The sequence below is a fragment of the Sapajus apella genome, unplaced genomic scaffold (genome assembly GCF_009761245.1).
Source record: "Sapajus apella isolate SASKATOON/1434 unplaced genomic scaffold, GSC_monkey_1.0 scaffold121, whole genome shotgun sequence".
NCBI classification, from domain to species: Eukaryota; Metazoa; Chordata; class Mammalia; order Primates; family Cebidae; genus Sapajus; species Sapajus apella.
In genome coordinates, this window is record NW_022437061.1 from 4,743,809 (window position 1) to 4,806,124 (window position 62,316).

General features: G+C 41.3%; 1 protein-coding gene and 1 non-coding gene across 5 annotated transcripts; one reads left to right on the forward strand and one right to left on the reverse strand.

The window, feature by feature from the left end:
• Positions 1-32,131: 32,131 nt before the first annotated feature.
• LOC116538647 lies at positions 32,132-32,242 on the reverse strand. The gene has a single exon (XR_004263726.1). It is a non-coding gene; the product is annotated as a U6 spliceosomal RNA (small nuclear RNA).
• Positions 32,243-37,215: 4,973 nt separating this feature from the next.
• Positions 37,216-60,082, forward strand: CCNG2 (cyclin G2). 4 transcript variants are annotated; one of them, XM_032261087.1, is made up of 8 exons: positions 37,216-37,514; positions 38,527-38,664; positions 39,346-39,483; positions 40,664-40,914; positions 41,417-41,495; positions 41,579-41,677; positions 44,529-44,734; positions 46,043-47,471. In XM_032261087.1, the coding sequence occupies exons 2-8, from the start codon at positions 38,527-38,529 to the stop codon at positions 46,164-46,166; spliced, it is 1,035 nt and encodes a 344-aa protein (XP_032116978.1). In that variant the 5' UTR covers positions 37,216-37,514; the 3' UTR covers positions 46,167-47,471. The 4 variants fall into 4 exon arrangements, with proteins under 4 accessions (XP_032116978.1, XP_032116981.1, XP_032116980.1 ...); XM_032261090.1 differs by lacking the exon at positions 46,043-47,471 and adding an exon at positions 59,941-60,082 and having other exon boundaries at positions 37,293-37,514; XM_032261089.1 differs by lacking the exon at positions 37,216-37,514 and adding an exon at positions 37,780-37,962.
• Positions 60,083-62,316: the final 2,234 nt, after the last annotated feature.

Sequence of the window (62,316 nt, forward strand, 5' to 3'; positions counted from 1 at the left end):
TATCACTAAGCCAGAGGGAAAAGTCAAGCTGGGAACTGTATCAAACAAACCTGCCTCCCATTTTATTACTAAGTAAGATAGCTTCAAAGATAAAAAGCAAAATACTTCCCTCACAATTTGCCCACAAGGAAATTATCTGTGGGCCACAAGATCTTTACCCTAAAGCAGTTCTGTTGAATTTCACCTTGGCAATGTAAATTGATAGCTTATCTTCAATTTACAAGGTGCAAGAGAAAGATCAGAACTCGAAGGCATCCCTCTGCTCACCTGAGATAAATGCATATCTGATTTGCCTCCTCCGTTTATATAAAAATGCAGATTCACTAAGCCAGACCAAGACTTTAGTAACAATTCCTCTACCCCTTCTCATATATAAATTGTGTTTTCAGTGAAAGGCTGATCAAAATCCCAAAGGAATGCAACAGTTTGTTTCTTATCAACCTATGACTTAGAACCCCTCTCACCTTCAAGTTGCCCCACCTTTCCCAGCTGAACCAATATTCGTCTTACACAGCCGGGCACGGTGGCTCACGCCTGTAATCCTAACACTTTGGGAGGCCGAGGTGGGTGGATCACCTGAGGTTAGGAGTTCAAGACCAGCCTGGCCATCATGGTGAAACCCCACCTTAAAAAAAAATAAAAATAAAAATAAAGAAAAAAATATATATATGTCTTACACATATTGATTGATGTCTCATGTCTCCCTAAAATGTATAAAAGCAAGCTGTACCCAGACCACTTTGGACTTCTGTTCCCAGGACCTCCTGAGGCTGTGTCACAGGTATGTCCTGAACCTTGGCAAAATGAAACTGCTAAATTGATTGAGACGGGTCTTAGATACTTTTGGGTTCATAATGATACCATACAACATTTATCTTATTGTGACTTGCCTGCTTCACTCAGCAGAATGTCTTCTAGGTTCATTAATGCTGCTGCAAATGGCAGGATTCCCTTCTCTTCTAAGGCTGGAAAATACTAGTGTGTATTCCAATATGTATTCATTTGCATTCATATAGAAATATATATATTCATTCATCTGTTGATGGACACTTAGGTTGACTCCATGTTTTGGCTATTATGAATAGTTTCAGTGAACATGGGATTGCTGATATCTCTTCAAGATAGTGATTTCGGCCGGGCGTGGTGGCTCAAGCCTGTAATCCCAGCACTTTGGGAGGCCGAGGCGGGTGGATCGCGAGGTCAAGAGATCGAGACCATCCTGGTCAACATGGTGAAACCCCGTCTCTACTAAAAATACAAAAAATTAGTTGGGCATGGTGACACGTGCCTGTAATCCCAGCTACTCAGGAGGCTGGGGCAGGAGAATTGCCTGAACCCGGGAGGCGGAGGTTGCGGTGAGCTGAGATCGCTCCATTGCACTCCAGCCTGGGTAACAAGAGCGAAACTCCGTCTCAAAAAAAAAAAAAAAAGATAGTGATTTCATTTTTTTGGCATATATACCCAGAAGTAGAACTGCTCAGTCATATGGTAGTCACATTTTCGGTTTCTTGAGGAACCTCCAGAGTCTATAATAGCTGTACTGATTTACATTCCTGCCAAAGTGTTCAAGGGTTCCCTTTTCTCCACATCCTTGCCAATAAATGTTATCTTTTAAGCCTTAATAGCTAAAGAGGGGAATTTGATTTCTAGCTAGTGCCTGAGAGAATAAAAAACAATGTAGGGAATTTATGGAAACAGGGAAGATTTATCTTCAAAGATCTATGAATATTCTGTTTACTTGCTTCTAGAGTATCTCATACCTATTTATCTCCACCTCCCCCCACCCCAGCTTTTTCTCCCACATCACATATGTAGTTATTTACACTCAGAGTGCAAATACAAACACACATGCAGAGTCAACTTCAGAAACTCACTTTCTAAATTGTTTTACTTTTTCCATCAAATCCAGACTTCTTTAGCTCTAATGGAGCCAGATGATTATTCACGAGGTAAACACCTGGTATAATTCGTGGTTATGAAAGCATTAATTCAAAGCTGAATTTGTATGTAATTGATGAGCAAATGTTTTAGTTAGGCTATTAATTTCATTAAGAGTGTTTGGGTTTATATATCCTATGCAAAAAGACCTTTGTGCTTTTCTCATTGGTCTCTATTCCCCAATTTTCTGATTTCATACCTTGAGTATACCATAATATTTTGAGCAACCTATTCCTCTCTCTCCAAAACATAGGGCTCCTTGGACATAATATAGCTCCCCACTCTGTGGACATTCATGCTCCCCTGATGATTATAGACAGAGAGAAAGTGGTTCCACATAGTTTCTTTAGGTCTAGCAGAAAGTTTGATGAAATCCACAGTGTTAGCCATTCAGAGGGCTTCGTGCTTTCTCACTGAAGCAATATGGTTACTTTGGTAGTAATCTTATGAGATTCCAACCTCAGTTCCCTTCTGTCTTTCCTCTGTGTATATCTGTACAGGATGAGGCCAATTTGTTCATGTGCATTAAGGTGGATATGCAAGAATGAGCTCCTCTTAGCTTCTCTTCCCTATCCACAGCAGAGTGTGCCAAGCCCAACATCTTAGTATTCTAAGATTCAGAAGTGTGTTCTGTAAACATCGGAACTTCTAGACTTCTATCTCCAACAGGAATGTTCTCTGCCTCCTGGGTTCAAGCAATTCTCCTGCCTCAGCCTCCCAAGTAGCTGGGATTACAGGCATGTGCCACCACACCTGGCTAATTTTGGTATTTTTAGTAGAGATGGGGTTTCACCATGTTTGTCAGACTGGTCCTGAGCTCCTGACTTCAGGTGACCCACTGGCCTTGGCCTCCCAAAGTGCTGAGATTACAGTCATGAGCCATAGTACCCAGCCAAAAAAAAAAAAAAATTTTTTTTTTTAATTAGCTGGGTGTTGTGGCATATGCCTATATTCCTAGCTACTCAGGAAGCTGAGGCAGGAGGATTGCTTCAGCCCAGGAGAGTAAAGGCTGTAATGAAGTTTTTTCTTTTATTTTCTTTCTTTCTTTTTCTTTTTTTTTTAGACAGAGTCTTACTCTGTCACCCAGGCTGGAGTGCAGTGGTGTAATCTAAGCTCACTGCAACCTCTACTTCCAGGGTTCAAGCAATTCTCCAAATAGCTGGGACTACAGGCGCTCACCACCATGTCTGGCTACTTTTGTGTTTTTAGTAGAGATGGGGTTTCACCATGTTGGCCGGGCTGGTCTAGAACTCATGACCTCAGGTGATCTACCCACCTTGGCCTTCCAAAATGCTGGGATTATAGGCGTGAGCCACCAGGTCCAGCCAAAAACATTTAACATAAAAAGTATAAAAGATGTAGTTACTCTGAAGTAAAACAGATCACGTAAGGATTTATTATTCTCCTTTCCCAACACTGTAGGACCTTTGAGAGGTCCAGTGACTTCACTTGGGCATCCAATAAGAGAGGTGTAAGGCTAGGATCTCAGGGTTCTCAATCTACTCTTTTGACCACAAGATCACACTTTCTTCCTCTTTTACAGCTGGTATGCAGAAAAGAATGTATTATAGAAGCAGCTGGGGTGGTAACACAGGGGATGATGGAAAACATCACAATATTATTTAGCAAGAGTACAAAATACAATCTGAATTTACATGACTCTTTTAAGAAATTGTTTTGTAGATTTGATAGGTACCTCTCAATGTGTAATTTAAATGAAACAATTTATTACAAACTACCATATGTTAGGCACTGTCATAAGTACTGGGAATACAAAGAATGTGCAAAATGAAGTTCCTACTATCATGTATTAAAAAGAAGAACAATGAACAACAGTGTGGTAGACGTTATTGTTGCCCAACCCAGATCCTCTTTATAGCCTGAGCCATTCGTCCTTCAGCTGCTCAAGTGCCTGAGCTAACAGCTTATGACTGTGACTCTCCAGAGGCTTGACTTTGGCTGAATGGACCCACCTCACTGGAGACTCCTAGACATTTTACCCCTCTCCTCTCCAAGGGTGACCAAGGATCAACTTGTTTTTACTCTCCCACACTCTTCCCTCCCACCCCAGACTTTTCCTGGAACATATCCTTGCTCAGCTCTTTTCTATCTTGCTCTTCTCTTTCCTTACAGATTTTCTTCTGCTCAAAGTACAAACACTAGAACCCCTTCCTCAGCCTCTGCTTCTACAAAACCCAAGAAGTGTTGCTGTAAGTCACAAAGAAGTCCCCTAGACTTATTGCCTAGGGAAGGATGTGTAACAGGTCTGTAAAAGTTTTAATATACCCCAACATTTCGTATTGAGACAGGATATTTCCTTGATCTCCTTGACCCCCTTTGTGGGCAGGAACTGGAGTGGCTTGTTTCACTCAGTTTGCAGTCCATGAACGTCCAAGTGTTAACAGCTCAGCGAAGGGTCAGGGTGACAGCCTCCTGCACCTGTCCTTTTTGACACCTGAGTTCTTGTTCGGTGTCTAGGAAGAATCAGGTCACATGAACTGTTTGAAGGATGATGAATGTGGAAGACTTCATTGAGCAGTGGAAGTGGCTCTCAGTGGAAGAGCAGCTAGAATGGGGATGGTGCCGGAAGAAGGTTATCTTTTGCTGAAGCCCAGCTGTCTTTGGCTGGGTTCTCCTCTGAAATCATCATCTGAAGCTAGTCGCATTTATCTATAGTCTCTAACTCTCAGTTGCTGCTTCTCTGCTCACCTTGCAGCCGCTTGTATCCCTGCTGGTCAGCCGCTTGTGTTCTCTTCTTTTATTTCTGCCAGCTGGTCTGATATTATGGGCACAGGGTAGGGGCTAGGGTGGGCCAAAAAGGCGATCATTTGGGTGGAGAAATGGGATCAGCTGCTTTCACTTAGTGCCAAGGTTCCAGGCTTGAGGGTGGAGTTTAGCTGGGAGCCCAGCCCTTCTGTATCAGGGTCAGCTGTTTTCACTTAGGGCCGAGGTTCCAGGCTTGAGGGTGGGGTTTAGCTGGGAGCCCAGCCCTTCTGTATCAGGGTCAGCTGCCTTCACTTAGTGCCAAGGTTCCAGGCTTGAGGGTGGAGTTTAGCTGGGAGCCCAGCCCTTCTGTATCACTACTACCTAAAGGACATTTAACGTGATTGAACTATTTCACATCTTCTCTATCTTATCTTCTAAAGACTGAGCATCCAGTTTTTTGTTTGTTTGTTTGTTTTGTTTTTTTGGTTTTTTTTTGAGACGGAGTTTCGCTCTTGTTACCCAGGCTGGAGTGCAATGGCGCGATCTCGGCTCACCGCAACCTCCGCCTCCTGGGTTCAGGCAATTCTCCTGCCTCAGCCTCCTGAGTAGCTGGGATTACAGGCACGTGTCACCATGCCCAGCTAATTTTTTGTATTTTTAGTAGAGACGGGGTTTCACCATGTTGACCAGGATGGTCTCGACCTCTTGACCTCGTGATCCACCCGCCTCGGCCTCCCAAAGTGCTGGGATTACAGGCTTGAGCCACCGCGCCCGGCCGCAATCCAGTTTTTAAAACTTTTTTTTACTTTTAATTTTTGTGGGTATAGAGTCGGTTTATATATTTATGGAGTACATGAGAAACTTTGATACAGGCATGCAATGCAGCATAATCACATCATGGTAAATGGGGTATCCATACCCTCAAGCACTTATATTTTGTATTACAAACAATCCAATTATACTTTTAGTTATTTTAAACTGTACGATTAAATTATTATTGACTATAGTCACTGTGTTGTGCTATCAAATACTAGGTCTTATTCATTCTTTCTATTTTTTTGTGCTCGTTAACTATCCCTGCTTCCCCACCACCTCCCCACACTAAGCCTTCCCAGCCTCTGGAAACCGTTCTTCTACTGTCTAGCTCCGTGAGTTCAATTGTTATAATTTTTAGCTCTCACAAATAAGTGGGAATATGCAAAATTTGTCTTTCTGTGCCTGGCTTATTTCACTTAATATAATGACCTCCAGTTCCAACCATGTTGCTGCAAATGACAGGATCTCATTCTTTTTCGTGGCTGAATAGTACTCCATTGTGTATATGTACCACATTTTCTTTATTCATTTGTCTGTTAATGGACACTTAGATTGCTTCCAAATCTTGGCTATGGTGAACAGTGCTGCACTAAACATGAAAGTACAGATATCTCTTCCATATCCTGACTTCCTTTCTTTTGGGTATATACCTCGCAGTGGGATTGCTGGATAATAGGGTAGCTCTATTTTTAGTTTTTTGAGAAACCTCCACACTGCATAGTGACTGTACTAGTTAATATTCCCACCAAGAGTGTACAAGGGTTTGTTCCCTTTTCTCCACATCGTCTCTAGCATTTGTTATTGTCTATCTTTTGTATATAAGCCCTTTTATCTGATGATCAGTGATGTTGAGCACCTTTTCACATACCTGTTTGCCATTTGTATGTCTTCTTTCAAGAGATGTCTATTCAGATCCTTTGCTCATTTTAAAATAACATTATTAGGTTTTTTTTTCCCTATAGAGTTATTTGAGCTCCTTATATATTCTGGTTATTAATCTCTTGTCAGATGGGTAGTTCACAGATACTTTCTTTCATTCTGCCGGTTGTCTCTTCACTTTGTTGATTGTTTCCACTTCTGTGCAGAAGCTTTTTAACTTGATGTGATACTGTTTTTCCATTTTTGCTTCAGTTGCCTATGCTTATGGGGTATTACTCAAGAACTATTTGCCCAGACCAATGTATTGGAGAGTTTCTGCAATGTTTTCTCTTAGTAGTTTCATAGAGTAAGGTTCTAGATTTAAGTCTTTAATCTATTTTGATTTGGATTTTGTATATGGCAAGAGATAGGGGTCTAGTTTTATTCTTCTGCATATAGGTATCCAGTTTCCCCGGCACCATTTATTGAAGAGACTCTCCTTTCCCTAATCTATGTTCTTTGTACTTTTGTGGAAAACGAGTTCACTGTGGGCATATGGATTTGTTTCCGGGTTCCCTATTCTGTTCCATTGGTCTATGCATCTATTTTTATGCCAGTACCATGCTATTTTGGTTACTGTAGCTCTGTGGTATAATTTGAAGTCAGGTAATGTGATTCCTCCAGTTTTACTCTTTTTGCTCAGGATAGCTTTGGCTATTTTGGGATTTTTGTGATTCCAGATAAACTGTAGAATTATTTTTTCTATTTCTGTGAAGAATGTCATTGGTATTTTGATGGGGACTACATTCGCTATATATTCTTTGACTACTATGAACATTTTAACACCATTGATTCTCTTAATCCATGAAAATGGAATATCTTTCAATTTTTGTGGTGTCCTCTTCCATTTATTTCATCAGCATTTTATAGTTTTCATTATAGAGACCTTTCACTTATTTGGTTTGCTTAACTCCTAGGTATTGAATTTTATGTGTGGCTATTATAAATTGGATTACTTTTTTCATTTCTTTTTCAGATTGTTCATTGTTGGCATATAAAAATGCTATTGCTTTTTATATGTTGGTTCTGTATCCTGCATCTTTACTGAATTTATCAGTTCTAATAATTTTTTGGTGGAGTCTCTAGGTTTTTCCTAATATAGATCATATCCTCTGCAAACAAAGATAATTTGATTTCTTCCTTTTCAATTTGGATACCCTTTATTTCTTTTTCTTGACTGGTTGCTTTAGCTAGGACTTCCAGTACTTGAACAATTTAGTTTTTCAGTGTGACCTTTTAGTTAATATTTCTTAGAGGAATGGATACAGAACAGATGGCAAATATATATGTAATTACATCAATGATTGTGTGATAACACTTTCCCACAATTGTGTGGTCATTGAAAGCCATTTTAGTAAAAAAAAAATCTCCCCATGGTCCCTACAAATTTATAGAATAAAAACTATATACAGGTGGAATCCCAGCACTTTGGGAGGCCAAGGCGGGTGGGTCACCTGAGGTCAGGAGCTCAAGACCAACCTGGCCAAACTGGTGAAACTTGGTCTCTACTAAAAATACAAAAATTAGTTGGGTTTGGTGGTGGGCACCTGGAATCCCAGCTACTCAGGAGGCTGAGGCAGGAGAATCACCTGAACCCTGGAGGTGAAGTTTACAGTGAGCCAAGATTGTGCCATTGGACTACAGCCTGGGCAACAGAGCGAGATACCCTTTCAAAAAAAAAAGAGAAAAAGGAAAAGGAAAAAAAAAAAACAAAACTATATAGAAGGAAACTGGTAGCCTTATAGTATAGGCAATCATACTTAGTAAAGCTCTAAAAATATGTTGCGTGATTCAGTTATTGTGTTCCTTATTCATACATCTCAACAAATGAGTTTGCGACTACATGATAAAGAACATCAATGCAAATTTTCTTACTGGTGGTTTCTCCTCCTGGCCATTCACTTTACTCTCGCAGGCTGGTCTCTTTCCATGCTACCATATTTTCCCCTTTAACTCTCTGTTTTAGCTAAGGCATAAATATTCAATTTCATCTTAAATGTTAATGTATTAGATTAAATGATTAGAGACAAAATCAAAATATTAGAGCCATCTCCTAAATATGCCTTTCCTCCCAGACTGCAAGAGAGATGATTGCTTAAAGTTGAAGACAGGGCAGTAATTAAGAATTAATGGAGGTTACAAGTTAGCAGAATAATAACTAACCCTTAGTATGGCCAGCTGCTATTCTAAGAGCTTTGCCATATTATTTAATATTCACAGTAGCCAGATGAATAACTAATATTATCAGCCTCATATTACAGATGAGGAAACTGAGGCACAAAGTGCTTAAGTGCCTTTTCCAAAATCTCCCAACTATTGACTGAAGGATTTAAACCTAGGAAGTCTGGTTACAGAGTCCATAGCCTAACCACTAAGACATACTACCTTTTTGTGTGGGAAATAAAGAAGACTCAAAACTTAAGATCTTCTGAGTATAAATTTTATAGCTGACAGAGTGAGCTGGAGGGTCTGACAGAATAATTTATAATCTCATCTTAGTTACTGTACTATAATTACAGACAGAGTTTTAGATTAAGTAGATCAGTTTCTAGGATTATTTGCAACCTCTTCAATGAAAAGGGAGTTGAAAGTATGGGTAATACATAGTAAAGCACATGTAAATACCAATGTTTCCTTTTAAAAAAGCAGTTCTTACTGGGTGTTTGTACATTTGCATCTCAAGAGAACACAAACAGCAAATTTTAGAAAACTCTCATCTTTGAAAGTTCCCAGAGAGCTTGTTAAAAATGGAATTTGTTCATTGCCTAGAGTATTGGAAGGTGTTGCAAAAATGCAGACTCTTTCAGTCTGCATTTTTCCATGTCTTACATCTGGTTTATAATGTTATTTATTATGCAGAGAACACAGTATGATGGTTGAAATGTGAAAAAACAGAGACAGTCGTTGCCAAGGAGGTCTGGAAAACATAAGACTGCCAGTTTGGAATAGAAGCAGAAGGAAAGGGCAAGTGCTTTGTTTGATAGGAAAAGGTTTGCATTGTCAGTAGTGTAGGGATTGACAACCTGACTTAATGTTATCTTTTTTTTAAGTTGGCTCAAGGTTGCTGCTACCATTAGAACCACTTCTTGAAAATAAAAAATTATGTCTAGTAAACATTTATCTTTAGAATTGTCAAAAATATTAGGCCAAAATGGTCAAAAATATCCATAAAGCTGTAACACAAATTTCTTTTCCAGCTGTTGTTAATGGACAAAAAGGCTATGATACATAACACATTTTGCTTGAGTGAAAGGAAAGGAACAGGTCTGGGAGATGAGGTATTGTGTGGGGTATGGCAGGCCTAGGTGGGGTGACAAAAGTGGGCTCTGAGAAGCATAAAGCACTGGGCAGTGAGAGATCTGAAAAGGAAGAGATTTATCAAAACACATTTTGATATTATTACCAGGCACCTGCAAGCTAACTTTTTGCCTGCCTGCCTGCCCGCCTGCCCACCTGCCCACCTGCCTGCCTGCCAGCCTTCTGAAGGGGTAGATCTGGAATGTTTTTTTCCAAGGCCACGAGAGAAAGCCTCTTCTATTTGGGATTACTTGAGTTGTTTGGCCTAATGTGAGAAGACAAGTTGTTCATGGTTTGTAGCAGACATGTCTTGGAATCAGCCAACTAATAAGGACCCCTCCTTCTCCACTCAGCTATCCGCACATGATGATCCATGGTGCTAAGACCAACTCCTCCCAAACCCCATGTTACCGCTTCATCATTTCCAGCTGCAGTTCATTGTACCAAGAGTGACTACTTGACACATGCTGGGCCAATCTGAGCACTTACTCTACAAATCTGGAATTGAGGTGGTTAAGGAGTAGAAGCAAGGATGAAGAAAGAGAAGGAGGGAGAATGATTCAATTTCCCTATGAGACAGACCAGTAATCTGCAAACTTGGGAGCTGCATGTGGCCTTATTCTGCCAGGCAGGCAAGGAAACAAAGTAAGCTGGGGTGCATGCACAGAAGAATGTGATGATTACATAGAGAGAAACACAAATGGGAGGCACGGAGGAAATGAGGCGTGACTCTTTCTGAGGCCCACATGTCCCTTAGGCTTCCATCAGGTACCCCTGCAGTCATAGCATAAATGCTTCTTGTTTGCTTCACTTAATTCTACTGGATTTGGTTTTTATAACTAAGAGGCTCCCAACTAGATATGCCCTTTTCTCCCTTTTATCACCCTAATGCAGTTCAATTGCTTTTCTCTTTTTGAAAGAGGAGGAAAAATCGACAAATTCTCCAGCTACACAGTTCCCTTGGGCTTGTGGCTTCCGTATGGATTGTGGAGTATAAAAACCATGTCAACTTTGTTATCTCCCATCGAGCCTGATGTTTGCAGCGATTATCGGTACATATGCTTAAATTGAAAAATAACAGTTTCAAACTGAGATAGTGATGTGAAAACATCTGGCAGGTTGCCTTTCCCAGTAAATATGATTTAGCTGCCATTGGATACCAAGAACAGAGGCTCACTCAAGTTTTTTGTTGTTGTTTGTTTTCTTAATAGTGGGTTTTTAGGAAGATATACGTAGACAAAATGTGAAAGGAAATGTTCCTTTCCTTTCACTCAAGCAAAATGTGTTATGTATCATAGCCTTACAAGCTAAGGCCTGGCATTGCAATTCTAAGCCCTAATTTTTTGTTTGTTTGTTTGTTTAAGAAAAGGTCGCCCAGGCTGGAGTGCAGTGGCCCAATCATAGCTCAATGCAGCCTCCAATCCTGGGCTGAAGCAATCCTCCTACCTCAGCTTCTTCAGTAGCTGGGACTACAGGTGCATGCAACTATGCCCAGCTCAATGTATATGTATATGTATATATGTATATGCGTGTGTGTGTGTGTGTGTGTGTGTGTGTGTGTGTGTGTATATATATATATGTGTGTATATGTATATTAGCTGGTCTCAAACTCCTGATTTCAACTTCAAGCCATCCTCCAGCCTTGGCCTCCCAAAGCACTGGGATTAGAGGTGTGAGCTATGGCGCCCAGCCTGTATGCCCTGAATTTTCTAGACAGCCATTCAGTAGCAAAATTTGCTGACCCTCCACAATTATAGTGCATTGGTTCCTCTTTGTCTCCACCTCTATTGCTTCTGCCCGTTCTGTCCACCCTCTATTCAGTCTCTTTTCTCTACCTCATTGTTTTTCCTTTCTTAATCACTGCGTGTCTCTCTCTTTTTGTACTTTTTGTTGTTGTTGTTGTTTTTAGTGAGACAAGGTTTTGCCATGTTGTATAGACTGGTCTTGAAGACTTCTGTGCTCAGGCCATTATCTTGGTCTTCCAAATTGCCAGGGATTACAGACATGAGCTACTGTGCCCAGCTATGTCTCCTTCTTATAGTTTCATCTTATTATAACTTTTGTGTGCTCATGACCTGTCATAGCTCTGACTACCCTCATTTCTCACTGTTTTTCCCCCTCTCAGCTTGTGTGTCATCTACATCTAGCTGATTCTTTTTAATATTTGCTCTTTTAAATTTTGAAGAGGAAGAGTCTGATTTCTCTAGATAATATCTGTTTTAGAAGAACTCTTGCATTAATGTCATCATAATATCCTGGTTTCCATGAGCCATTATATTGGATGTCTTCAGTCCAAAGTCATGGCTAGGTGATGATGAGGATGGTGGGTGCTATGGAGGGTCCGTGTGGTCTCATGGTAGACTGTGGCAGCTGGGCGCTGCCTCCCCAGTAGGGACCATTGACATCAGTGTCTTGTTTAATATAATGTTCAACAAATCCTCCTTTCTTCCTTCCCTTCCTTTCTTATTTCCCTTTTTGTATCCAGCATAATGATCTGGGGAAATCTCTTTCTAGAAAAGGAGAGAAAGTTCCAACCTTTCACATTTACGTGGTCCTGACTCACATGCAAACTTTTCAGAAGACCACTGTGGCCTGGTATTTTTTCATTTGTCATGTGCAGTAGTTTTGAGTGGTCTATGAGAGTCTGGGGAGATCCTTTCCGGAGTCTGTGAGGTCAAAATTATTTTTACTATAATGCTGAGATGGTATGATCTTTCACTGTTTGACTTCATTGACATTTGTACTAATGGTGTAAAGAAATGGTGGTTGGAGAGAGATCCAAGATGGCTGATCACTAGCAGCTCGGGATTGTAGCTCCCGGTGAAAGTGCAGAGAACGAGAGGACACCACACTTTCAGATGAATTCTTGTTGCTCACACACCAGGAGATTTCCAGCGGAGGAGCCCCACTGGTCACTGCGACTCTTGTGGCCGGCGAGGCGGTTTTGCTGCTGCCTTGGTGCGGCGGGTCTTGGTGCAGAGTCACAAAAGCACCATCAATCATAATGCCGCTGTTTTGGCCGGCTCAGTGGGTTGCTCAGATTTTAGTGCTGGGAATCAACAAGTTGGTCGTCCACTCAGAAACCCAATCATAAAGACGGTAACTATAAAGACCACAGATGGATAAATCTATAAAGAAGGGAAGAAAACAGCCTAAAAAGGCTGAGAATATCCAAAATCAGAGCGCCTCTCCCTCTGCAGGGGATCACAGTTCCTCATCAGCAACGGAACAAGACCTGATGGAGAACGAGTGTGTTCCATTAACAGAAGCATACTTCAAAAGGTGGATGATAAGAAACTTCTGTGAATTAAAAGAACTTGTTCTAACCCAATGCAAAGAAACTAAGAACTTTGAAAAAAGGTTTGATGGGATGTTAACAAGAATACACAATTTAGAGAGGAATATAAGTGAATTAATGGAGCTGAAAAACACAACACGAGAACTTTGTGAACTATGCACAAGTTTTAACAGCTGAATCGATCAAGCAGAAGAAAAGATATCAGAAGTCTAAGACAAACTTAATGAAATAAAACGAGAAGACAAGATTAGAGAAAAAAGGATAAAAAGGAACGAGCAAAGTCTCCAAGAAATATGGGACTATGTGAAAAGACCTAATCTACGCTTGATAGGTGTACCTGAATGTGACGAAGAGAATCAATCCAAGCTGGAAAATACGCTTCAGGATATTATTCAGGAAAACTTTCCCAACCTAGCAAGGCAGGACAATATTCAACTCCAGGTAATACAGAGAACATATAGGCATACCCATTTTTAGACTGCATTCTAGCCTGGGCAATAAAGCAACACCCCCGTTCTCTCTCCCTCTTCCTCTTTCTCTTTCTTCCTCTCCTTCATTCCTTTTTTTAAATTTCTTTCTTTCTTCTTTTTTTTTTTTTTTTTTAAAAAGGGCTATCATGGGAATTAAATGAAATAATGTATGTAAGCCACTTCATATATAAGAATTTGGTAAAAAAAAAAAAAAAAAAAGAAATGGTGGTTAAAATTGCTAGCATTGGCCAGGTATCGTGACTCACACCTGCAATCCTGGCATTTTGGGAGGCTGAGGTGGGAGGATCACTAGAGGTCAGTAGTTTGGGATCAGCCTGTTCAAGACAGTGAGACTGACCCTGTCTCTTAAAAAGAAAAAAAAAATTGCTGTCATTTGACTACAACTCAAAGAAGTGGCACCAGACCATACTAAAAGTCACTGTGTTTTGTCACTAGTGCAGTAGCAGTAAAAACAAAGTTTTAAAAATGTCCTTGGCAAAGCGTGGTGACTCACGTCTGTAATTCCAGCACTTTGGGAGGCTGAGGTGGGCAGATCCCCTGAGGTAAAGAGTTCGAGACCAGCCTGGCTGACATGGCAAAATCCTGTCTCTACTAAAAAACAAAAATTAGCTGAGTGTGGTGGATTGTGCCTGTAATCCCAGATACTTAGGAGGCTGAGGCATGAGAATTGCTTGAACCCAGGAGGCAGAGGTCGCAGTGAGCTGAGATCATGCCACTGCACTCCAACCTGGATGACAGAATGAAACTCTGTCTCACTCACACAAGAAGAATGTCCTTGATTTCTCTTTTTTTTTTTTTGAGACGAAGTCTCCCTCTGTCACCAGGCTGGAGTGCAGTGGCACAATCTCGGCTCACTGCAACCTCCAATTCCCTGGTTCAAGCAATTCTCCTGCCTCAGCCTCCCAAGCAGCTGAGATTACAGGCATGCGCCACTGTGCCTAGCTAACTTTTGTATTTTTAGTAGAGATGGGGTTTCACTATGTTGGTCAGGGTGGTCCCCATCTCCTGACCTTGTGATCTGCTTGCCTTGGCCTCCCAAAGTGCTAGGATTACAGGTGTGAGCCACCACGCCTGGCTGAACGTCCTTGATTTCTAAGCAGAAGAAAGGTCCTATAAGAAGAGCGAATAAAAAAATAAATAAATGTAAGCCAAAGAAAACCTTTTTTTTAGACAGATCCTGGCTCTGTCACCCAGGCTGGAGTGCAGTGTGATCTCAACTCACTGCAACCTCCGCCTCTCACGTTCACATGATTCTCCTGCCTCAGCCTCCCAAGTAGCTAGGATTACAGGCATGCGCCACCATGCCTGGCTAATTTTTGTAGTTTTAGTAGAGACAGGATTTCAACACGTTGGCCAGGCTGGTCTCAAACTCCTGACCTCAGGTGATCTCACCTAAGGCAAAAAATGGTTTTTTTAAGTAGAAAGAAAAAAAAGACAATATCCATGATTGAGTCATAAAGTTATTGCTTTTAGAAATCTCGACCTTGGTTACACATTTAAAAAATATTTTATGTAAAAAAAAATGAGAAGTCTGGGGAGGCTGAGGTGGATGGATCACCTGAGGTCAGGAGTTTGAGACCAGCCTGGCCAACATGATGAAGCCCTGTCTCTACTAAAAGTACAAAAAACTAGCTGGGCATGGTGGCATGCATCTGTAATCCCAGCTACTCAGGAGGCTGAGGCAGGAAAATTGCTTGGACCCAGGAGGCGGTGGTTGCAGTGAGCTGAGATCACATCACTACACTCCAGCCTGGGCAACAAGAGCAAAATTCTGCCTCAGAAAAAAAAAAAAAAAAGGGAAGTCTACAAAACGCACCTTTGCTGCATATAGTCAAGCAATATTTGTCTCAAGGAAAAGCACTTTTGCAATTATTTGAGACACAGACTGAACTAGCTGCTGCTTTCATGGAATATTATTTTTATTTGGAAGAATGGCTGACAGAAAAACTGGCTGTTGAGACTTGAGTATTTGGCAGACATCATCTCAAAAGTACATGAAGTGAACCTGTCACTTCAAGAAGAAAACCTTGAAATAATACAGTATTTATTGCCAATGTTAACATTTGAGTGCAAATTAGAATTTTGGAAAACTTGTACCCACCATTATGAGCTTGATAGTTTGTCAATACTTTTAACATTGTTGAGATCAGTGGTGATACTAGTGGATATAATTTTTGATATTATCTAATGAAGTATGTCAACGTTTGGAAGATCTGTACAGCTCAGTGAACCAACATATTGCAGATGACTTTGTAAAGTCATGTTGTAAAACAATGCATGAGTAAAAGGTCCACTCGAAATGCAATGCAAGATAGACCAGTAGATCTCATTGCAGCTGGGTTATAAAAGTTCAATGTATGGTTTCAGATTCCACATTATAACTAACCTTTAAGTAACTACCACTTTTTGAGCTTTAATTTGTCAAAGAAAAATTTCCACAATTATCCACTAAATTATCCTGATTACACTGCAGTCAGGAGCCAGCTGAATATATGCCTTCTTCCTGACATCAGGCATGTTCAGGCTATTGACTTTGGCCACGTCAGTGTCATAGAGCTTCTTCACAGCCTGTTTGAGGAGATGGTTGTGGGCTTTCACAATGAACACAAGTGTGTTATTGTCCCCTGGCTCCCTCAGGGCAGACTCAGTGGTCATGGGAACTTGATGATGGCAGAGTGGTCAAGCTTGACTCCCCTGAGGGTGCTCTGCCAAGGATATTTGGACTGCCTCTGAAGTTACAGTGACTTGGGCTGTCAGGAGGGTGATGTGCACATCTTCTTTTTTGTGGTTGTGGACGCCTCCCAGCACTGCCGTCTTGGCCTTCAAAACCTTTGCTTTGGCTTTGGCTTTAGGAAGGGCAGGAGCTTCCTTTTTCACCTTTAGCAACGTCTTGTGAAAAGGGCCACTCCATCATTTTCTAACATTATCTGTATGGGGCCAGATTTTCTTCATATATTGAAATAAAAACACATATCACAACAGTATAAATGCAGAAATAGCTATGAGAATCCAGTTATCTTTTTTCATTTTTTGAGACAAGGCCTCACTCTGTCACCCGGGCTGGAGGGCAGTGGTGTGAACATGGCTCACTGCAGTCTTGAACTCCCAGGCTCAAGCTGTCCTCCCACATCAGCCTCTGGAGTAGCTGGGACTACAGGGGCATGCCACCATGCCTGGCTAATTAAAAATAAATTTTTTGTAGACATAGGGATATCACTGTGTTGCCCAGGCTGATCTAGAGCTCCTGGCCTCAAGTCCTCCCACCTTGGCCTCCCAAAGCGCTGGACGAGCCACCCGCCTAGCCCAGTTGTGTTATGTTAATCCAGATATTAAAGAGATTTACCAAAGTGTAAAAGAACGTTTCTCATCTAATTATTTTTTGTCTTGGAAAATACAGTTATGTTTTATAAAAAAAGTTATTTGTGTTAACAAGTAGTGGGGTTATTATTATTTTAATAAAACTAATATTAAAATTTTTAAGAATTTCTCAGTTCTGATTTTAAACACTGTAAGTTTATATAATCTAAAAGTTCTTTGAGGTCCTCAATGGTATTTAAGAGGTGAGGCAGTGGTGTGCTGGAGCTGGCTGGCCCCGCTCACAAGAGCCAATCATGTGCATCTCTTTCCAACTCTGCGTTCAATGACGTCATATTGGTGCCTTGAAATTGGCCACAAGGATGTATTGACAAAACAGAAAATAACCAATGCTACGAATTAGAGCTTTTTAAAAAATGGTTTATTAAACATAGACCAGTATGTCATTCTGCAAAAGAATCCTGAAACCAAAATGTTGGTGAAACACTGGTCTATTGCCTACCTCTATTTCTCTCCTCTGTCCCCTACCCATGGGAAACTTCTTGAATCATTCTTTTATTTTTTCAATAAATATTCATTGAATGTCTCTATTTTCTAGGCATTATGCTGGGAAATGGAGATGACAAGAAGAATAATTTAGGAATGTATTTGTCATTATAGAGTTCTTTGTTTAGCAGGGATGTGTGATAATCGTTGTGCTATAAGTTGTCAATGGTAGTATAATAGGAGGGAAATTTCCAACCTAGACCAGGGCATGGGGACCGATGAGGGAATCCTAGGAGGGTGTCGGTATCGGTTAGCATCCAATCAGGAGGCAGAAATCACACTAAGAGAATTTAAAAGAAGAAATTGTTAACCAGGTATAAAGTTGTTAACTAGGTAACCAAAAAGACAAAAGGAAAACACTCTAAGTTATTATTGGAAGTAGCAACTGCAGGAAGCAGCTGCCACTCTGAGGCTGGTGGAATAAAGACATTGGAATTATTGAAACTTAGAAGCTTGAGTATAGTCCCATGGAGCTGAAATTCAGGTATCAGAAGATGAGACACTGCTCAACTGGCACTGTTGTCTCTGAGGTGGGACAAAATGAGGATGGTTCTACAAGAACAGGAAAAACTGCAAACTGAGTTAAGCTGCTGCTATGAGAGAAAACAATGTGTCTACTAGTGTGGAGAAATAACGCTAGGGAAAGGCTCATAGGCATAAAAAGCAGAGACAGAAAAAACTTGCTAGTCTTTTCAACCTCCTCCCTGGCTTCAGTATCCTTCTAGAACACTCTAATAGCAGTGCCTAACAGGAAGCCAACTGGCAAAGCAGAAATGTGGTTTGAAGAGTTCCTGAACCAGCATTGTTAAGCAGAGTTCAGAAGGGTACATTTGCAGCTGAAAGATAATGGCTTGGTAACTGACACAGTCTACCTCTCGGCTACTCGGCATCCATATTTACCCAACTATATATATTCAATCTTCTAACCACCAACCATCAGAACTCCACATTTCCACCCAAGATTCAACTATCCTATATATGAATGAAGACATTTTTACCTTCTCCCCAAATGAAAAGACACAAAGTGCTAATATTCATTTAATCAATGTCTGGGTTACAGTCATACCACCCATCTCCATAGCATGTTAGTTACTCCTCAAATTCAGTCACAGTCTCACTTGAATGTTCTTCTGCTAAAGACTAATTTGTACAGTTAACCTCTAGACAAACTTGTATAAAATAATAAGGGAAAGAAGGAGAGAGAGGGAAATAGTTTTTCTTTCTCTTTCTAGATACACACACACACACACACACACACACACACACACACACACACTACATACATAGTAAGGAAGGATGAAAATGTACAAAGTTTTTTTTATAACTGACTGCAAGACCATAGTTGATATTTATAATTTCTATGATTCATTTGTCCTCAGGTAGCACCTCAGCTTATTAGAATTCTTTGCTTAGTAGTGTGCTCCAAACTTTCAATACTGGAGCATACGAGTATTCAGTTGTCCCTAACATTTTTAAATTGCTGTAGTTTTACATTAAATCTCATTATTGTACATGGAAATACTAAGAGGTTCCTCAGAAAATCCCAGACATAGCTTCTCCCTGGTCCCAGGCATAGTCCTCTGTACCCTCATGGTGTAGCAGCAACTCAATTCTTTCTCAGTAATTTGGAGGCAATCAGCCTAGCTAATGGTAAAAAAAAAGGTTAAGGCTGGGCGCAGTGGCTCACGCCTGTAATCCCAGCATTTTGGGAGCTGAGGTGGGTGGATCATGAGGTCAAGAGATCGAGGCCATCCTGGCCAACATGGTGAAACCCCATCTCTACCAAACAATACAAAAATTAGCTGGGCATGGTGGCGCGTGCCTGTAGTCCCAGCTACTCGGGAGGCTGAGGCAGGAGAATTGCTTGAACTGGGAGGCGGAGGTTGCAGTGAGCTGAGATAGCACCACTGCACTCCAGCCTGGTGCCTGGCGACAGAGCAAGACTCTGCCTCCACAAAAAAAAAAAAAAAAAAAAAAAAAAAAAAAAAGCTTAAAAGGGTATCAGTCTCAACTTTCAATTCAGTGCAGACATTGTTGTGTTTCCTGGCAAAAATATTCTGCCATTGGGAACAAAGACCTCCAAAAAACCAGCAGAAATGAAAATTGTAAGTATGTGAGGCAAAACTTCTGTGAGTGGTCATGAGGTGGAATATTTGAAGATATCTATTCCCACTACCCCCTTGACTCTTGGACCATTGTATTTTGGTTATAGAAGAGACAGCATCATCTATTGGTTGCTGATTCAAAGCATATTTCAATCTAATAGAACTCCATTCCTCAACTGGCATTGCAAGAGAGTTCAAGAGGCAATTCCACCATTCAATTAAGCTAACTGCTTCTGGGTAGTGGGGGTCTATGGTAAGATCAATATAGTCCATGGGAATGAGCCTATTGCTGCACTTCTTTGGCTGTGAAATGGATTATTTGATTGGGAGCAATGTTGGAATGCCATGATAGTAAATAAAGCATTGTGAAAGTCCACAAATGGTTGTATTTGCAAAAGCACCACAAACAAGTTAAGCAAATTTATATCCAAAACACAGGTCTATTCCAGTAGGGACAAACCTCTGCCTCCTCTATAATACAGGGATCCACTGTGATCAGTCTGTGCATGGTAGCTGGCTGTTCTTCTAGGGCATAGTGCTATACTGGGGGCTCAGTGTTGTTATTCTCTGCTGCTGGCCCTTTAAACACTCATCAGTAACAGTAGCCAGGTCAGCCTGTGTTGTTAAGCCTGTGAATGAGCTCCATTCTTGACACTGTGACCACTTTACACGGACCCTTTAAGCAAGCTGTATGATGGCTGATGAAAGAAACTGGGATTGATATATAAGAATATGACACTTCGTTCTACCTTATTATTGAGAGCTTCCTCTGCAGAAGATGCTTTTTGGAGGCCATTCACATGAAATATAAGTGTTAGGAGTAAAGCCCATGTACTTAGGTAACATAGTTGGGTCTTCTGGATGTGTGTGAGCTCTCTTTTATACGATTTCCACTTGGTGGTAGATTGCTTCTGTGCAGACTCAACTTTATGGTTAGGAAGGGCACGCAGTTCATAATGGAAAACTCAAGCTACATCTAAGGCATTTTGTACCAGCATCGAGCCAGAGCTGTTTCTCAAAGGGAGAATGGTTATCCTCAGAAGAGGCATAGATTGGCTTCAAAACCCTGAGTTCTGCATAATGATTCTCCAATTGTTGTTTGGCAGAGACTTCATGCAGCACCCTATTTCCCACAGACATACCAAGTATCATTGTGTCTACTAGGTTATAAAGAAGAGCAGTTTACACTTCAGTCTATGCTTGCTCTGGTCCCCCTGAGAACTTGTGGCTTTATTGATTTAATAAGGTCACTTGTAAATGGGAATCGAAGTAGCTCACTCGAATGTAGGATATATTACCTCTAAAATCCAAATGGGTCTACCTAGTGTTTTTTCTTTAGTGGGGGACTGTGTAAGGTGCAGCAACTTATCTTTCACTTTGGTGGCAATATCTTGAGATGTTCCATATCATGTGACCCCCAGGAATTTCGCCTAGGTAATGGGCTTCTGAATTTTCATGGGGGTTTATTTCCTATTCCGTAGTTCACAAGGGTCTTATTAAATCATCTAAAATATTTGCCACTTCCTGTTCTGGTCCTGATCAGATCCAATTAACATAATGGCATCAATGCAGTGGACTAGTGTGATTTTATATGCACTGTCAGGATTATCACCATCTCTGCAGATTATATTATGGCAGAACACTGGAGAGTTGGCATAGTTCTTAGGGTACTTCGAGTAAAAGCAAACTGTTTCTGGTGGTCCTTGCAGGTTAGTATGGAAATAGAAATATTTTTAAGTCAATAACAGTGTACTAAGTGCCAGGGGATCTTGATTTGTTCCAGAAATGAGATGATGTCTAAATATCAACTGCAACGGAGTCACCTAATTAAGTTTATGATAATGTGATTATTTTCCAGGATCCCTCCAACCTCTGTATAGGCCAAACAGGCAAATTGAATGGGGGTGATAGGTATCACTACCCTTGCTTTTTGTCACATCTTTAATGGTGAAGCTAATCTCTGAAGTTCCATCAGGGACAGGTATGACTTTTGGTTTCCAATCCTGATAAGGGCAGGAGTTTTCAGGGACTTCCACTTGACCCATTTTTACCATAATGGTCCTTAATGGGTAAACATTCAATGGGACCAACATATAACAGAATTCTCCTACCTCTGAGTTATCCCACATGAGTAAGGAGAGAGCTGCGTTATGTATCCACCCACTCAGTTACTAGCTGAGGGCTGTCCTCACATACAGGAGGAATATACTCTGGAAGCCAGAGAGAAACTGAGCAGGGTACCTGCAGCATCTGCTGCAGTTATTTGGATGGGGCTGTTTCTGAGTTCTACTTTTAACATGTTGAGAAGTTAATGACATCTAGTAGGCTGTTGGATTAGTGAGTCTGAAATTGAGGAAAGAGGGTTCTAGCTCTTCCTCTATTATTTCCATAGCTCTGTGCTTAGCTTTATCATAGCATTTACCATGCTTTTCTTGAATGACCTATTTATGTGCTTGCCTTTTGACCAGAATGGAAAGGGGCAGTATTTTTTTTTTTTTTGAAGTGCCCATTCTGGGACCTGGCACAGAATAGTTGCTCATTAAGTGAAGTGAATGTTTTTCTCCTCACCAATATTCTTGTGCTGTTTTAGAAACTCTTCCAGAAATGGTATAGTAGCAGCTGATATATAACCAAGAGCATCAGCTGCATTTGGACACTGGCCCTGTGCAGAGCAAATCCAGCTACCTTTGGGCAGTGGGGAAAATACTCTCCCCAGGGAAAGTTGGAGTGGTTGGAGTCTATAATTAATGTATACTATGTATGCTAATATTATATGTCCTTTATTAGGATGTGATGTAATGTACATACATTTAATTGATTGTCTTGTACACCAAAAGAATGCTAAGTAATTTATTGACACCACATGCAGTTCCTAAATCTCAAAAATTGACTGACAGTATTCATACAGAGTTTACATTGTTTCCTGAGAATAAAAACAATGAATTATCAACAATAAGGCAAAGTAGGCCGGGCACAGTAGCTCATGCCTGTAATCCCAGCACTTTGGGAGGGTGATGCAAGCGGATCACCTGAGGTCAGGAGCTTGACACCAGCCTGGCCAACAAGGCAAAACCCCATCTCTACTAAAAATACAAAAAATTAGCTGGGCGTGGTGGCAGGCGCCTGTAGTCCCAGCTATGGAGGAGGCTGAGGCAGGAGAATTGCTTGAACCCAGGAGGTGGAAGTTGCAGTGAACTGAGACCATGCCACGGCGCTCCAGCCTGGGTGACAAAGTGAAACCCCATCTCTCTCACACACACACACACACACACACACACACACACACACAAACACAAACACACCCAGTAAGCAAAGTATATGAATCATACTGTTTCTTTTAAGTAGGAAATTGATTATTTGGTCTGAAATAGAATATGTGTATATATTTTAGAGTCATTAAAACCTAATGATCAAGTTCCTTCAGTTGCATTAACAAATAAATAGGTGTTTGATACCCAGTACTTGTGCAACTGGTTGGGATAAGATCAGAAGTTACCATGATTCAGTGGCTTCTGTGAACATACAGCACTATACACGTATAAGGAAATAAAACAATAACTGCTTGGTTTACATTATTATTCCTCAATATGCTACATGTAATTCACCAAAAAATTTTCATGCTTTTCAGTTGAGTATTACCGGAGGTTTTTGTTTTGTTTCACTTTCTTTTAAATGGAATCACAGGAAGGTTAGAATAATTTGGAGCCAGAATTGCCCCACACAGCTGTCAGGTTTGCAGATTTGAATTTGGGTCATAAACAGCTTGGAGATTTCTGACCTCAAGGGCTGTAGGGGAACTCGAATTAAGCCTGTGAGAGGTAGCACATAGCTTTCCTCCATGGTGACCCACTTTGTTCACCTCTCAGAACAAAAAGGGAAAAGACAGCTGGGTGGCAACAGCCAAAGCCATCTGGTTGTAGAAATGGGCACAGAGTACAGATTTGCAAGGACAGGGTGACATAAAAACAAAAGCAGGCCAGGCGCAGTAGCTCACACCTGTAATCCTAGCACTTTGGCAGGCTGAAGTGGGCGGATAACAAGGTCCAGGAGATCGAGACCGTCTTGGCCAACGTGGTGAAATTCTGTCTCCACTAAAAATACAAAAATGAGCTGGGTGTAGGGGCACACGCCTGTAATCCCAGCTACTTGGGAGGCTGAAGCACAAGAACAGCTTGAACCCAGGAGGTGGAGGTTGCAGTGAGCCGAGATCACGCCACTGCACTCCAGCCTGGCGACAGAACGAGACTCCATCTCAAAAAAAAACCAAAACCAAAAATCAAAACAAAACAAAACTAAAAAAAAAAAAAAAGCAAAGAAAAAGAAATAGGTCATTACTGAAACGCCCTTGTAAGAAATAAACAGGCAATATTAGTTCTTATCCAAACATTGTATGAATGTACTATTCATCAGATTTTATTGATGCTGATCCTTGGGCTTGGCAACAACATTCTTGGCATGTGAAATTTGTTTATATAGTTTTGGTCCAGGTTGGTTCATCCAGTTACCTAATAAGGACAAAGTTCAGTTTTCATATTGGCCGGTAAGCTCTGCACAGAGAAAAGCTCTGCTCCTTTGCTGTAGCTTGTATGCTATCCAATTCGGGTATCTTCCAAGCATGGGTTATTGATTATGTGAATAGTTTGGAATAAGCTATTACAATTATTGGAAGAACAACTCAAAGCAATGTTTTCTCTTAATATAGGTAAGCAAACAAGTGACAATAAGAAATACTAGTTACCCTTACCAAGCCCTTATCACAACCTATATTGCACTTAAGCTCTCTCTATATATTGTCTCATTTAATCCTTATGAAACTGTCATTTTCAGATAAGGAAATGGGCTTTGAAAAATTAAGTAGCTTGCCATATATGAAATAGTAAAGCTGAAATTTGAACCCAGGATAATTGATATTTGCTTAGCATTTTATGGGTTACTAATTGTGTCTACATACATTCTTTCACTTAATCTTCCCAGACAGTTTTGTGAGACAGTTTGTAGTTATAATCCTATTTTTACAAATGTGGGAGCAGGGCTTTCAGAAGTCACTCAGCTAGCAGATGTCAGGGCCAGTACAAAAAGCCAAGTGTGCTGATTCCAGTCCTCAAGCTCTTTTAACTATTAGGCAGTTGAGGTCTGGAATATGTGTATTTATTGTGAAGTTAAAGTCTGTAGTACAAGATGAAATGTAGATTTCATAATTATCCAGATTATTCAGGCTTTACAGGGTGCAACCACTTCAGTTTTGTTTAATGAAATTAACAACATAACTGGAGAGAGGGAGTGGGTGGGAGGGGGTGAATAATGAGAAATTATTTAATGGGTACAATGTATACTACTTAGGTGATGGATACCCCAAAAGCCCAGATTTCATCATTACACAATCTATGCATGTAACAAAATTACACTTGAATCTCATATATTTATACAAATGTTAAAAAGATACAAAAATAAAAAATAACTTCATATTTTTACCCACTGTAGAACTTGTGTAGTTAACTGATTAAAATTACATGGAATGCATTTTCTTTTTTCTGTTTTAATGTTTATATTTTAGCTATATGATAAGTTCTTATTTAATGTCATAGATAGATTCTTGGAAACTTCAACTTTAAGGGAAATGATGTAAAATAAAATGAGTTTTACCATAGGCTAATTGATATAAACAAGAGTTAAGTTTCTATGGCATATTTCTTGTCATAAAAACGTAACCAAACTTCTAAAAAAAAGATCTCAAGTGCTTCTAATATTAAACATTAAAATAAATGTGAGCTATTTTTTTAAAAAAAGACATCAAGAATATGAATAAAATGTTGCCAATGAAGCATACGGAATGTTAAAAACAAGTTTTTTAGAGATGGGGGTCTCACTATTTTGCCTAGGCTGGCCTTGAACTTCTGGCCCCAAGGGATCCTCCTGCCTCAGACATCCAAAGGGCTGGAATTATGGCCATGAGTCATTGTAACTAGCAAGACCACAGTATTTTTATACAATGGAATTATATAGCAATAAAATTTGCTATGGCTATAGGCAAACGTGGATGAAGCTCAAAAACAAAGTTGGAAAAAAAAAGTCATAGGAAAATATACTCAGTGTGATTTCACTCACATAAAGTTTAAAAACTAAACAATATATTATTTAGGGATACATATAATCTATTTTTAAAAGGAAGGAAATGATTAACTGAATATTTAGTACTAGGGTTACTTTCAGAGAGAAAGAGTAAGGGATATGATCCAGGAAGAGCATCTAGAGGTTTCAGATTACAGTCTGTTTATTAACTTGGGTAGTGCATACACAATTACTTGTTTTATCGATGGTATTTATTTATATTTTTAGAGAGAGGGTTGTTGCCTAGGCCAGAGTGCAGTGGCTCGAACATAGCTTACTACAGCCTTCAACTCCTGCATCAGCCTCCTGAGCAGCTAGGATTACAGGTATGCACCACCATGCTTGGCAAATTTTAAAAAACTTTGTAGATGTGAAGTCTCTAAATGTTGCTCAGGCTGGTCGTGAACTCCTGGCCTCAAGTGATCCTCCCTCCTTGGCCTCCCAAAGTACTGGGATTACAGGCATGAGCTACCATGCCCAGCCTTTACTGATGGTCTTTACATTGAACATATGTATACTCTCTTGTTTGTGTATTTTACAAAACAATTTAAAAAATATATATCAGAAAAGAGACCAGAAGAATCTACATTACCACATTAACATTAGCTGTATTAGATTGTTTGGTTACAGATGATTTTGTTTTTCTTTTTCCACATTTTCTGTAATGTGCTTTTATTACTTTCATGATTAAAATAAGTACCCTGGCCAGGCATAATAGCTCATGCCTGGTAATCCCAGCACTTTGGGAGGCCAAGGCAGGCAGATCACTTGAGGTCAAAAATTCGAGATCAGCCTCGCCAACAAGGCGAAACCCTGTCTCTACTAAAAATACAAAAACTAGCTGGGCATGGTGGTGGGCACTTGTAATCCCAGCCACTTAGAAGGCTGAAGATACAGAATCACTTGAACCTAGGAGGCAGAGGTTGCAGTGAGCTGAGATCGCGCCATTGCACTCCAGCCTGGGCGACAAGAGCAAAGATCTGTCTCTAAATAAATAAAGCAAAGTGGGTGGTCCTTATAGGAAAATGGCAATATTCTCACTCAGCCTAAATAAGTCAAAAGTATAACTTGAAGTAGTTTTCGTTCAGATAATGGGTTTCACAAATATACCGGAAGCACCAGTGTCAAAAGGACATCCTGAGGTGGAAGTTCTACCCACATGTACTGTTGAATTGCTCAGATGTTGTTACTCTGCTCTTGTGCAGAGTTGCTCATTCTTAAAAATATATGTAACATTCCAAGTTGAAAGGAGAAGACAGTCACACAGTGGAAGCAATCTCCTCCACGGTAACGATTTACCTAATCTTTCTCTCCCTCCTGAGATAACTATTCTCTCCCAGCTTTGCTGCTGTCCTTTCTACACACTGCTATTGTTGCACAAACTGCATAACTGTATTGTGATTTGTCAACTCTGTTCTCTCCCATTAGGCTCTGAGCTCTCTGAGGGTAGGATCTAAAGCCATAGTCTTTTTTTATCCTGTTTCCTCCACTGTGCCTGGAATAGACTAGCTGTCCAGACAACTTTTATTAAACTGAACAAAAGACGCAACAAGGATTTTTAAATGCATTTGTAAGACACATGGCTACAGAAACCTGAATATCCTCGGAAGCTAAACTTCATACAGAATGAGTCAATGTTTCTGTCCTGTTTAAATATAAGATCTGGAGATAGTATATTATTTATGTCCATCATAAAAACTTAACAAACATTGCACAACACAATAAGCACAATAAATTGGTAACTTCTGGCACATTTCAAAAGAAGTTTCTTTTCTATGTACTCTTTTTGTCCACCCCTTACCATCTCTACCTCCTATAATCCAGTACAGGCTATAAACCTCAAACCTGCTATTTTTAGCAGTGAGATATCAGAGGACCTTGACTTCCTCTTAGAATGGTGGTATGCAGCTTCTGAGACTATAATAGCAGGGCTAATCATGGTAGAGTCGTCAGGATATTTGCTGATTGCCATCTTCTGTTATAAAGACTTTAAAAACACTTCTTTATCATAAGGTGGAAAAGAGCCCACATGTCTGCAAAATAGTCTTTATCAGGAAAAATAGGAACACAGCACAATTTCTTTCTGGCCTTGAAACATTTGCAAACTACTGATACGACACAGTCACATGATGTCTCAAATCTTTAGACATCTCCCCCAGGCAGAAAAGAGAGGCTCATTTTAGTTCCCCTGCTGGCTTTCCTGAGATTTGAGTGGTGGGACTGTGTTGAAACAATTGGCTAACTTTTTTAAAGAAACATGGTAATCCAAAACTCTAGGGTCCGGGTAGTCGATTCTGGTAGGACTGATCTGTCCTTACAATTTCTTTTCAGATTAGTTTGGGAGAGATAAGATTTCTCAAAAGTATATTTGCTTTCTATCAAAGAAGAAAAAAAAAAAAAAGGAAACACACATACACATGCAGGTGATCAGTGATTAAATTTTATAATAAAATACTCAATCCAAATTGCCTGTGCTTAAACTAACCTAAACTGCTTATGCAGCCATTTTGAGTGAACTTAATAGGAAACACAGCCAAATAGATCATCTTCCTGGTATTCAAGAAGAAGGAAAATAAAACAACTTGGATATAGGCTTGATCTATGTAACATGGTCACTATGTCACTATGTAAAATAGTGGTTAAGAGCGTGGATGCTAGAGTCAGATTGGAATCTAGGTTTGAACACTGATTCCATCACTGTCTAGCTGTGGGATCAAGTTACATAAACTCTCTGGGGCTCTATTTCTGTGTTTGTGTGATGGTACTTACCACTCGTGTGTGTTACAGGCATTAGAATTATATCAGGAAATATAAATCACTGAATACGGTGCTTGACACTTCATTATTGGTTACTACATGTAGATTATTATAAAGCTAATGAAATTTAGCTTCAGGAGCCCTCACTTGCACAGACCCTCTCCAAGTTCTCAGGAGGGGCCCTAGCAGTGTTCATGTGATGGTTAATTTTATGTCAACTTGACTGGGCAATTGATGCCCAGGTAGCTGGTAAAACACATTATTTGGGGTGTGTCTGTGAAAAAATAAAAAGGAAACACACACACACACACACACACACACACACACACACACACATGCAGGTGATCAGTGATTAAACTTTATAATAAAATACCCAATCCAGAAGAGAAGGGTATTTGGATCAGCAGACTAGTAAAGAAGACCATTATTTGGGGGTGTGTCTGTGAAAGCACTTCCAGAAGAGAAGGGCATTTGGATCAGTAGACTAGGAAAGAAGACCACTTCACCAGTGTGGGAGGGCACTATCCACTATGCTGAAGGCTGGAATAGAACAAAACGGCAGAGGAGAAGGGTGAATTTGCCCTTGCTGCTTGAGCTGGGACGTTCATCTTCTCCTGCCTTGGATATCAGTGCTCCTGATTTTCAGGCCTTTGGACTTGGACTAGAACACAACCACCTGTTTTCATGGGCCTCCAGCCTGCAGACAGCAGATTGCGGGATTTCTCGGCCTCCATAATTGCACAAACCAATCCCTCATTATAAATCTCCTTCTATATACTGTCGTGCGTTGCTTAATGATGAAGCTAAGTCTTTAGAAATGCATCATTAGGCAATTTTATCATTGTGTAAACAACATAGAGTATACTTACACAAATTTTGGTACTATTGCTTACTACACACCTAAGCTATATGATATAACCTATTATTGCTAGGCTACAAATCTGTGCAGCATGTTACTGTACCAAATGCTGTAGATAACTCTAACACAATGGTAAATATTTGTGTATTTAAACATATCTAAACAGATAAAATTACAGTAAAATACAATATTGTAATATCATGGAAACACTGTTGTATATATGGTGTGTTATTGATTGAAACATCATTTTGCTGTTCATTACTCTATCTATATATATCCTATTGGTTTTGTTTCTCTGAGGAGCCCTGACTGATATAGTTCACATGTGTATTTTTTTGAGTTTTGTGAAGTAAGTGATTTTAATTACAATCAGTTAAGGCTGCTATCTCTCTCTATGTCAAATTTCACTGTATCATTTTCACTTGAATTTAGAGGTGCTTGAGTGTCTACCAGCATTTTGGGATCTGACTAAGGGGAAGTTGAGTTAAGAATATATCATTTAACTAAAATTTAAAAACACATTTTGGATTGTTCCAATAGAACAACTGAGAAATTATAAAAACCTAATTTGGATATAAAAGAAAGGTGCTCTGTCTGGTTATCTATAAGTGCTTTTATTAAAGAACTAAGAAAATTTACATTAAAAGTTAATAAGATATGAAATAAAAGTGATAAAAATGCATGATGAAATTAATATTTGCTTCTTGTTCAGATACCAAGAAACAAACTATGTATAACACTTTTTTCCAGATCATTCCAAAACCAGTACATCCTTAGGGGGAAAAGAGAAATTTTTAGTAGAAGTAATGGATAAAATCTTGGATTGTTTGATATTCTAATAAGAGGAAGGAGTCATAAAATCATATAAAAATATAGAAATTTCTTGCTGATTTGATACAAAATACTGATGTTGACAAAGATGACATAAAACTCAAAATATGCTTCTTCAATAAGGAAACAGATGACAAACTAAATAATGAGTCTGTCAGTTTTCACTGGTATCCTGAAATTTTTATAGCTCATACACAGAAAAAGCTTGGTAAAGATTTTCCCAAGGCCTGGCGCGGTGACTCACGCCTGTAATCCCAGCACTTTGGGAGGCCGAGGCGGGTGGATCACGAGGTCAAGAGCTTGAGACCATCCTGGTCAACATGGTGAAACCCCGTCTCTACTAAAAATGCAAAAGTTAGCTGCGCATGGTGGCGCGTGCCTGTAATCCCAGCTACTCAGGCGGCTGAGGCAGGAGAATTGCCTGAACCCAGGAGGCGGAGGTTGCGGTGAGCCGAGATCGCGCCATTGCACTCCAGCCTGGGTAACAAGAGCGAAACTCCGTCTCAAAAAAAAAAAAAAAAAAGATTTTCCCAAATCCAATATCAACCATAAAATATACTATGGTATTAATTATGAATTAAAAAACTGAAATAAACATTTTAAAACAGCAACAATTTTTTAAAAACAAAATTTAATTAGCCATGTTAAAAAAAAACCTAAATTTTAAAAAAGTTCCCCTAGAAAATTATACTATATTATTATCATATGAAGAGGTGATCAGAGAGTGTACAGCCAAAATTATTGGCAAAAAGTTGTATAGCCGTATATGTCAGGCAGTTTGTTAATAAAAAATATTATGGCATTTTCCAGATTTTTGATGTTTGTGAATATAGAATACTTCTTATTTTCCAGAGATGGTCATCACAGCATCTCCTATCCCACATGTTCTTGTTACAAGGTGATTGACACATCTCTCATTGAGAGGTGGAATCTATGTTCCCTCTCTTTGAACCTGAGCAGATGTGACTGTGGCTGAAAGGATGCTGTAGTTGATAGAATAAAGGTCCCTCAAAAATGTCCACAACCAGTTGGGTGCAGTGGCTCATGCCTGTAATCCCAGCACTTTGGGAGGCTGAGGTGGGTAGATCACTTGAGGCCAGGAGTAAAACCCCATCTCTACTAAAAATACAAAGATTAGCCAGGCATGATGGTGCGAGCCTGTAATCCCAGCTACACAGGAGGCTGAGGCAGGAGAATCAGTTGAACCCAGGAGGCAGAGGTTGCAGTGAGCCCAGTTGGTGCACCTGCACTCCAGCCTGGGTGACAGAGTAAGACTGTCTCAAGAAAAAAAATTAAAAAGTCCACATCCCATTCCTCACCACCTGTGAATATGTTATGTAATATAGCAAGACGGAATTAAGGTTGCAAATCTGCTGACCGTTTGTCTTTTTCTTCTTCTTCTTTTTTTGAGACAGGGTCTTTCTCTGTCACCCAGGCTAGACTGCAGTGGCATGAACATGGCTCACTGCAAACTTGACCTGTGCTCAAGTGATCCTCCCACCTCAGCCTCCCAAGTAGCTGAGACTACAGGTGCATGCCACCATGCCTGGCTAATTTTTAAAATTTCTGTAGAGGTAGTGTCTTGCCATGTTGCCCAGGCTGGTCTAGAACTCCTGGACTCAGACGATCCTCCCACCTTGGTTTCCCAAAGTTCAGAGATTACAGGCGTGAGCCACCATGTCCAAACTTTTCTTTTTTAAAAAATATGGAACAGTTTGGCTGGGCGTGGTGGCTCACGCCTATAATCCCAGCACTTTGGGAGGCTGAGGCGGGTGGATTGCCTGAGCTCAGGAGTTTGAGATCCGCCTGGGCAACATGGTAAAACCCTGTCTCTACCAAAATACAAAAAATTAGCTGGGCATGGTGGCGTGCGCCTATAATCCCAGCTACTTGGGAGCCTGAGGCAGGAGAATTGCAAGAACCCGGTAGGCAGAGGTTGTAGTGAGCCAAGATTGAGCTACTGCACTCCAGCTTGGGTGACACAGTGAGCCTCCGTCGTTCAAAAAAAAAAAAAAAAAAAATGGGCCGGGTGTAGTGGTTCATGCCTGTAATCTAAGCACTTTGGAGGCCAAGGCGGGTGGATCACCTGAGGTCGGGAGTTCAAGACCAGCCCGACCAACATGGTGAAACCCCGTCTTAAAAAAAAAAAAAAAAGGAACACTTCACAGATTTGTCTGTCATCCTTGCATGGTGGCCATGCTAAACTTCTGTGTAACATTCCAATATTAATATATGTGGCTTGCGTGCGGTGGCTCACTCCTGGTAATCCCAACACTGTGGGAGGCTGAGGTGGGCAGATCACCTGAGGTCAGGAGTTCAAGACCAGTCTGGCCAACATGGCAAAAATTAGCTGGTTGTGGTGTGCATGGCTATAATCCCAGCTACTTGGGAGGCTGAGGCAGGAGAATCTCTTGAACGCTCAGAGTCAAATAAGCATTGTGTTCTCAGGTTGCAGAGGTAGTTTGCAGAAGGCTAACTTTCTTGCAGGCTAGTAGAACTGGGAGGGGCTAAACTGGCACGCTGGAAATACTGGTCCGCTTGCTGTAGTCTTTCAGACGGTCTCTACAGTGTGGATAATTTCCAAAATTCCAAAGCTGGGCATGTCAGTATCTGGGAGTTGACTGTGTTGTGAATATGGCCAACGCGTGCATAGGTAAACACTCTTCCAAAAACACAGGGCATGCTTTTAGCATTAACAACAAAAGCAACAAAATATCTATGTAGTAAATGGATTATAAAATGTTGATTTCAAATTTGAGACTATCTTGTTCGTGGGAAAATCAGAACGGAGAATATATGAGATGCCACACTGATTTATTCTGCTGATTGCTTGAAGAAAGAGATTAATCATCTGCTATATAAATCATCTCATTCTTCCAGGCTCTGATTTTAAAATGAGCTCTTGGTTGGAAAATCTGCATCACTTCAAGATGGCACCCTATGATATGCTATACCTTCCTTGTTCCTCTCCCTCGGAGAGGCATTCCTGTCTCCATTGCAGGTTCTGCGAAGCAGGGCTTATCTAAGCAGGAAATTTGTAGCTGCAAACCACATTTTTTTTTTTTTTTTTTGAGACAGGCTTTTGCTCGGTTGCCCAGGCTGGAGTGCAGTGACATGATCAAGGCTCACTATAGCCTAAACCTCCCAGGCTCAAGCAATCTTCTTGCCTCCGCCTCCCATGTAGCTGGGACTACAGGTGCATGCTACCACGCCCAGCTAATTTTTAAATTTTTTTTGTAAAGACAAAGTCTCGCTGTGTTGCCCAGGCTGGTCTTCAACTCCTGGGCTCAAGTGATCCTCCCACCTCAGTCTCCCAAAGTGCTGGGATGCCAGATGTGAACCACCATGCTCAGCTCAATGACAGAAAACAACCCAGGCAGGGAGCCAGCAATAGTGACTAGATAGGGAGGGGGAGTATGGCCTCATGTCAGCTTTACATATCCTTATCCTCAGTTTCTTTCCTTTTGGGGCTGCTTTCCACCAGACTTCTTGGATGAGGTTAGGATGATCCCTTCCTTTCCGTTCATGAAGTTACAACCTGGTGAAAAATTCCAACAGCCTGGAAATAAATAGCTAATTGCTTTCACAGATGTTTGTATTCTGTCATCACATATGAAGCAGACCCAACTACCTTTGGTTTTCTGTTTTCCTAGGTTAGAAAGCTGAGGCTCAGCCTGGCGAGGTGGCTCATGCCTGTAATCTCAACACTTTGGGAGTCTGAGGCAGGTGGATCACGAGGTTAGGAGTTCCAGACTCAGCCTGGCCAAGATGGTGAAACCCGTCTCTTAAAAAAAAAAGAAAAGAAAGAAAAAAAGCTGAGGCTGAAGACAATGGGAATTATTCAAGGTATTCAAGGCAGCATCTCTAATGAGTAGGAAAGCTGGGACACAAAGCCATTTTGATCCATGGCCGGTGCTTTTGCCCTACACCTCAGACATACCAGGGTATATTCTGGGACCTTGTTTTATTTGTGTATTTTTGTATCCGTGGTGCCGAGTAGCATGCCTGGCACTTAATGCCTAGTCTTTAAATTTCGATTGAATAAAAAGCTAGGATTTGTTGTCAAAAACCACATCTGTGAGGCTAAAGATGATGTTTGGAAAGTTGTAGCAATTTTGATGCCTCATGAAATCTAAGTCATTTAGGGAAGCACTGCAGCTGTCCCATGGGAGTGCCCTATATTCAAGGTAGAAGCTTAAGTGTGAGTAGGTTTGCAGGACACTTGTCAGGAGTCAGGGATTTACTGAATGTAGGCATTGTTTCTGTGTGGGCACTCCCTGCTTATTACCCATTCTGTGAGCACCTTCTAGTTTCAGTCTCACATGTCACTGAGGACAACGGGCTGCACATGAGGCCTTTATGGGGTTATTGGTGACAGTATCACCCAACCTCACTGCACCCCTATCATGTACTGTGGAAGATCAAGCATCTTAAATTGTCTAGAAGTTCTTGGGGTGGGTGCCAGGTTTCTGATTTCCTTATTTTGTACATGTGCATGCATGATACAGGAAATCTGCCCTCTAGAAAGCTCAGGAAAGGCTAATGGGTAAAGCCTGATTAGCCTAAGGGCAATAATGTCTTTTTTCATAAATAACACTTTCAGCTCCAGCAAGGCAAGCCAAGATGATAAGGACAAATAGAATGAGGAGTTTTTTTTTTTTAATTTTCAAAAAGATATATTAACAAACAAAAAATTCTGCAACATAAACAGAAAACCTGCATAATCCCTCAGCCCATTTCCCAAGAATATCATCATACTTAAAATGAGGTGTTTAAAAAAGAGGATGCTATATTAATAACTACTGGACCAATATTTTTAATGACTGCTTTCCTTTAATTTTAAAGAGACAAGTGGACTAAAGTGGATAAAGGACTCCGTCTTGGACAACCTGATCAGTCCTTTCTTCTGTGCTGAGCAGGGCCTGCCAAGAGCAGGAAATTCAACACCGTATACAAAGCTTTCTTGTCTCTCAGAGAAAGCCATCACTCTGTTCACATCATTCAAGAGGCTGTCTGCAAAAAGACATATAAAATACCAGTTATGAAATATAGAGTACACATTTAGTATAGCTTTGTGACATTTAGTGATCTAAGCAGCAAGATGATTATGTCAAATAAAAGTTATCACTTATTTATGATTAAAAGATCAAATAAGCATGGGATAAAATTATGTAGCCTAAGCAAAGGACAATTTCTAAATCTTTTCATTTTTGTTTTATATACTCTGTTATTTTTAAAGTCTTCTACCACATAAATTTGCATTTCCTCTTTCACATCACTTATTAAATAACATATGTTCTTTTTTTACCTTTGCCTTCTTACTTGAAAAAAATGTTGCCAGTCTCCTTCATGCTTTGCTCACAAACTCTCATTTCTCTGGTGGTGGACAGTTGGTCGAGCTGCTTTCTGTCTGTGGGCTCTCTCTACTCAGCCTTTTGACACTGTACAATGAGCTGTTATCGCTGTAATTTTAATCTTAGCTCTATTCTCCAAGTGAGTTTCATGTTCCTATTATGTTTATCAGCATAGATTTCCAGCAAGATGATTATGTCAAATAAAAGTTATCACTTAAATAACGTTTAAAATATCAAATCGGCATTGGATAAAATTATGTAGCCTGTAAATAATTTAAAAGTAATATGCTAATTTTATCTTATTTTCCAAAACCCTCACCAAGGTCACACCACTCTGAAATAACTGTTAGCTTTTTGGGCTCCCTTCCCCCAGTTGCTCTGTGCTCCAAACAGATGCCTGTGTTTAGTCCGAGCTCATATGCAAAAGAACCTATTTCTAAAATTCATTAGCTGCTTTGCAAAGAACTCTGCCAAAGCTATATTGTATGCCTTCCCATATTTCACAAGTAACAAAATAATTCACAGAAAACATACAGAAGAACAGAAAAGAGAAATTTGTTTCCAGAGGCTGATTATGTAGATTAGAACTCATGAATGCGGTATTTGCTAATTTAGGAGGGAGAAAGTAAACAAACTATAAATGTTCCAGGGGAGTCAACCACATCTCCCAGTGATACTCTGTGTGAAAGTTTCTCTGGCCTAAGGCACCTGGTTGGTTTGTTTTTTGTCCCGTCCCGGGAGAGGTGTCGCCTATAATAACAACCACGCTAATTATAATGAACAATAAATGATAATTTATGGGTTACTAAAGACCAAGCAGCTCTGGGAGTCTTCATTAAAACAACAGCACAACTACAACCTCTGGAGGTACGCTATAATTATTAGATGTTTATGTACCCTTATCAGCGTGCCAAGTTTTTATTAAAAAGTCCCTCCTGAATTGTTTTTAATTATGGAAACATTCCAAGCCACACAAGTAGAATAGTGTAATGAAGCCTCGTGTACCCATCACTCAGCCTCGATCCTCAACTTTTTGCCTAACTTGTTTCACCTCTCTCCTCCCTTTCTTCTCTTGGGTTGGAAATTTATAAAACAAATGCCCAAACGTGTAGCATTTATTGAATATTTTAGTAAACTCCCCGACAATGTTATAATAATGTGATGGGTTATTGCAAAATGGAACTGCAAGACAAAGAAGGAATTGAGAAAACTCTCCCATGGCTGAAGGGGCTGTCACAAAGGTTAGCTCTTTGGAGATACTCCGCGAGCATGGCATTCCCCCAAGACGGGCGGAGGCGGAGGTAACCGGGAGCGAAGGTACGGCTCCGTAGGGCAGGTAACGGAATGCCCTCCCCTCTGCCCACCCAGGCGTGCGCAATCCAGACCCCGGAGTTGCTAAGGCCCCAAGGCAGAGAGAGGCTCAGGATACGGAGAAAGCCAATCAGAGGGCTCCAAGACTATTGAGTTAGCCAATCCAGATTCGAGGGTGGATCAAGACCTCCGCTTTCCGTTCGCCCCTCCCGCATCCAATCAGAGAGCCGGCTACTTTGGGCGGACTTTTCAAAACAGCGAAAATAAAACAAATCGGGGACCTTTAAAAGGCGTAACGAGACCAGAAACAGTCTCCTTCCGCTCCTCAGTTATCCCCCCGTCTCCCAACCCGGATCAATCGCGGGACAAGGCCGACGCGCAGATTCCACCCTCCGCCCTGGCGCCGGGCGGGAGGACTGGCTCGGCAAAGCCTTGGAGAGCTAGGGAGGCCGCGAGAGAGGCTAGAGACGGCTTAGGGGCGGGACTCTTTTTCAAAGTCTGTGGCTGAAGTGCAGGATCCCTCCGCGGGGAGTCATGTGCCCCGCCCCCTTGGGGGCGTCGAAAAACTCATAACAAAAACAAGGTGCTCGCAGGGGCCTCCGCTGAGGCGGCGGAGGTGTGGTGGAGGGCTGGTCTCCGGCGGCCAGCGCTGCGCCCGGCGAAGGGTGGGCGCGCGGGGGGCGGCATGGAGCCGGAGCTGTGAGGCGGGGGCGGCGGTGGCTGGGAGGAAGGGTCGGATGCCGGGCCGGGAGAGCCGCTGAGGAGGTGGGTCCCCGACCTGCAAGACAGGCTCGGACGCCCCCGCCGCGCCCTGTCCCTGCGGACTGCGAGGCCGCGGGCGGGTGGAGGCGCGTCTCCGGCACGGTGAGTGGGCCCGCCCGGGGGCGCCATGAGTTTCTTTGTTCGTGGTGGGGACTGCAGGCTGCGGGGAGGATGGTATCAGAGCGCCTCGGTGTTGCCTGCTCCTCATCCGCTGGAGCGACCAGGGTGCTGCACTCAGCCCCAGCCCTGTGGGGAACGGGCGTCCACGATGGACAGATGGATGCTGGTGGGGTGAACGGAGGGGGCGATAAGGCTAAGGGCAGTCTCCGCCTCGGTGCCCCCCGCCCGCGCTCGGGTAGTCACGGGGGTTCGCTGGGGGTGGTGCTTCTCGGATTGACAGCTCCGGAGCCCCGCGGAGTTGCGGGGCCCCGGCGTCAGTGGGTGGACGGGTGTTGTCGGGGCACCGGACGGGCTGGATTTCTGCCCCCGGACCGTAGCCGGGTGTGCCGCGCCACTCCATGGCTCTCTGGGACTGGGGTGTCCGCCGCTGGTACGTCCGGAATCGGCGCTGCCGCAGCGGATGGGAAAAGCCAGGGGCTGGTTTCTGCAAGAGGGTCTTCTGCAGCTGGACGCCCCGGGCGGGCGGGGCTCGGGAGTCTCCTCCTTCCGCTTCTTTGTTCAGTCGCGAGACTTTCCCTCCCCTCCCCCCTATTGTGCAACGCCCCATCCCCGGGACCCGCTGCAGTCGCTGGCCACGCTGCAGTCCCCTGGGTAGAAGGCCCTCCCTGGCGCGACTTCAGGTGGGGCGGACCGTGGGGACGCCGCCACCCGCGTACGGTTTCCTGTTTATGAATCGCCGAGAGGCCAGAGCTGGCCGGTCTGACCCAGCGCTGGCCGGCGGACCTGACCACGGCTCCTCCTCCTGCCACACCTCCCTGGCGGTGGTGGGGATTGCCCTGGGGCTCTGGCTGACGTGACCAGTCCCCTCACCCACTCCTCGTCGGGGTGTACTGGGGCTACCCTCGCTGGAGGTACTGGCCTCAGCCCTTTCTAGCCCGCCTGTCCACCCCTCATACCCCTAGGTTACATTCTCTATGTGGTGTCTTTGCTGCAGATGAAGGATTTGGGGGCAGAGCACTTGGCAGGTCGTGAAGGGGTCCAGCTCCTCGGATTGTTGAACCTCTACCTGGAACAAGAACAGAGATTCCAACCTCGAGAAAAAGGACTGAGTCTGATTGAGGCTACCCCGGAGGTAAGTTGGCAGAAAAGATAACTTGCTCAAGCAGCTGATGGGGCGGGAGGAGATAACAACCCCCCTTCCCCGTTGAATCATGACTAAAGCCTGCAAAATTTCTTAAGATCAAAGTTCTTTCTGGAGTACCAAGATAAACCTTATTATAGGGTCATGCTTTTTCTTAGCAAGAATGAAAGTGATACTTTAGAGAAGTGTTTTTTTTTGTTTTGTTTTTTTTTTTAAAATGTGGCACCTTCCCTGCCTTCCCCCACTCCCACCAGTGAATTGAGCAGTTCATTTGTGGAAACACCCTTTGCCTGTGAAATACGTATTTAAAGTAGGATCTTAAATGACTTCAGAAAAACAAAAGCAAACAAAAGAACCCTTTCTCTGCATTCCAACGGAATTGAATTGTATTTGCTATAATCTTCTGAAATCTTGCAACGGTTCACCTTATATTGAACTGCTGAAGCTCTTTTATGATTTGTATTTTTAAGAAGCAGTGATTTACATCTTATAGATGATAAAGTGTATAGGCTTTAGTTAAGTGATATCACTCTTTCCACCCATATTCTTGAAGATTGAGGAAAAAAATTTACCTTATTCTTGGGGAAAAAAAATTAACCTTATTTGGATTATATGTGTTTTTCATCTGGTTCTAAGAAAATCGTAAACCTTGCTTCTTGGTTTTTATTGCAGAATGATAACACTTTGTGTCCAGGATTGAGAAATGCCAAAGTTGAAGATTTAAGGAGTTTAGCCAACTTTTTTGGATCTTGCACTGAAACTTTTGTCCTGGCTGTCAATATTTTGGACAGATTCTTGGCTCTTATGAAGGTATTTCATCATTTTTATAAATGTCTTTCTTTTTCTATGCCTAGCACACAGGGTTCAGGAAGTATTTGTTGAATGGGTGTAATGTCCACTGTACATAAAAATTTATAATAAAAAGAATTATGATCGTTAGTGTCAGAATAAGACTGCAAGTTTAATTGTTGTATCTTAGCTTTTTCTGTACCTCTTAAGTACTTTCTCTTTGAAGATGTGACAAAAGGGAGACTACTGTTTTTTAGGTATTTGCCATATATTTATACAGTCCTCAAAACAAGATTTTCATCTGTTATCATGCTTCTCTTGAAGCCTAGATTTTTAAAATACTGAAACATGACAAATGAAGTATAACAGTTTATTAAATATGACTGGCTGCCTTCTCTGTAAGTCTCTTCAAAGCAGGGAGCCACAGTTTTATTAAGAATCACCAGCAATGGCTAGAAAAATGTGGTGAATCTTCTGCCAGTAGGATTGCTGTCAGCTGCTGGGTCAGTTTTCAGGGCATTGAAAAGAAAAAGGGCAGCCATCTGTCCATGGCAGCTTTTACGTATGTCCCACTCTGCACAACTGACATGATATTTCTCTTGGGCAAAATTACATTGAAGTATGGAATGATTCTTAAAGATTTTTATGTAAAAAGATGCGTATAAAATACTTTAGTATTACAGTTCATTTTTTTGGTGTTAAAAAGCTTTATTTTGTGGGAGATTGTATTATGAATTTCCTCAGTCTGAAATACAAATTATACTTTAGCGCTAGAACTCTGGCTTTTGAACCTGTATGGACGTTTTTGTATCTGCATTTGAATTTACATAATTTAAAGGTTCAAAAAACCTTTTTTTTTTTTTTTTTAATTAGAGATGGAGCCTTGCTGTGTTGGTCAGTGTGTTCTCAAACTCTTGGCCTCAAGCAGTCCTCTCACCTCAGCCTCCCAAAATGCTGGGATTACAGGCATAAGTCTCCATTCCCGGCTGCCTTTTTTTTTTTTTTTTTTGGCGGGGGAGGGGGTTGAGAAGGTCTAAAATGTGAAAATGTATATAATTGTGAGTAAAGGGCCAGTACATATAAGAGAAGCTGCTTGATTGTGTTCTGTCTTAAGAATAGGAGCATCATTACAATATTCTAAGTGTTTGTTTTGCTAAGTCAAAGTGCCAATTGTTAAAAGAAGCCTCTTGTTCTTTCTCAGGTGAAACCTAAACATTTATCTTGTATTGGAGTCTGTTCTTTTTTGCTGGCCGCTAGAATAGTTGAAGAAGACTGCAATATTCCATCCACTCATGATGTGATCCGGATTAGTCAATGTAAATGTACTGCTTCTGACATAAAACGGATGGAAAAAATAATTTCAGAAAAATTGCACTATGAATTGGAAGCTACTACTGCCTTAAACTTTTTGCACTTATACCATACTATTATACTTTGTCATACTTCAGAAAGGTCAGTGGGATTAAAGATAAATTTTGTACTTTTGAGCATTGCTATAGCTAATAGTAAATAATTGGAATGCCAATTAAATTTGTATTTTTACCTTCTACACACTTTCAACTTGGACTTTTAGTGGCAAATCTTTTTTGTTTGTTTTGAGATGGAGTTTCACTCTTACTGCTCAGGCTGGAGTGCAATGGCACGATCTTGGCTCACTGCAACCTCTGCCTACTGGGTTCAAGCAATTCCACTGCCTCAGCCTCCCAAATAGCTGGAATTAACATGTGCCACCACGCTCGGCTCATTTTGTATTTTTAGTAGAGACAGGGTTTCTCTATGTTGGTCAGTCTGGTCTTGAACTCCTGACCTCAGGTGATCTGCACGACTGAGCCTCCCAAAGTGTTGGAATTACAGTCATGAGCCACTCCACCCAGCCATGGCAAATCTTTAAAATAATTTAAAATCATTTAAATCTTTGGAAGTTTAATAAATCTTTGTTCTTTGTGTTATATAGGAAAGAAATACTGAGCCTTGATAAACTAGAAGCTCAGCTGAAAGCTTGCAACTGCAGACTTGTCTTTTCAAAAGCAAAAGTAAGTCAGTTTCCTGCTTACATGTCTATCTCACAGTTTCTATTTTGAATTTTTAAAATATATATATATATTTTTTCTTACAGCCATCTGTATTAGCTTTGTGCCTTCTCAATTTGGAAGTAGAAACCTTGAAATCTGTTGAATTACTGGAAATTCTCTTGCTAGTTAAAAAACATACCAAGGTAATTATAGTCCTTATTTTTTAAAGCAAATTTCCCTAATGTTTCATTTTTTTCTATGGTGACTTAAACATTAAATAATAATTTACGGGACTCTTAACTTTTACACTCATTTTTTCCTGTATCTCTAATGTTAAAAGTTTTCAAAATGCAGCTTTGACCCAGACAATATTAATCCAGAAGGGAACTTGGTCACTTAGCCCAGTTTCTTTTTGCATACAGGTGCCCCTTCTGTAGTAATCATGCCAGATGGTAGCATAGCTGTTACATTGCCACATATGCATTGTTCTGAAATGCATACTAGGAAGTAGACTCAGAACAGACACTAATGGGATAGGATGGGATCTCATCACAACTGTAGGGCTGAACTGTCATCTCATTAGCAGCAGCATCAGATAACACCAGCAGTGTTGTTTTAAACCCCAATGTCTTTTCAAATCCTTTAGGCCAGCTCAGTAAGTCTTACAGTCACAAAGGTGTAAAACAAAAGCACAGTCCTTTTTCTCAAACTCAGTCTAGTTGGGGAAATAAGGAACTTAACATGAAATGGTGTGTTCTGTCATTTGTTATTGTGCCTTGGTGCCAGGTAATAGTGAATATAGAGAGTACTTTGATGTTTGTTAGTTTGTTTGTTTTGTTTTGTTTTGAGACAGTCTTGCTTTGTTACCCAAGCTGGAGTGCAGTGGCACAATCTTAGCTCACTGCAACCTCAGCCTCCCAGGTTCAAGTGATTCTCCTGTGTCAGCCTCCTGAGTAGCTGGGACTACAGGCGCACACCACTGCACCTGGCTAATTTTTTTTATTTTTGGTAGAGATGGGGTTTTGCCATGTTAGACAGGCTGGCCTCGACCTCCTGACCTCAAGTGATCCCACTCGCCTCAGCCTCCCAAATTGCTGGGATTACAGGCATGAGCCACCGTGCCTAGCCTACTTAGGTTTTTTTAAGCAAAGAAATAGGGCAGACCAGGAGAAGCACTGTAACTGGGAGCCTGTTTGGAGCAAAAGAACCTTTGACAGTGAAAGTTTGGACAGCAAAGGCTTATGGCCAAGAAACTGGTGGACTAGACAGATTTAAAAGTCATTTTAGGGTAGACTTGCAGGTACAGTATCTAGGTGATAGTCACAAACAGGAGTAAGGCTATCTAACTCAAACAGTGGTTTTGGAAGCCAGGCATGGAAATGAGGCAAGGAGTCATGAATGATGAAGATTTGTACCTAATGGTGGAGACAATATTAGTATCATTGGCAGGAAATTTGGGATAAGTTAATTTGTGATGAGAGAAGTATGATTTTAGATACTTGTATCACAGGTAGGTAGGTGTCTAATATGTCTTTGGCATTTTGGAATAAGAAAACTATAGTTGGAGATTGAGATTGGGAATTTTCTCATGAAGAAGCAATAGTTGAAACCATAAGAAGCTTGTGGAATCCTTTTTGTAGGGGTCAGTTGAAGCTCTGGGGTTTTCAGCATTGGTCTTTTCCTCCAACATTAGGAGCCAAGCTAAGAAAGGTACATCATCACCACAAGTAAGAGCACTGTCAGACTGGAAAGAGGTTTTTAAGAAGGAGGTGGTCAAGAGCATTGACTTTTTATAAGAGATCCAGTATAATGAAAGTTGAAGGTCATTGGATGTGTCAGAGGATGTCAGTAGAGCAGTGAGAAGGAAGTAGTAGAAACCAGATTACAAGTAAGTTAAGATGTAGCTAGATTAGATGAAAACGGGAGGCCAAGAAAAAATATATATCTTCTGTTTTCTGGTGAAAGTACATGCAATATGAAGCATTTTGTTTGTAACATAACTTTTTGATTTTGTTTTAATCATGATTTTATTAGTTTTTATCTGAACTTTTTATTGATAGTGATAGCTGGAAACATCTTCATTGAAAATTGATTCATTGAAATAAACTGAAGGCATTCTGAAGGAGGAAGGAAAAATACATGAAAAGAAAAACAAAAAAGAAATAAACTGGAGCACTTCCCAGTGGTGGAGGAACTATGTCATTTTTTGGAAATTCCTCTTTTCTCATATTGCTAACTTCTTTAGTTTTATATCTGGTGTTATAAGTGTGTATTGCCAGCAATCCAAACAATGCCTTGTTACAGAAATCTAAATTGGTTTTTATAACAAAAGGAATGTTAAATTCCTTTGCATTGTGACTGTTAAGGATTATACTTGATTTATTACCAAATATAGAGTGTTTTTAGGTCTGTGTTTTTTTGTTTTTTTGAGACAGAGTCTTGCTCTGTTGCCAGGCTGGAGTGCAGTGGTGCGATCTCGGCTCACTGCAACCTCGGCTCACTGCAACCTCTGCCTCCCAGGTTCAAGCAATTCTCTTGCCTCAGCCTTCCGAGTAGCTGGTACTACAGATGTGCGCCACCACGCCCAGCTAATTTTTTATATTTTAGTAGAGACGGGTTTCACTGTGTTTGCCAGGATGGTCTCAATCTCTCGACCTCGTGATCCGCCCGCTTCGGCCTCCCAAAGTACTGGGATTACAGGCGTGAGCCACCGCTCCCAGCCCCTGTGTTTTCTTAGAATAGGCAAAGCTTTCTGTGTATTGAATCCTATATAATTTTATATTTAGGTTGCTCTTCTGCTAAACCAGTGGTTCCCAAATTTTGAAAGTTTGGCTGCACATTATAATCCCTGGGGAACCTAGAAAACTGTTGATGCCCATGTTGTACCCCTTGTCAATTAAATCAGAATACCGGGGGTGGAGGAGAGTCACGGGAGCCAGGCATCCATCCATCCACCCACCCATATTTTCATAGCTCATCTAGATTCTAAGGTGCAGCAAGGTTTGGGAGACACTGCTGTAACTTCTTCACTAAAATACATTTTTTCTTTTTCAGATTAATGACACCGAGTTCTTTTACTGGAGGGAGTTAGTTTCTAAATGCCTAGTCGAATATTCTTCTCCCGAATGTTGCAAACCTGATCTTAAGAAGTTGGTTTGGATTGTTTCAAGGCGTACAGCCCAGAACCTCCACAACAGCTACTATAGTGTTCCTGAGCTGCCAACAATACCTGAGGGGGGTTGTTTTGATGAAAGTGAAAGGTAGGCGGGTTCCTTGAATAATTAAACTTCCTTAGACTAAATATTAGTGAGTTTATACTCAGAACTGTGGAATAGTTTAAGACATCAGAGAAAGCCCCTACACTAAGAGCTAAGAATTAAAGCCTCCACTCTTCAGGTAAGCAAATTAACCAGAAGGAGTTTTGTTAAAATGTGTAATGATTTATAAGGTCCTCTCCCTTTTTAATTTTTTTAGTTTTTTCTTTTTTATATTATTTTGAATAGAGATGGGGTCTTCCAGTGTTGCCCAGGGCTGGTCTTACACACTCCTAGGCTCAAGTGATCCTCCTGCCTCAGCCTCCCAAAGTGCTGAGATTACAAGTGTGAGCCACTGTACTCGGCCTCTTTTCCCTTTTAAACCCTTTTTAAACATCTTTCTCTTATCTCCCTTGCTCTTGAAATCCCGCTTAAAAAAAAAAAAAACCCAAACCAAAACTGAAAAAGAATTCTGGGTTTTTTAATGTTAGCATGAATTCCTAATATCATGCTGTGGGGAAGAGATTGAGGGGAAGGAGCCTGGAAAATAAAGGGAATCTACCACTAATGGGGAAGACTTCTATAGATGCTCTCAAAGCGTTTGTCAAATGGTGTCATCTTATTCAGAATTTGATTATTTTGTTTGTAAAGTGAATAATTTTACTAAATTTGTTTTATGCTGTAGAAATAAAGGGTTAGAAGTTTTATTTTCATAGCTTGTTAGTTTACTTTGATATTGGAGAGTGTCAGTGATGTAAGAAATCACTGATGCAAGAAAGACATCTAAATAGACCATGTGCTAGGAGATATGTTGTCTTTAGTCTTCATTATTGGATTTAAAATACTTAGAATTGTACAGTTAGTTGCTGATAGAGTTATTAATTGGTATAAGAATAATAGTTTGGCAAATACTAAGTTGTTTAAACTTCTTTAAAAAATCTATATTTTTTTTCTTTCTTTTCTTTTTGGTATGCGCCACCATGCCCGGATAATTTTTGTAGAGGTGGGATTTTGCCATGTTGCCCAGGCTGGTCTCAAACTCCTGGGATTAAGCGATCTGCACACTGTGGCCTCGCAAAGCGCTGGGATTACAGGGATGAGCCACCGCACCCAGCCAAAAAAAATCTATATTTTCTAATGAGGTTACTATAGACTTCATTTAGGAAGTCCTTACAACTTTTCTCTGTAAAGCATAAATTTTTAGTATAAAAATCCTCACTAGAGATACTCATATAGCAGCTTTATTTTGCCTATGAAACATTTCAGTACGTTTTAAGTAATGGTATCCTCGTTTTTGTCTCTTTTTCTCTTTAGTGAGGACTCTTGTGAAGATATGAGTTGTGGAGAGGAGAGTCTCAGCAGCTCTCCTCCCAGTGATCAGGAGTGCACCTTCTTTTTCAGCTTCAAAGTGGCACAGACACTATGCTTTCCATCTTAGAAACCTGATTGTTCTGTGTCAGTTTATATGGACAGGTTTCAAAGCAATAAATGGGGGAATAGGTAGTTTTCTGGTTTAGCCCCCATCTAGTCAGGAATTACATATACTGGAATACCTACCTTCTCTTTGTTACTCAGATCAGATCTGGCCTATTTTCATATTTATGCTAAGCCATCAATTGGGGTAGTGCCTCTTAAACCATTAACAGTACTTTAGACACTGGCACTTTATTTTTCTCGTTGATCTTTAGCTACTTTGGGGAGGAGGAAAGGTGCTGATACCTTCAATTTGTTACTTTTCAAGATTTTTAAAGATAACTGGTGTAGCTTATACTAAACATTTTATAAAGCCTTTAGATGTCTTTATTTATGCAGAGTGGAAGTATGCAAGTGCTTCCTTAGCAGGGACTGGATGGATAATCCTTTAATGGTTTTCCATGGATTTTCCCCTCCCCCTTCTCAGAAGAGTGAATATGCTCTTAAATTTCAAACACATTTTTGTTGTTGCGTTGTTTTTTAAATGATCAGTGTGTATTTGATGTGATGCAGATCTTATAAATTTGGGAATTATAATATTGCTATTTCTGTGATTTTTTAATATTATGTAATGTCTTAATTGAGATTTCTGCTAAGGCAGAAATAATCAGGCTAGGGCTGTTAGTTGCATTCCAATTGCCCAAGTATTGTCAAACTATAGTATTATTTTAACATTACTTTAAAAATCCATAATCTGCTAGTTTTGCATGTACTTGTATGAAAACAGTGCAGTAGATTGAAAACTCAGTATCTATGGAATTGATAAATGTTGATCTGGTAGTACCTTTTATCTGATTTTCTTATATTTAAAAAAATGTCTGCATGATTACATTTTATTTCTTTTGTAATTTACATTTCAAAATAATGTATTGCTATATGGGTGCCAAGATTGAATATGAAGTAAAAAGAACCTGAGTGTTTGTAGTATTACAGTTTTAAGCAAATCTGTGTGGTGATACAGCCATAAGAATGGGGCTTATATAAACTCTGTACATGTAAGATTTTGTACAGAGAATTTTTAACTTTATAAATTGTATATGAACATGTAAATCTTTAAAAGTGTACATAAAATACTGTATTTTTTTACCTTGTGTGTGATAGTCTAGTCATTGCATGTAAATATAATTTATTATGTATTCTGTAGTATAAATCATACATTGATGACTTACAATTTTACTGGTAAGTCAACATCCATTGGATGTTTTCTGAAGTGGCTCTTTTTGAAGTGATAATAGATTATAATTCAAAATAAAACTATTAATGAATTCTCCTTGTTTGGGATCACATCTTAATTTTTAATCTGTTGGTAAAAGTGCTTGATGTATTTTAATGAGAAGACTTTAGGTGAGGCTGCAGTGATTCCAGAGTGAGCCTTCTAACTGACTAGCAGAAGTTTTCTAGGTTTGGCCCTTTGCCTTAGAGATACTGAAAGAGAATCTGTTGAGAATTGACCTCTTTCTGGGATGGACTCATTAAGTATGTTCTCAGAGCCTGGTATGTTACCAGAATGCTTATTAATTTACAGTGAGAGGCAACAGGTATTAAGTAGACCAGAATGCTCAGTTTGGCAGATTAGAACGATCTTTCAGGAGACAAACCAAGTTTTAATCAGAAAGTTGTTTTGTTAATAAGTATGAGGTATTGGCTGTGATAGGGCCCCTCCAGCTTCTGGCTCTTGTGGATCTCAAAGTATCAGGTTGTTTTGCAAATGGTGGTCCTTTTTTTCCTCCCCCTCAGTAGGTTCCCCATCCATCTACTTTGATTTTTAGACCTTGTTCTCTCTGGTTGGTTAGAAAATCAGGTTATACTGAATATGGTTTTCATGTAACACTTCTTCTCTGGAGATAGGGGTATGTTTTCCTACTCCCCTGGTGGAGAATCTCTACTTGAGGATGACCTTTCCCCTCTTACTAAGTAATAGTAAATAGTGGGCAATATATTCTGCTTTCAGATTTTGTTTTGTTGAGATTTTGATTTGCGGCTTACCAAATCTCAAGACACTCTTCAGTTCCTGCAGGGTTGTATTGCTTTTCTTACTGGATGTTCTTTCTGGGTAGGCACCTTCGTGACTTTATCTCTTTCCCCTCCGGTTTTCAGTATATTTAGTCTAGACCTCTCTACCAAGCTTGCAACCCGTTTATTCACAGCAGGCCATGCCACTTGGAGGTTTCTGATTACTGCCAAACCTGCTGTTTCTTTATGTCTTTCTCGGCAAATAATTCCATCTCTTCATGTTAGAAACGTAAGTGATACGCTCATCTCCTTTTCCTGTTTTTGGAGGTCACCAGCCTCTATCATTTGTATGATTTCATTTACACTGTTTGTATCTCTACTCTGTCCACTCTCTCTGTGCGTCATGGTTTAGAGCTGTACTCTTTATCAGCAGAGGTACTGTAATATATTTGTGATCTCTCAGCTTCAGGCTTACTGCTGGGCTCTGCTTGCTGCCTGCATATCCTTTTAAAATAAAATTTTAATACTCTCCTGAAAATTGTTCAGTAGGTCACTAACAACCAGGAAAAAAAATCTGTATCATGACATACATGTCTCTGTATAATCTGAACACTGTACCTGTCTCTGGCCTTTTTTTCTTGCCATTTCCTAGACCTTAAAAAATGTGTATGAAGAAAGAGAACTCTGATAGCCATACAGAAGGTGAACTGGAGCAATATACAGAAGTAACATGGAGACCAGTCAGGACTGAACTAAGGCAGTGAAGTGTGGATGAGGAAGAGAGGTGAAAATTGAGAAGCACCATTCTTTCTCTTTGGGCATTATTAGGAGGCTCACAGACAAGTCCAGGAGCCTGGTTATGCCTTCCTGTGCCCCATTCAACCAGGTAGCTTTCCCCTGACTGATGAATAAAATTGAGACTCAAGCCCCTGCCCTTTTCAGAGCAGAGGGTGAGGAGAAAGCTACCATTTTGGCCACATCCTACCCCTTGACTTGGCAACAGATTTGACATTTCAGGTTTTGATCCTGTCATTTCCTAGGATGTGGTGTTCACACTTTGCTGTTGTGTATGCTGTAGTATTGTGCCTAGGTCCTGGGTCTGCTGTTTCCTCCTCCCAGAAAATGTGATTAGACAAATGGTGGGTTTTAATTACCTGTCACACTCATAATTATTATGTACTCAGGTTAACTATAGAGGCATTGGCTGCAGAACACTCCTCATGAACATTTTAACCATTTTCTTTGTCTAGAGTCTGCCTTTTTCTTTTTTACAATTTCTTTCATTTCAACACTAGGTTCCAATATGATGTTCCCGTTACCTCCCACCTCCCTCATCACACATGCAAATTGTCGGCTTATTTAAACAACCCACTTAGATTCATATATGGACAAGGACAAGGTACTTTGCATTTGTTACTGGAATTCAGTTTTCCTCATTATTTGTTACCAGAAATGGTCAACAACTTATTTGTGTTTAGCAAATCAAATTGTGTGGTAATTTCTCAGTATGGTGGCCAGTAAGTCTTCCCATCCCTGTGCCTACATGCTGCTCTTCCCATCAACAAGTGGAGTCTATTTCTCTTGAGTTGAGTTTTGGCTGGCCTTGTGAATGGCTTTGCCTACTGAAGTGCAGCAGGAGATATTCAGTATATGTCCAAGCCTAGGCTTTAAGAGACTGCCAGCTTTCCTTTTATTCTTCTTGAAAGCCAGCCACCATGCTGCAAAGAAGCTCAGGGGGATTACTGAAAGATGAGAGGCCATGGGGAGAGAGACTCTTGAGGATGAGAGATTATCTTGGATGTTCCAGCCTTAGTTAAGCTCCCAGCCAAATGTGGGTGTATCCTCAGCTACACCACAGAAAATAGAGGTACCACTCAGTTTATCCCATTCAACCCACAGACTCATGAGAAATAACAAATTATTGTTTTAAGCCACTAGGTTTTGGGGGAGGGTTGCGAGACAGATGGCTTGTTATTTACGGTCAAATGGCAATTATCTCTGGTGAGATTACAGCTGATTTTTTAAAAAATTATGCCTATCTGTAGTTTCTATTTTTCTTAAAATTAATTTGAATTGTTAGTGTATTAACAGAATAAAGAGTGAACTTTAAAACATACACACTGGTTATATGCTTTATCTAATTAAAATCCTTGACCCCTTCATTTCAACTTATGAGACCCAACTTGATTTGTTCCCGGCCACCTTTTCAGCTTTGTCTCATGGCATCCATATCCACATCTCTCCTGAGATGAGAGAGGAGTCAGAGACCCCTCTTAGGGGCCTGTCCCCTACACCCAAACATGGAAATAGAATCTTGAGTTTTTCCAAGAGAAATTCCAGGCATCTGGCTAGCCCTGAGAAGTAAAAGAGAAATGTGACAAGCAAGAGAGAGTGGCTTAAAACAATAGCCAAGGAAGTTAGAATCATGAGATGTTTGGTTTCCCCATAGAATCTATAGATAACATCTTAATATATATCCTTGAGTTGTTTTCCAGAAACCTGAACCCCTAGCAAATGGATGCACTGGTACATAGACCTTAGGTAAGGGGGAGCTGAGGATTGAACTCTGATCACCGTTCTTTGTTCTAAATTTCTTCCTGAGGATCTTGGAGGAGGTCATGCCCATGAGCCAGAGATTACTTTTTTTTGTTTTTTTTGTTTGTTTGTTTTTTTGAGACAGAATCTCACTCTGTCGCCCAGGCTGGAGTGCAGTGGCACAATCTTGGTTCACTGCAACCTCCACCTCCTGGGTTCAAGTGATTCTCCTGTCTCAGCCTCCCGAGTAGCTGGGACGACAAGCCTGTGCCATCACGGCCAGTTAATTTTTGAATTTTTAGTAGATACGGGGTTTCACCATGTTGGTCAGGCTGATCTTGAACTCCTGACCTTGTGATCCACCAGCCTCACCCTCCCAAAGTGCTGGGATTACAGGTGTTAGCCACCATGCCCGGCTGAGATAACTTTTTTTTTTCCTGTAGATATCAAATTTTTAGACAAAACTCCATCTCCTTACCCAATCGCACATTTGAAAATCTTTAAATCCACCCCCACTTCGAGATGCCTTGCCTTTTTAGGTCAAACCAGTGTATGGTCTCTCTGTACTGATTTCTGAGTTTGCCTATAACCTTTGGCTTTCTGCCTTTAAAAATCCTTACCTGTAAGCCATCTGGGAAATTGCGATTTAAGTGTTAGCTGCCTGATCTTTCTTGGTGCCCTGCAAATAAATGCTTTCCTTTCTGCTGCTGCGAACCTTGATGTGGCTATCTGTGCTGGGCGGGTGGACCCCAGTTTGGTTTGGTAACACCCCCACTCACCATGCTTTTGCTCACTTCAGTGTCTTGGTGCAGTTTCCTCTGGCTAGAACACCTTGTCATCCTCATCTGGCAAACCTATGTATTACCCTAGGAATCCTTTCATTGACTTACTCATTCACCTATCAGATATTTGAATGCCTTGTGTGTCAGGCACCACACTATGTTGCTGTGGAATGCCAAACACAGCAAACCCTATTCCTGCTCTCAAAGAACTTATGGTCTAGTAGCAGAACCTAAAAATTCATGGCAAATAATAAAATGTTCAGGCTGGGCGTGGTGGCTCACACCTGTAATCTTAGCACTTTAGGAGGCAAAGGTGGGTGGATCACCTGAGATCAGGAGTTTGAGACCAGCCTGGCCAACATTACGAAACCCTGTCTACAAAAAAATACAAAAATTAGCTGGGTGTGGTGGCACATGCCTGTAATCCCAGCTACTCAGGAGGCTGAGGCGGGAGAATCACTTGATCCTGGGAAGAGGAGGTTGCAGTCAGCCAAGGTGGCACCACTGCACTCCAGCCTGGGTGACAGAGTGCGACTCCATCTCAGAAAACCACACCACCAAATAAATAAATAAGTAAACGATTTAAAAGGTTGTGATAATTTCTTCTTCCAAGAAATCTTTTGGGAACTCCCTGACTTTCCTCTCCTTGTCAGTATTACATGTTTCCATAAAACCCTACATTTTTTTCTTATCCTAGAAGTTAATATCTTGCTTGTCTGTTCTACTTATCCTCTAACCTTACCTGTTTGCTCTGGGATGGGGCCTTTTGACTCTTTTGTTCTTTGTTGAATGCCTAGCACCCAGCACATTATCTGGCCCATACTCCTCATGCTGCTGCTGCTATTACTGGTAACAAGTAACTTTGCTGGCCACTGAATATGTTTCAGGCACCTTACATGAATGATTTAATCCTCACCACACTGCTATTAGACAGGAACTACTGTTAGTCCCATTTCACATATGAAGAAACTAAGGATTAGAGAAGATAAGTACCTTGACACAGGTCTCTAACAAGTAGCAGGGCCCTAATTAAAACCAAATCTCTCTGCCAAACACTATCCTGCTAACCACAATGCTAAGCAGTTACCCAAAGATGATGATACTACCAAACAGTTGTTGAATGAATTAAATAATAAAAATTCTTATGAAAAAAATTCACATAATACCAGTAAAATAAATCACAGTATTCTTTTGTTCAATGCTTAAGTGCTCTGACCCATAGAAAGGAAAAGTGGCTAAGCTTTAGAGTTAAAATATCTTTTCTCAGAAGCCAAAGTAGAACAGACATGTAAAAATCTAAGGCAGTATAGTGGCAGAGAAGATAGGTATTCCTCAAGGCTGGAGATTTTAATTTGCCCTGGACCTCTGGGTACTCAAGCCTGTGTGTCTTCCCAGCCCCTGTATGTCTAGTTCTTTTTATACTGTGGTGACAGTTTTTGCTTGATCATTATTCTGAGTTCCAATACTCATAATCATTCACTGTTAATGAGGGTGGAACTTGCAACCCCAGACAACCGTTTTGTTAAAAGCTTGCTTGTCCTTTGCTGTTTTACTATTATTCAATGTAGCAATCATCTCACACTTACTCATTTACTGCTCTGAGATTCGTCCAATAAATATTTCTTATGTCTGTGGCTTATCCCCTTGTCCAAGTTCTGGGCTTCTCGTGAGAAGAGACCATACATTCTTTCTTTATATCCTTCGATGCCCAGCATAATGCTGGACAAAAATGTGTGCCAACATATTCCTACGTGGATCACATCTGACAATGTTTTCTTCCATTCTTGGTTGCAGTGAGTCATAGTTTGTAAAGGTAAACACACAGGTGAGGACAAATTTATTCTCTCCAAAGTTAAGATTTCAGATCTTTAACAGGGCTTGTGGGAGGCCATAGCCCGTTGCTACAATTACCTGTACCTATCGAGAGTAAGATGTAGTGATGGGCATGGACTCTGCATCAGACAACCAGGGTTTGAGTCCTGGTTTGGCCACTCACTGTTTGACTTGGTGACGTGTTAACTAAAGTGTTTGTGCCTCAGTTTCTTCATCTGCATAAAGGGGCTAATAACGGCTACTTGTGAGGGACACAGAAGTGTGCTGTGTGCTGTGGATGCCCCAGCTGCTTGGAGTGCCCTTGGCAGGCAGCCTTCTGTGGACAGCCCCTCTGGGGACTGCCTCAGTGGCAGAGGAGGGCTCACCTCTAGTGACTGAGTGGGAGGATGTATAAAGTCCTGGTCACTTTGGTGCCCACACAGGACAACCTAGATGAATCTGTCCAATCTTACTTCTTTTTTTTTTTTTTTTTGAGACAGGGTTTCACTCTGTCACCTGGTGACAGAGTGCAGTGGTATGATCATGGCTCGCTGTATCCTTGACCTCACAGGCTCAAATATCTGTTCACCTCAGTCTTCTGAGTGCGGGGACCATAGGCATGTGCTACTATGCCTGCGAATTTTTAAATTTTGTGTAGGTATGAGATCTCTCTATCTTGCCCACGCTGGTCTTAAACTCCTGTGCTCAAGTGATCCTCTGGCCTCAGCCGCCCAATGTGCTGGGATTAGATGCATGAACCACCGCACCTGGACCAATCTCACTTCTTTACTCTCTCTTTTTGTGGGTATTGATCCTAAGTGTATTTCCTAATAAACACAAAAACACCATGTATCCTAAACTTTGTTTCAGAGTCTGCTTCTGGACACCACCACCTGCTGCACTGCCTCTTGGGGTTACTGTGTATTTAAATATGATGATATACAATAAAGCGTTTGTACAGTGGCTGATATGCTCTCAGTAAATACTGGCTGTAACAATTATCATCCCATTTTTGTCTCTACTCTCTTTCTGTTAAGACTCTATTATTTATTCAACTATTACTGAACTAGTATGATGGACAGACTCATGTCCTAGGCATCGAGAATGGCAAAAGGAATTAAAACAGAGCTCTTACCCTCAAGAAACTCATAATCTGATGAGAGAGGCAGATGTATCAATTACCATGTTACCTAAGAAACGTGGGAATAGAAATTTGTCTACAGTGCTGTGTTAGCATTCTGGCCTTGCCTCTGCTTGTATTCCTAATCTTCTCAATGAAGGTAAAAGGCCATGTAGTGTGATTCCAGTCATTCCAGAAAGGAGGCCCTGAGTGCTTTGGCTTCTCCCCAGCTCCCCTCACATCCTTGTTACCCTTCACCTCGTTCTGCTGTTCCCGCTTTTAGAATTTTAGCTAAACACTTTGAGTGTGGTTAAAATGCAAGTATCTCCAACAGGGCTTACATTTTAATGGGATTCAGAAACTGGTTTGAGCATCTAATAGCTATGAATGTAGTTTTGGGCAAGCCACATGTTTTAGCTCAGGTACCCCATGAGGCAGATACTGAGATGAAGCCAGGAGTATCAAGAGGTTTCTCGGGGGGGATGCTCATAAAAGGGAAAGAAGGAGGCAAGAGGGTTGCGTTAGATATAGTGAACTCCAAGTTTCTCTTCAAAGAATCAGTATGTCAGTATGTTCAGCTCTCTTATTCTTTAATTCTCCATTTTAACTTCCTTGTAGTTTCAGTAAAAAACCTTTCTACCAGTTCTAATCAGTAGTTCACATCTATTCCTGTGGTCCCCTGCTCTGTCCTGACTCATCTCAGTCACCTGCCCTGGTCAACTGCTCCAGTCACCTGCTTTGACCTAGGTCACCCCTGGTTACCTGCTCTGTCCTGTCCCATAACCTTCCTTCCCACCAAACTACCTACCCCGCCACTCTGGCTCGTACCCCTGCTCCCTTTAAAATAGCCAATCAGAATTAGCCTAGACTGTGCGATCTAACTCTAGCCAATGGGGAATGACACAGCAGTATGGGATACCTGCATCAGGAATAAGAACCCCTTCCCCCACCTTGCCCAGTTGTGCACTCGCCATTTTTCCATCTGTGTGCTGCATCCTTTTATAGAAGTAAATTGCCTTGCTGATGAAATTTATATTCAAGTCCTACTTCTTTTGCGGCACCGAAAATTTACATATAACAGTTGGACAAGGAGATCCTGAAACTGTATTGCAGATCTGACAAAGACACAACTAACCTAGGACTTTGGAGCAGAAATTGCCCACTAGAAGAGCCCCATGCTGGGCAGAAATGGCCTGACCGCATACTTCCTAGCACTTGGTGCTAGAGGTTGTAGGCTGAGTACTACCCAGGAAGAGCTTGGCTTTGGCTCAAATGCTGAGGTGGGGTTTGATGATGCTTCAGCTGAAGGCTGGGAGCTGCTGCCCTCTTGGCAGTGGAATGGTAAGATGTTTCTGGAAGGGAGATCTGTGTGTCAGATCTCAGCTGACACACCATGTAAATTCTCTGGGAACTAGTTTGTTTGTTTGTTTGTTTGTTTTTGAGATGGAGTCTTGCTCTGTTGCCCAGAGTGGAGTGCAATGGTGTGATCTCGGCTTACTGCAACCTCCGTCTCCTGGGTTAAAGCAATTCTCCTGCCTCAGCCTCCTGAATAGCTGGGACCACAGATGCACACCACCATGCCTGGCTTATTTTTGTATTTTTGGTAGAGATGGGGTTTCACCATGTTGGCCAGGCTGGTCTCGAACTTCTGGCCTCAGGTGATCCACCTGCCTTGGCCTCTCAAAGTGCTGGCATTACAGGCATGAGCCACTGCGCCCAGCTGAGAACTGGTTTTTAGCCTGAAAAAAGGGTACTGAGAACGCCAGAAACTTTCAGCACAAACACTTCTTTCAAACCTCTGCACTAACAGACTTGACCAAACCTTAACATGGCTTCTAGCAGCCTTAGGTTGTGTCCCTGGGACAACCCAGCCTCCTTTTAAGTTCTTGTCTGGGAAAGCTCAGGGCTGTGAAAAGAATTTGCTTTTTGTTCCAGCCTCCTTACCTAGAGCATTTACCAAACAGGGCTTACAATTGTGAATCCTTTCTCTGTCTCTTTGAGATGTATGTGTATCTCTGGCAAGTCAGGAGAGTCTCTCTCAAGGACCTGAAAGCCATTCCTTTGAGATGTAATTATCAGGAAGAATAGGGCCCTGGCTCCCAGCTGGTGTTAACTGCCAGCTAGCAGATGCAGCTGGCCTAATCATGGTGACCCCCACCAACCCTTTGTAAGGCTTCACCGGAGTCCCAAGGGCCCTCTTCCCTCCTCCTCCATCTTCCCCTTTAAAATGCCCAGTCACCTCTGCAAAAATCAGAATCAAGCTCTAGTCCTTCTCTTACTCAGCAGTTACTGAATAAAATCTGTTTTCACTGCATTAATGGATGTTTGTTTATCTTTGACAATAAATGCTAAGATCTGTCTTCCTTACCTCACAGGGCTGTGAAGACTGAATAAGTTAATGAGGAAAATAAAACTGCAAAGCTCTTTGCAAATGCAAGTAGTTATCAGTGTGAAGCCTTTGCATATATTGTTCTTAGAAAAGGTTTTAAAAAGATACATCAAAATATTTTTCTGTTAATATATCTCCTTTGTAAAAATGTAAGCAATATAGAGCAAGTAGATAATGTCTCTAATGCTATTCCTCAGAGATGCTATTGTCATCAGAATATTTATAATTTCATTCTTTTTACACAAGTATAAACACATAAACTTAAAAAAAAATGTAAGAGGGATCCTACTCTAAGTACGCTTGTATAACCCACTTTCCTCATTTAACAATGTATTAGGGACATACATCAGTGTCAATAGATATAAACCTACTTCCTTATTTTTAAAGACTGATGAGTGTTTCAATGGATGCTTCTGTGATAATTTATTTAACTGATCCTTTTCTGATGGAGCCTATGTTATTGACAGTTGTTCAGTATTTTAAATCAAAGCAGCAATAAACATTCTTGCACATACATTTTTGCCTACCTGGGTAATAATTTCTTTAGGATGCATTTCTAGAAGTGAAAATCTTGGGTCCAAGAGAATGTACATTTAAAATGTATACCATGTTGACCTGTGCCCCTGAAAGGGGATATGGATTTATATTCCCATCAATAATGTGTGTCAGTGATAGTTTCCTTACTTCCATGACAGATAATTTTGATGGGGAAAGGGGAGGAGGGTCAGAAAAGCAAATGGGGTCAATTTGGTTTCTAGAGAGTTTAGAGGAAGGTGACACTAAAAGGGATGGGAGGAAAAAGTACAGACCCCGAAAGCTGGGCTCAGAAAGTAGCCAGTGCCTGACTTCCTTTTGGTCCCACGTTCTAGCTCACCACCACTGGGCAACACACGTCCAAAGCCACCAGGACATGGGGACTCGTTTCCATAGGATGTGGTAGGCAAGTGACTGCAATGGCTTCCCTCAGGCCTGGGCAGGCAAAAGCCTTTCTGCACAGCATTGGAGAAAGCCCTGCCTGCAGCTATACCTGCCTGGCCTCAGCTCTTGCCTTGTCTTGCACATGAAAGAGGAGCAAGGTTGATGTGTCCCACAAAGGAATGATCAAAGGCTAGTAAAGCTGCCAGCTCTAAGAAGTGGTGCTGTGCCTGAACTTGGAGCCTGGCTCGGGAGCAGGCATTCATCTTCGGTTGCTCCAGGGAAATATTTCATGCTATTCTTGGGTGGGGCATTGGAGCACAGAAAAAAGGTGAAGATGGCACAGAGTCATATTTTATCTGCCTTCATGTTTGTGTTGTACCAGCTGCTGTAGTTCTTCTCTCTCCATTTTTTCTTATTAATTTTCTTAAATTGAAAAGATTTGAGTGCATTAACTTTCATGGGGAAAAAACCCTTAAAATACTGTTCGAATTCTCATCTTTTATGTATCCATTCTAATGCCACAAATGTCTTCATGATATATGTTACCTGCCAGCTGTTGTTACAGGGGGTTGTAATTTTCACATAGCTTCCAAGGGCTAGTTCTTTTTTCCTTTGCATCGTACACTAAGCAGCTTTAGAGCACAATGGTGCAGCTGCTTCACAGCTGTTGTCTGGACTTAGGGCAAGAGCCCTCTTTGGGGTTGAATGATTTGACTTCTTTAAGCAGTTTCCAGGACACTGAGTTCTGAGACCACACACAGGGCTGCTCAAGCACGAATGAAATGAGCCTACCAGAGGCGCTTCTCCTTTGTCTGAGGCACACAGAGAGAACTGCGTTTGCTCACCCAGGGTCAGCCCCAGCAGGCTCTCAACACTGCTTTTCTTCCCTTTCTTGATGCTGTTGGAAAAACATGAAAAAGATGGCACAGAGACGCAGACCTAGTTATCCACGTACTAAAATCTTTAATACCCATACTCCTGGTTTGTTGAAGCCAACAAGATTGTCTGCTCTTAGAGAGCAAGTAACCTACTGTATTCAAGGCCTGCAATCGTGCTCAACAGATATGCATCATTTTATCAACTTGAAGAAGCTAGAGAGGGACCTAAAATGCTCAAGAGGGAGGCTGGCTGGACATGAGGCAGAGCTCATGGTAACATCACCTTTGTGGGGTCACCAGAATTCAAAGTCAGAACCTCACCTTTGCCAGCCCAGAGCTAGAGTCTATCACATGGAGTGCAACAGCCTGTTAGTGAAAGAGAATGGGGATACCAAGTAGTTAATTTATACTGAGGATTTTCCTGCCTTGGATCTAGAATATTAATGCCTGCCATCAAAAACATGCTCTTGGCCGGGCGCGGTGGCTCAAGCCTGTAATCCCAGCACTTTGGGAGGCCGAGGCGGGTGGATCACGAGGTCAAGAGATCGAGACCATCCTGGTCAACATGGTGAAACCCCGTCTCTACTAAAAATACAAAAAATCAGCTGGGCATGGTGGTGCGTGCCTGTAATCCCAGCTACTCAGGAGGCTGAGGCAGGAGAATTGCCTGAACCCAGGAGGCGGAGGTTGCGGTGAGCCGAGATTGCGCCATTGCACTCCAGCCTGGGTAACAAGAACAACACCCCTTCTCAAAAAAAAAAAAAAAAAAAAAAAAAAAACATGCTCTTTCTGTTGGCAGAATACATGGGAAATTGAATGGTAATCAGAAGGTCCATGCTTGGGGGGCAGCATGGCCACAGAACAGTGGGTTTAACTCTGAGCATTGTCCCTTCCAGACCTGATAAAATACAGTGCATTACTTGTCCCCAAACAGCTTTCCCTGTTAAGGTCATGAGGTGGTGGTGTTTTTGTTGCTTGTTTTTCACTCTCTCAGTCTTCGTTTCTATTGGTTCTACAGAGAGTTAATATCATCCTTTAAATGCTGATTTGATTACATTACATGAGAATATATAATTCCTGTATAAAAACTTTATATCTTTTCTTGATCCTGAGAGCTCCTAATGCAATCATTCAAAAAGTGACTGCTATACCAGAAGTGCTTTAGTATTAAGTATTTGGTATTGGGAATTGGCTAGGATTATTTTTCCAGTAGACTTTATAGTGTATTTGTAGAATTGTAATTTTAAAGATAGTTCAGAATTTTCATAGATATCAAGCTTTTTTTTTTTTTTTTTAAGCACTAAATGTAGAAGATACAAAGATAGACATGAATACTGGTTTTCTTCTTTTAGTTTTGCTACTAGTAACTAGTAGCACAGAGAGAAAACACAGACTCTACATAGAGGGAGCAACACAGGACTGACAGGAATGTAAAAGATCCTGTGGTGGGAGAAGGAAGAAGGAAAGAAAGGAAGCTGCGGGTGAAATGAGAAAGAGAACACAATGAGGATGAAAACATGGAAGGAGAATTAGCTGTGGGAACCGGTGAGTCCAGAGTCCAGGCGAGTTCTGTGTGGGACAGCTATTGGAAAGAGCCTGAGCAGGAGGAGGGCTCTTGGGTTTTAGTCCCAGATTTGTCCACAGCTATCTGACCTAGGCAAGTAACTTAACTGATCTGGGGTTAATTTTGTTCTTTTTTTTCTTTTCTTTTTAATTGACTCTGGCTCTGTTTCCCAGGCTGGAGCGCAGTAACCCCATCTCAGCTCACTGCAACCTCCACCTCCCAGGTTCAAGTGATTCTCATGCCTCAGTCTCCAGAGCAGTTGGGATTGCAGGCACGCACCACCAAGCCCAGCTAATTTTTGTATTTTTAGTAGAGATGGAGTTTCACCATGTTGGTCAGGCTGGTCTTCGAATTCCTGATCTTAGGTGATTTGCCCACCTTGGCCTTCCAAAGTGCTGGGATTACAGGTTAAGCCACCGCACTCGGCCCCAGTTTTGTTCTTTATGAGATCAGGGGTTTGGGTTAGGTGACTTTTGGAGGTCCACTGTAGCTTTGCCGAAGCACCCAAGACTCTTGTCTTTTGGGAAAGACCGGACTAGACTGAATTCCCAGACTAGAGGGCTGTCATTATTTCTAGGTTCAATGTTTTAGATTACATCCAGGCTGTGATCCAGTCAAGTCTGTCTTCAGCTGTGTTAATTTTTACTTTAGAAGGAGAGAACTGATGAATGATTGTATAAATAATTATGGTGGCAAAATGAAAGAATAGGCATTAATTAATGGGAATGAGCACATTCAGCATAAATACATTCTGAAACCAAGACAAAGATAAAGACCTTAAGGCGAATATATACCTGGGAATGTGTGGCAAGTATAGGGGGTGGAGAAAGAACCACCATTTGGGCAGCTCTAACATTTTTCAAGCCTGGTGAGAGAGAGGCCATCTCAGGCAGGCAGCAATCAGCAGTAGGGATCTGAGGGTGGCACCAGATAGTGACAAGCAGCATAAATTGGCAGACAGTAAGCCACACCCATATTTAATGTCCAGTGCATGCCTGTAGATAGTCTGTGCTGTTCTGACAATCTCTGCAGTTTCGTCTCTTGGAGGATGGAAAGCTTAAAATATTTAGGTTAGAGAAAGGGTCTGATGAGTGATGCACTTCTCTTTTGGCTTGAATCTCACCTCTTCTGCCTTTTTTTTTTTTTGAGACGGAGTTTGACTCTTGTTGCCCAGGCTTGAGTGCAATGGCGCTATCTTGGCTCACTGCAACCTCCGCCTCCCGGGTTCAAGCAGTTCTGCCACAGCCTCTGGGTAGCTGGGATTATGGGATTATAGGCACACACCACCAGGCCCAGCTAATTTGTATTTTTAACCCAGGGTTCATCATGTTGGCCAAGCTGGTCTCAAACTCCTGACCTCAAGTGATCCGCTCATCTTGGCCTCCCAAAGTGCTGGGATTATAGGCATGAGCCACCGTGCCCGGCCTCTTCTGCCTTTTCATGATAGTTTTGTTTAACTTAAAAACAGCTGTGAGGTTCTTAGGAGAGTGCCTATGTCTCGTTCATTGTTGTTATGGCCAGCTCCTAGTAAAGAGCTTGTCACAGATAGATGCTCAATAAATAAAGTTTGAAATAACAAACACATGAAGCTACTCAAGGGTTCCCCAGAGGAAATTATGCTCTAGAACGGATGCTATTTTAAAGGACAGTATAGAATGGAAAGGGGTGGCAGTGATGCTCCATTAGAACTCTGAGAACTGAAATTATAAAGTCAACACACAACGGAAGAAAGCAGATATTTGGAGTATTCTCCTTAAAGCAAAACAAAACAAGCAAACAACTGACCAAAAAAGGAAACAGAATGTCTTCTGGGCCCAAGGTGGGAAAAACAGGGCTCGATTGTAGTGTACTCTGTGGAATCAACATGGCTAAGAAGGCACAGGCCAACAGAACTGGGATGATTTGACCAGAAACAGAAAAACGAGTCAGAGAATCCAAGACCAACTTTGCCAGTGTACACAAGTGTGAAGCTGGGGGCATGGATGTCCTTTCTGAAGTAAGAGAGAAGAGAGACCAAATTAGGACACCCTTATGGTAAGACCGAATTACTTAGTCTCACTTTTTTTGATTCTATATTCTTTTGTTTGTGTGTGTGTGTGTGTGTGTGTGTGTGTGTGAGAGAGAGAGAGAGAGAGAGAGAGAGAGAGAGAGAGAGAGAGAGAGA

Excerpts from the sequence above, each read along its gene's own strand:
- CCNG2 (XM_032261087.1), top strand. The coding sequence starts at position 38,527 with ATGAAGGATTTGGGGGCAGAGCACTTGGCAGGTCGTGAAGGGGTCCAG. Across the intron at positions 38,665-39,345 it reads TGATTGAGGCTACCCCGGAG|AATGATAACACTTTGTGTCC; the intron begins GTAAGTTGGCAG and ends TTTTTATTGCAG. Across the intron at positions 39,484-40,663 it reads GATTCTTGGCTCTTATGAAG|GTGAAACCTAAACATTTATC; the intron begins GTATTTCATCAT and ends GTTCTTTCTCAG.